This window comes from Taudactylus pleione, unplaced genomic scaffold (assembly GCF_031769625.1).
Source record: "Taudactylus pleione unplaced genomic scaffold, aTauple2 ptg000156l, whole genome shotgun sequence".
Classification (NCBI taxonomy): Eukaryota; Metazoa; Chordata; class Amphibia; order Anura; family Myobatrachidae; genus Taudactylus; species Taudactylus pleione.
This window is the reverse complement of record NW_028284558.1, coordinates 18,244,745-18,316,833: the sequence shown is the minus strand read 5'-3', so window position 1 is coordinate 18,316,833 and position 72,089 is coordinate 18,244,745.

Genomic DNA, 72,089 nt, shown 5'->3' with positions numbered 1-72,089 from the left:
CTTGCAAAGTGTTGTTCTTTGCCTTTGCATTCTTCCTTACCTTGACTAGAAGAGGTACCTGTAAATTTTTCTTACCTGTTTTCTTCTTGGAAGGTTTGCTTGTAGACCATTGTGGGACTAGTGCACTCAGCCTTTTGGTCAGTGGAAGTGGGCAAGATTCGTTTCCGTTGTAAAAACCTTTGCTCTTCACCATTTTGACAGTTCGGTGCACTCTGAAATACACAAGTATAAAGACACTAAATACAATGTTAAGTAAAATAGTGGAAATACATGTACTGTATACAGTAAATGTTTCACATTACAACACTGTAAACAATTACAGTACTCTTTCTGTCTCCTAAGACTGTGCGTGTGTTATACAGTATATACAGGTAAATATAGGAGATTACACAGCGCTAAAACTGTTAAAGCACTAACCACTATTGTGAGATTGTATAGAGGCACAAGAAAATAAATATGATAAATACAGGTGTATAAAAAACACTCCCTAATTATATACTGTACGGTAGGGTACAGTAGGTGTCAGCTCAACAATAATAAAATGTGTGAATATCTCAACTGATAAACAGTACAGTACTGTAAAGTACAGCGCCAAATTTGCTATTTTTATAACATACAGTAAATCAAAACTTAGTGTGTACATGACTATTAAAACCATTAGTCTCAAAGTTAAATTTGCAAAGTGGTGCAATAATGCAAACTTAATAATGCAAATTTTAGTTTCAGTCGCAATATTGCTGTGTTTATCGTCCCGCTGCCTCGGTATGCCCCGTCCTTCACCCATCCCCGTTGAGGCTTACTTGTGAATCCAGTAACTATCACACACACATACCGATCGTTACTAGCCTCCCGTTGCCCCTCATAGTTTCACGTGACTGACCGCCGCCATCTTGTTTTGCTCGGCGGCCATTTTTGTTTAAGTTGCAATATTGCTGTGTTTATCATCCCGCTGCCTCGGTATGCCCCGTCCTTCACACATCCCCATAGAGGCTTATTTGTGTATGGAGTAACTATCACACACACAACGATCGTTGCCTAGCCTCCCGCCGCCCCTCATAGTCTCCCGTGAGTGACCATCGCCATCTTGTTTTGCTCGGCGGCCATTTTTGTTTCAGTCGCAATATTGCTGTGTTTATTGTCCCGCTGCCTCGGTATGTCCCGTCCTTCACCCATCCCCGTAGAGGCTTACTTGTGAATCCAGTAACTATCACACACACATACCGATCGTTCCTAGCCTCCCGTTGCCCCTCATAGTTTCCCGTGAGTGACCGTCGCCATCTTGTTTTGCTCGGCGGCCATTTTTGTTTCAGTCGCAATATTGCTGTGTTTATTGTCCTGTTTGTCTCCTTCATACGGTAGATGCATATTTGCGTATTTAGGGGCATACTGTATGAAAGCTTGATGTGAGATTAAATTGGGAAATATATATCACAAATTAGCTCAAAACTATCATTTATTAAACACAGCCTGCAAAATGAAATTTACTAGCTGGTTATACTGTACATGTTATGGCTGATGTACAGTAAGAATGTAATAACCCCCTGTGTTTAAGATACTGAACATTAAATTATGTACTGTATACTGTACTCAGTCTGTATACTCAGCAACAGTACTGTAATGTATTTCTCTTGTTCTTTACACAGATTTTGTCGTCAAACATGGCAAAAATCAGCAAAGCCATCTGCAAGATAATTGCAAGCATGAAAAAAGAACACAAAACAACATGACAGATCCATGCCTGGCTGAAAGAGTGTGGTGTTCTTGTTAGTTTACAGACTGTGCGCTATCATGCATTTGAGAGAACGCGGACCAGATATAGATTTCCTTCTAAATGCACATGGTAGGTACTTTACATCAACCTTTTTTTATTACAGTATACTGTATGTTGCTAGATTGGTACTGTATTGTGTTCCAATTTCAACACTAACTGTCCAATAATTGCTATATGCTCTGTATGTGTTCTACCGTAGGAGCGTCAAAAAGATTGTGCACAAATTGACATGTGAGGATGATGAGCGTACAGCTTTACAAATCAAACGTATTCTAAAAGCAGAATGTGACCTGGACATCTCCTGTTCCAGCATCAAATGGATGCGTAAGGAACTGGGTTGGACTTTTGGCCCTACAAGGTACTGTACATCCTGTAAAATATATATACTGTATATTAATAATGCACTGATTTTACATGGCAGTAAACTAAAACTTGTTTTTATTTCACAGGATAAATCCCATGATAAGGGATGTTAATAAAGTAAAGAGAGTTGAACAAGCACGACGGTGGATAGATAGTGGAGAGAATTTTAATGACGTCATTTTCACAGATGAAACTTCGGTTTCTCTCGAGAGGTTCTCAAGACTGTCCTTCCAACACCGTGCACATCTCTCAATTAAACCACGTCCGAAGCATCCGTTAAAAGTCCATGTATGGGGAGGTATATCTCGTTGGGGTGCAGGACCAATCTATATTTTTGAAGGTGCAGTACAGTAATGCTTGTTCTAAAAATTATTTACAGTCCTGTACAGTGTATGCTTGTTACTGACAATTTCTCATCTCTTTAGGCATCATGGATAAGACCTTCTTCCAAGAAAAAATAGTAGATTGCTGTACGGTGCCATTTGTGAGAAAATGCTTCCCATCAGGACATGGATTATTCCAGGATAATGATCCCAAACATTCAGCTTCAGCAAAATTCATGGAAGAGAGAGGGATAAATTGGGAACGCACACCACCAGAGTGAGTATTGTCCTATTGTACTGTATTAACTGTTTATTGTATCAAAAAGTATGTACAGTACCAAGCAGTAATTATTCTAGTACACTTTTTACTAAAGTACAGTACTGTGACTGAATATTTTTTTTTTTACTTACCTGTAGGTCACCGGACATGAATCCCATTGAAATGGTCTGGGCCCAGTTGAAGAGGTTCATCAGGTCTGATGTGAAACCAACAACTAAACAGGAACTTTTGGATGGGATAATGAAGTTTTGGAGAACAGTATTGACACGTGCCCAGTGTAACAATTATATTGATCATCTCCATAGAGTCTTACCAGTTGTCATCGAAAGAAACGGTCAAGCAACTGCTATGTAGCTTATACTGTACTGTATATAATTTGTAATGTGGAGGAGGGGTTTAACTTCCTCTTTTCAGTTTGTCATCCGGACTGCTAAGTACTGTACACTGTGTCCATACTGTACTGTATGTGCAGTATTGTGGTTGTGATTTCTGTCCCTACATTATACAGTATTCTCCTAATTTATTTTATAAGCTCTTTGTCTACAATAACTTTCCCTTACTGTACCTTATGTACTGTACTGTACTTCATACTTTTCCTCTTTTCCTTACACCTACTGTACATTGACCCCTGTTCCAAGGCACACATTGGCATTGTCACAGATTGTGCTGCAGCTGCCACTTTCTGCTACTGCGCTTGATGTTGCCGTTTGTAATGCAGATGTTTCAAGTTTTCAGGTTCCTTTAGTTCATATACAGTACAGTAGTAGTGGCTGCTTCAACATCCACATCCATAGTTGCAGACATACAGTAGTGGGTGCACCGTGAATTGAGAGACAGGCTTCTACATCTACTGTATGGTTAGAGCGGCGGTCCCTTCGACATCAGGATAAGGTGAGATTTTTGGTAATGTTAGTGCTCTGTTATCGTATTCACACAGCTGGTGTTCACCTCCATCTGGGGCACCCAAATACTGTCTTGTTTCATGTATTTTTTTTTTTATCGTTATATTATGGGCTGCTTACAGTATTTGACCACCAGGCTTAATTACAGTATAATACAAATGACTGTAGTTATTAATAAAATTGTTAGTCTGGTTAGTTATGGCATATATTAATGTGGAGAAGTGGATTAGTGTGACACTGTTAGAGCAGGGAAGGGCCCTGCACAGCGGATTCTCTCTCCTACAGTACAGGGTGTGTGGGATCAAGCAGGATGAAGAACAAGAGCATCTCCGGTGAGAACCTGTGTGTGTCTGTCTTTTACTGTCTGTTTGTCTCTGCTTATCCTCCTTTCTTCAGGGCGTACAGTGGACCTTGCACTCTGATGCATGGTAAAGTCTGCACCTAGTATAGGTGAAACTCTGAATCTGAGGCCAAAAGTGCCAGTGATGATTTTAAATTAAAAGCCAACTCTTTTTGTGTAGTCCTCGGTCCCCCAGTAGGGCGTATCGGTCGGCATTGAGGAAGGACTGTTCTCATGTCATCTCTTTCCTCCTAATGTTGGTACTGTACAGTAGTCATGTCCGTGTCCAGCTTGGAACTCCAGGACATGCCAGCGGCAGAAGAAAGAAGCATGTGACAGTAGAGGACAACAGGAGTGGAAAGCTAAACAAGTTCCCCCGCCCCCCCCCCCTCTGTAAAGCATGTTACTGTAGGTTAAATAAAAATTGTCATTAATTTATACAATTGGTGTTTGTACTGTATGTAACTCAATCTTTAAGTGCACCTGAGACCCAACATGTGCATCTGTCATTAAAAAGGTACTGTACAAAAAGTCAATAACACACAGATGCAGGGGTGTATCGTCCTATTTGCCAGGATTTCACTCACCAGGGGCGCGCAGGCCGATGGGGGTTGACGCCTACAGTCATTTACTGTACAGTATCCCTGTTGCCCATCACAGTGATTTCACAGCTGCCCGGCACTTACAGTAGAATACAGTACAGTGAACATACAGTACTGTATACACTGAGGGACGTTTTCAATTTTGGGGTGGTCTATTTACTGTTTTTAGCCGGTCTCATCTTTTCACTCCAAGGGGGTCTATTTACTGTACTAAGCAGTGTTAGACAGTGAGAAGTGATAAAAAAGTTATTAGGTGTCAGTCAATCAGCTCCCAACTGTCATTTTTCAAACACAGCCTGTGAGATGACAGTTGGGAGAACATTGGTTGGCACTTTTTCACCCATTTAAGCAAAAACACGGGATTGGCTAAAAACAGTTTGGGAGATTACGTCATTTTGCCAGGCATGAAATTATCGCTGTATTCAATTTGAAAGCTTTTCTGCCTACTGTAGGCGGGAAGTCAATGCAATGTACAGTAAGACAGTATGTAAAAAAGTTTCGCCTACTGTATGAATAGAAGGCGGAAAAATTTGGTGAATTGGGGTGCAATGTTGCGGGAAGCCTTCAACATCCCCTAAAGGTACTGTAAACTGCGTAATTTAAAAAAAAAAAAAATCAAAACACACTAAAAATTCACTTTCATTTTGGGGAGCGGAAGAAAAAAAATTGGGGGGAAAAAGTGAAACTTGTAGGGGTAAATTTACTAAGATGGGAGTTCTATTTAAGAAGTTACTGTACTGTATGTTGCCCATCGCATCCAATCAGATTCTACTGTACTTAGCATTTATCTACAGTAGCACCTTCTAGAAGATACTGTACAGTAATACCTTGAAACAGATTGGTTGCTATGGGCAAAATCACTTAATAGCACTACCATCTTAGTACATTTACCCCCTAATATATAAAATGTACTGAGTTTAGTAAAAAAAAAAAAGCGCTAAATGGGTATACAGTAGATCTGGGCATGCGCCTGAGATACGATGACGTACAGTATTGTAGGAAACACTCAAGCCAGGTGCAAACTTGGTATTGCAGGCGGCTGTAGTGTAATGGTAAATAATCAAACCAATACATTACGCTGCCTGTACAACCCTTTTGCAGGTTCGAAGCTTGAAAGGTTACTTTTTATTTTTTATTAACAAGGCTAGACTTTTTGGTCAAAGTACTGTGGCATAGAAATACCAGAATTTCTGGATAATGTACTGTATTAGTGAAGATTTAAAACAAAATAAAATTACCATATACAGTATGTACTTTAAAGGTCTCGAACCAGCGGGACAAGAAAATGGTAGATGCAGTAGGGCTAGGCATTAGCCCCCTAGACTACTGCATCTACTGTACTGTAGTTCCTAGAGTCAGGGAATCACTACAATGTCTACCGTATTGTACTTACAACTACAGTGCTATGAGACTCAATACGCCACAGTGTAGTGCGCAACAATGCGGTATACTGTATGGCGTACCGTATGGAGCAACAAACTTCAGTACTGTAGCTGGGCACATATACAGTACAATAGATTGATTTTTGTAAGGGTTGGATAACAAGACTGAACTACAGTACTATAGTGAACATTAAAAAAATACATTAAATTATAAAGGTCTCGAACATAAGGAGATGTAATGTAAGCAAGACGGATCACCTAAGCCCTTGCTCACAAGTCTCTCCAAGTCCTCTACAGTACTTTATGTGACATCTACAGTACCATACGATGTACAGTACTCAGGCGTCTGTAGCGTAGAGATAAGAAATCGAACTTCTACATTGCAGACGTCTGTACAACCCAGGTTCGAAACCAGGAAGCTTAATAATGAAGCTTTTCATTGTTATTAGACAGTAAAGGTTACACTTTTTATTTTTAATATTATTATTACACAATCAGTGTAATAACACACTTTCACTGTGTGTTAATCATGACCTGGTACTGTACAGTATGATATTCCATACTGTACGCCATGGCGTACAGTACATAGCCATAGCGCTACAAGGGTATGGCTATGGCACAGCACCACTGGCAATGCATTGCAACCCCGCCACTGGGCACAAGCCAGAGATCCTATTTGTACTGTAACCCATCAGAACTGGCTATAAGTTACCACAACGCAAACTGTGCTGACATTGATGCAATTTTGCGGTTTTAAATGCCGAGTCAGTTTGTACTATAGAGACCCCTCTCTTGTACACAGTCAATTATCAGTTACTAAACATATTACATTACTAATGTTACCAAGTCTAAGACAGTATTTTCATTGACGCAAGTTTGCGCTCTGCATCTGCCCTACAAACTGCTGTTAGTCCACTACTGTAGCACCTTATGTACTGTAGTAATGAATTTACTATTGTGTATACTGTGCGGTACTGTAAGTCTCAGACAGTGCAGAATGGCACTAGTGTGAAAATTCAACAGTACTGTTAGCAATACAGACAACTGGGCATGCGCCATAAAATAGCATTACTTAATGTATGGCTTGGCTCCACTGGACATGGGGCACACATTCCATTGTGATTAAAATCCGACCACTGGGCACACGCAGACATTGACGCAATTTTGCGGTTTAACCGCGCAGTCAGTTTGATATACAGAAACCAGTCTCTTTAACAGGGCCCATTGTCACTTGATGGTCATAATAAATCACTATAATGTCCGCGTTCATGTCAGCGCCGGCATTGATGCAAGTTTGCATTCTAAGGTACAGCACTGTATGTACAATAATAAAAATCCTAGTTTCGCTGTTTGACTCCCGAAGCATTGGGCAGACATGCGCTCCACATGTACTGTATTGAATACTGAATATTTTAAGTGAAGATTTTAAAAATAAATGAAAAAAACATACTGTATTTTCAAGGTCTCGAACCCACGGAACAAGAAGAGAGGAGAAGCAGTGAGACTAGGCATTAGACCGCTAGGCCACACGCTTCACCCATTAATAGAGTTCTGTAGTTTGTAAAGTCTAATGTCTAAGCTTCTGTCAAACAATCATCGGCCGGTGATACAGAACATACCGTACGGTACATAGGAAAGTGACACCTGGTGGTCAAAATGTTGTATTACACATAATGAAATCACACGCATGCGCTATGTAGTTTAGGAAAAGTGACACCTGGTGGGCAAAAAGTTGTATTACACTTAATGAAATCAGACGCATGCGCTATATAGTTTAGGAAAAGTGACATCTGGTGGGCAAAATGTTGTATTACACGTAATGACTTTTTCACTAATAAACTTTCTTTGTGGCGCGACTCATGGCGTGGTGTGTGGCCCACCATGCGTGGCGTGAGAGATAGTGCTGTGATGCCACGTTATAGCTGGACACATCAGTACCTGCTACTTACCTTTAATTTCCCTACTTTAATAACTGCCACTGAGTAGGGGATACACTCATTGAATCATTAGATGCTTAATAGCAGATGATTTAACAGCAGTATTTCTCTCCCCCGATTGACCAGGTTTTTTAAACCAAACTTCTCTATTTTTCATCTTAATTCTCTGCCAAGTCCACTGTAGGAATGGATTGGACCTTTTTTCCTAAAAGTATCTTACTGTTATACATTGTTTATTCTTTCGCTCCATTACAAATGTTAATGTAAACTGCACTGATTATACCCTTTGGGTCTGATTGAATCAAGTGATGGAATTTATTCCTGATCCATAGGTTTGGGGATGAATAATAACAGTGTGGTATATTACATACATGTTTTGTGATTTTTTTGTCTAAATGTGATTTTTGACTAAGTGCATTTTAAATATGACAATAAAATATTGTTTTTAACAGATGAAAATAAGTTTGTGCCCCCAGAAACTAGAGTTTTCTTTTCTCCTTTGTACAATAACTTTACAGCATACCAACAAAGCAAGAGGAAGCCTGAAAAAATTTACCATGTTAACCTAATAAAACCCTAGAAGAATAGGTTAGCATTGTCAGCCTAACCTAGCCCACCAGTAGCTTCAGTCCCTTTGATTCCAGAAGTAAAAGTGTCTGAAACCATGTCAGCTTCTCAAAAGAATGAGGCTAAGGAGTTCCTTATTAGGAAAAGGGATTTGTTTTCAGCACTGCCCTACCGAACGGACATAGTAAAGCATGACATCATTACAGAGCCAAGGGTTAAGGTCCACCTAAAGTCATATAGTATTCCCAAAGCACAGCATGAGGCTGTCTCTAAAGAGGTTAAGAATATAGAGCTTGGTGTCTTCGAGGAGTCTAATATTGAGTGTTCCAGTCCCATAGTTTTGATTCTGAAGCCTGATAGCAGCCTACGTTTCTGCAATGATTTTCGTAAATTAAATGCAGTTTCCAAATTTGATGCATATCCCATGCCTCGTGTGGATGAGTTAATTGAGAGGCTAGGTACAGCCAGATATCTCACCACACTGGACCTGACAAAAAGTTATTGGCAGATACCATTAACTGATAGGGCGAAAGAGAAAACTGCTTTTTCTGTTCCAGAAGGGATGTTACAGTATAGGATGTTGCCTTTTGGGTTGCATGGGGCCCCAGCAACCTTTCAACGTGCAATGGATATAGTTTTAAAACCCCACAGATAGTATGCAGTGGCCTATCTGGATGATGTGGTGATCCACAGTCCAGACTGGGAATCTCACTTGGTCCAAGTACAGGTATTGCTGGACTCAATCAGGAAGGCCAGCCTAGCAGCCAACCCTAAAAAATATTGCCTAGCAATAGATATAGGTTACCATAGGGAGAGGCCTGATTAAGCCCAAGTTAAACAAATTTAAAGATATACAAAACTGGCCTCGTCCCATAAACAGAAAACAAGTTAGAGCCATTTTAGGGATCACTGAGTATTACAGACAGTTTATCCCAAATTTTGCCACCACAGCAGTGCCACTAACAGACCTCACAAAAGGGAAACAGTCTAACATGGTGAAATGGGGCTCTGAGGCTGAAAAAGCATTTCAGGCATTGAAAGTGGCTTTGTGTACACAACTGACTTTTCTAAAGAGTTTGTGGTTAAGACGGATGCCTTAGAGGTAAGGGTAGTAGCAGTTTTGTCCCAAAGTAGGGATGGGGAGGAGCGGAGGAGCACCCCATTGTTGAACTGAACAGAAAACTCAGTGACCATGAAAAAAGGTATGCTATTAGGCACCTTGAGGTATTACCTCTTAGGCAGACAGTTTAAGCTCATAACAGATCATGCCCCATTAAAATGGATGTCAGTAAAGAAAGGCCAAAATACCAAGGAAGTAAGGTGGTTTCTGGCATTGCAGGAATTTACATTCACTGTGGAACATAGGCCCGGCTCCCAACTAGCTAATCCAGATGCATTGTCTCGCATCTTCTGTTTATGGGCTGCAAGTGTTCCACCCCCTAGGTCAAAACAGGGGAGCGGGATGTGTGACAAGGTCACTGGTATTGTAGTGGAAGGCTGATACATTTCTCCTCTTTATGTTTTCTCAGTATGCTATTGAGAAACAAGCACTGAGGTGCATGTAAATGTTAGATGATGTTGGATCTCATCCATAGTATGCAGAATTCTGGTAGGGAAGTGGCTTGGAGAGTTTACAATGAGGAATTCCATTGGAAGCAAGATAGGCTACTAAGTATGGACTTTTGGTGTAAAGATGTGGAGGTGTGGCTTGAGGCAGATAACACATATTTCCTATTTCATCTGGAGGCCATGTGAAAATCATTGGCTTGGTAACCAGACAGGGAATGTGCCACATTTTTGTTACCAGGCTTTTAATTACAGTTTTTGTTTAGGTATTTCAGGACATGTTAAAGTTAGAAACTTTAGGTCAGTGCGCAAATTGGCCCTTAGTACTTGGCATATTGCATTCCCACGTAAGTTCATAGTTTTAAATGGATTGGGTTGCCCTTGGTCCGAGCGCTTGCCCATTATTGCCCAGATTGTGATGTATTTCATATGGCCAGGTGTTCTTCTTGATTGTCATGTTTCTTGTTTTTGTTGTTCATCTCATTTGTCTCGCAAGTTTGTTTGTCATCCCACTGTGTTTCCAATTCGGACAAGTTACTTGTCACTTTTCCAGTGGGGGTCTTGAGGGATTCTTTATTTTTGTCTGACTTGATGGACATTATTAGTACTTAATATGTTTTCATTTATATTATAAAGACCTTAAGCAGGATTTTTGTTTAAATTATTGTCTAGTTGCCTGTGCTTTTCTTGTCTGACAGGTGCAGCATCACCAAGCTACTGGCTGGTTTTTATTCATTAAGATGAGTTTTATACCCTGAAGGACTGTATGTTGAAGACACCCTTAAAGCTGTTTCCTCCCACAATACATGTGTTCACTGATTCTAGCTGTCCTTCTGCCACTATACAGGTTGCTACATCTTTCAAAAAATAGGGGTTAGTATTATGTTTTATAAAAGAATGATTAAATGCTACAATATTTCACCCTATCAAATTTGTCACTTCCAACTGGGAGAATTACAGGAACATTGTTGATATCAGTGGCATCACTAGGTGGGTGCAGGGGGTGCGGAACATATCGGTCGTCACCCTCTGAGGGGGTGACTCCAAAACAGGCTCATCCTCTTTGACCTTGAGCCGGGCTCTGCAATGTGGCATACAGTATTGTGCAGCACCTGGCTCCCAATCACTGAGGAGTAGTCGGCAGTGCAAGGAGGGCCTATGGGGGCAGCCCATCATCTCCGGGCAGGGCCCACCCCCAGAGTGACAAAACCATGGGCATGCCCTCTTTTCGGATGTGGGGGGCTATTTGGGGCACTGGGTATAACTGACCTCAATGATCACACTGATTGATATTAATATTCTTCTGCATGAACTTGTGCTACCCATGATCCTTTATGCTCACAGACAGGAGAATTTTACATGTAAACAGTTCAAGACAGTTGCATAACCCCAAAAATGTTCTTAATTTCACAACACAGTTTTAATTTACTGTAGTAAAAGGAGCAGCGGCCTGCAAAAGTGAACAAACATGTCAGGGGAATAGTTTGTGAGCATTAGAGGCGTGGCCTAATCTGTGAGATTTTGTAATCAGGTGTATCTGTGATATTTTGTATGGAATCTGAATAAACAAGACAGTTCTCTTTTAATATAACAAACAGTTTGTAATAACAATATAAAGAAAGAATATAACAAATCTATGCATTGCATCAACAAGATTATATTTAGGAAATGCTACAATTATTTAGGTCATCTTGATTCTATAAATATGAACATTTTAACATCAATTTTAGCTCTGCTAATAAATGTAAATTGCTATAAAGTTTGTGCGATTTCTAAGTTATAACAATATCTTTCTTTTATATATTTATTTTTTAAAATGTATTTGCCTGAAGAAAGATTTTCATCGAGAATGTTTATGGCATACAATTTCTGTTCTAAATTAGACAGCTCCAATTATATTAATTCCAGTGTGTGAATATGTAAACCCACAATGTCAAATCATCCTCACTGAGGCATAATACAGGGAAAATCATTTTCCTTTTTACAGGCAGTTTGCCTAAAATATTGCAAGGGAATTCCACAAGGGCTTTACATATAATGGGAAAATATTTTGCATATATGTCTTTTAGTTTATTCACATTATAAATGGACAAATGGGCATCAGTCAATCTGCAGAGAGAGATCTTATAATCTGCTTATTTGTACTATTGGTTATGACTAGAAGAAGCAGTACAATAGTATCAATGTTAACCATTGTGCCACTGTGCTGCCAAAGCAACCATTTGCGTCCAGTTGCCATGTACTTTGCAGGATGCATAGAGGTTGCACAAGGAATAAGAAGCATCAGGCTGGACCCAATGAGCCACAAGCAATAATTAGATTTAGGGGGATATATATCAAATCTTTGATAGAGATGAAATGGAGAAGATGTCCATAGCAACCAATCAGATTCTATATAGTTTTAATGTACTTATAGTTTTACAGCATAGATATTTTAATTACATTTCAGGAATGGGGAGGGTATTTCTTGAAGTTTGACACTGTCTCAGAGGTGGTAGAGTTCAGGATCAATATGAGATTTCAGTAGGACAACTCTTGTTCCCTGCGTTCTCGTAATATGTGGGAAAATGCATTTTAGGCAAAACTCTAAATGAAATATATTGATTAAAAATGTAATACTGAAACATGAATAAAACCTGTCCTCATGTCTTCTCACACATAAGTGTAATCTAAGATTAAAATGAGCAAAATGTAGGAGAAAAGTTAAAATGAGTAAAGGGATTTGTATTAAAGTGAGAAGAGAGATGATATTGAAGAGACAATCTCATGCATTCCACCACAGTCATTTCTAGTCGTACAATAGTATAACAGGTTTAGTAAGTCTTTGCTATGACTACTTTTATGTTACATATGCACAAATGGGATGTATTCCAGGACAAATAATCCAATTGTATTGGTTTACTGTAGGTTACAAAATTAAAATAAAAAGTTCCTGCTATGGGTTAACATATGTGTGCACTTACTGCCATTTTGTATTCCCAAAAATGGTTATATTGATTATTTTTTTTCAATATTAAATGTTTATTGAATTTTTAGAAAGCATAGATAAGTGATGGGGTACAGAAATTAAAAAGGGGTTGGGGGGTGGGGAAGTTACACAAAATGATGGTTTACAAGTATACAAATGGATAACAATGAAAGTGCAACAGTTCTCTCAGACTGGTCATATAAAGTCTAAAATACAGTATTCAACCAATTAACAAAATATGAATACAATACAGCTGTAAGAGACAGAAAAAGCTTTCAAAAGCACTCAAATTCAGAGGGACAGGTAGTGAAGTCACCAAACTAAAAATCAGGTTTTTGCCTCCCAATACTCGCTCCAGTCAAACCACAATATCAGAGAGTTAGAGGCGGAGGAGGAGTTAGAAATTCCCGCAGTTTCACATTCATAATGGGGCTGGCATTTTTCTCAATGGCTTCCAATTTAGGATATGTGAAGAGCGTTAATTTGCTGAGAGAGGTCAGCCCCAGCCTCTCTCAGCCAATGAACGGCTCCCTCCACTGAAGTCAATGGAGAGCAGCAGGTTAACTAAAGTTTATTCTATGGTTCCAACCATTTACTTCAATGGAGGGAGCTGTTCATTGGCTGAGAGAGGGGGGGCTGACCTCTCTCAGCCAATGAATGCTCAAATACGGCTTAACAAAGGCAGAAGCCACGTCTGAGCTCTTCATTCGGGAAGTAACAACCATCGTGGTTGTTACCTAGTTCGTAATTGTGTTTATTATTTTTTTTTATTTTACGAAGACCATGGATGCCTACAGGGAGAAGGGGACCAGTCCAGGTAATGTAAGTGAGTATGTGTGAGTGAGTGTGTATGTATGTATTAAAGCTAAACAGTAACGGTGTGTGTGTATTTTGTTTATTTAAACATTTCTTTACAGGTGAACTACAGGTACCAGCAGGCTCTTACTGCCCCGCATGCTGGTACAAGTACCAGTTTGTGGAGGAGGCTTGCTGGGACCTGCAGTTCTACTCGTAAAGATAATGTATATACTCTTATTTTTTTACACTACACTTACACTATCAACCCGGCACCCACCACCCAGAGTTCCAGGCTATCAGCTTTGGCCAGGGGGGCCTGGGCTGACTAGCGGTCAGTGCCGATGCTTCAGCTGGGGGGCCCGGTGAAAGGGCTCCCCTGGTTGTGTTATCAGCCCCTCGCTAGAAAGGGTCCGGTGCTGGTTGTGGAAATTACAGTGGAACCCTACACTTTTTCCCTCTACTTACGCAACCAGGACTGGCTATGCAAAGTCCGGAGCTGGTTGTGTGTTTCGTGGGGGGACCCCACGTAATTTTTTTTTACTTTAACTCTTTCTAAGCTTTCTACAGTAAGATACATGCATGCATCTCACTGATGTATGCATGTATCTGTGTGCTCATGCTAAAATCGAAAGCATAAAGCAGGTCTATTCATTTGGGGATTTGAAGTTCAATTTTGTGTTCGATTTCAAATCGAATAATAGTAAATTATTCTATGTAAAAGTACCAATGTTTTTCTGATGTTCGTTTTTGAGTGGGATTTGAGTGAAATTTGGTTTTATGTTTAATTTTATATTCGATTTTGCCTTTAGTAAATCTCCAAATGCAAAATTGAATGAAAATCTAATGAAATTGAATGTGAAATCGCACTCAAATTGAACCTTTGTAAGTATACTGTACCCCTCAAAGTGTGATACCATATGCAATGGACTTGTGAAAATATGCTAATGACTCAGCCACAGTCTCATGCACGTCATCTCACATCTGCCACTTGCGAGCAAAAGTGAAAACATTGGAATCATTGGTCACACATCAAACCTCTCACCTAAGATACTGGGAGGGTCATTCAGACCCGGTCGTTAGCGCCGATGCGCATGGACTGGGTCAATGGTCCCCCACAGAGCATGTGCACGATGGCGCCGGCACCGTCGTGCGCATGCGTGAGACCCACTACGACCAACAGCGCCGCTCATAGCAGGTCTCGATTCAAAGGGGGCGAGCTGTCGATGTTGATTGACAGCTCGCCCCGTTTGGAAGGCGGGCCGGGGGGGTGGCAGCCCAAACGGGGGCATTCCCATGCCGAAAGCTCTCCAGGGCTTACGACAAGGGAGACCCTACCCTACCCTAGGGTCTCGTCGTAAGCCCCGGTCTTGACCATCGCGACCATCACCTTAGGCGGCCGTAAGGCTGTGGGTGTTAACCCACAGCCTTACCACCACAAAGGAGGACGTCTTGAAAATTCAAGACATCCTCCCCTCATTCAGACCGACCGCATGCTCTGTGCGACCGGCTCTGAATGAGGTCGTGGGTCCCCTCTAGCTGTGCACGAGGTTCACTAGGGCCCATCAAGAAAACAGTCCCGACATGCCTGCATTTTTCTTGCCACCCTTTACCTCCCCCAAACCTTCCCCCAAACACTGACTATCTGTCACTCACTTTGCAAATAAATCCTCTTTGCGACGGTCATCGCTAACTAATCGCTGGCATGTGCAGTAGAAAAAAAATGCTTCACTGCATTTAACTTCCACGCACTAGTAGATTTTATGATATATTAATTTTCATTGACAGTCAAGTACTATTGTTATTGTCTCTAGATTTTCATCTGTAATTGGTGACTACATCAATTGCAACGGCAGCAAATCTTCAGTCATTTAGGGGATACCTTTACAAGATTAATTTATTTAAACTCTACAGTAATTTCAAGGGGTTTTGTGTTTGTTTTTTTTTGTTATTTTTTGGTCTAAGCTATTATTACTAGAGATGAGCGGGCCCGGTTCTCAGGGAACAAAGCCCACCCAAAGTTCAGGGATCCGAGGGGATCCGAGATACAGCTCGGATCTCCCTGCCCTCCTGGATCACTATTTGAGGCAAAACCTTGAGATCCCGCTGTCGGATCTCGAGGTTTCGCCTCGAGCGGCCAATTTTGAAAGTCCGATTGAAGTCTATGGGCTTGCCGCTGATTGGCAGAGAGAGCTGTCTGTCACAGCTCTCAGCCAATAAGCACTTGCCAATAGACTTCAATGGGCACAGGAAGGGGAAGAAAGATGCCGCCCAACTCCCCCCGCTGCCGGCACCCTGCACTGCTGCCTTCATACTGAGGACACCATCAGCACCCTCATACTGCCGACACTACCGGCACCCCAACACTGAGGACACTGCCGACACATCCACACTGCCGGCAGCCTCACACTGATCACACTCCCACACTGAGGACACCGCTGGCACCCCTGCACTGCCGACACTACCTGGACCCAAACACTGAGGACACCACTGGCACCTCCACTCTGCACTGTATCCGGCCTGCACTGTTTCCAACCCACACTGTATCCCACACTATAGCCGATTTGCAATGTATCTGACTGTATCCGACCTGCACTGTATCTGACCTGCACTGTAACCCGCACTATGTCTGATGGGAAACAGTCGGGAAGCCAATGGATGGAATCCTGACCGCTGGCTTCCTGACTGTATAATCCCGGCAAGGGTTAAATGACAGGCGTTGACATCCCGACGCCTGTCATTTTCCCTACGCAGGGAGACCGACACCCGGCTTACAGATCAAAGGTAAGCCGGGCGATGGGCGTGGACAGCCACGGGGGGGAGGGTTAGGTTTAGGCACCCCCCCGGGGGACTTAGGTTTAGGCAGCAGGGAAGGGGGGGTTAGGTTTAGGCACTTAGAGGGAGGATTAGGGTTAGGCACTTAGGGGGGAGGTTAGGTTAGGCACCCCTAAGGGAGGGTTAGGGTTAGGGGGGGATTAGGTTAGTGAATACTTACCTAGGGACGATCTGGATTTTCATCCTTGTCGGGCTGCCGCTGTTGGGATTTGAACCATGCGGCCGGCGGTAAGTCATACTGAATCTGTGTCTGACCTGCACTGTTTCTGAACCGCAGGTATGGAATGCTGATTTTATGGATGGGGAGATTTAGGGGAGCAACAAAAAGGCTGATTGAATGGGGCTTTACATGGGCACAGAGTGCCAGTCATCAGTGGCCCAGCACCTCTAGGAGGGAAATACAGATTGGGCATTGAGAATAGGCATGTGCTGGGGGCATGTGCACTTGTGTAGGGGGCATTTTGTTGCTTTTTACACATGGTTTAGGGTTTTTTTGTTTGCTGCTTGTTACCTACGACTACTTGTTTTGAGCAAGGATATTCCACGCACGATTTTTAGCAAATGTCTGTGTTGTATTGATTTCTATTGAACGTACTTGCGAGTAAGTTTGATAGGTTATTGCTAATACATTACTAATTTGCAAGACATATGTAAACAGAAATAACTGCCGTGTGTTTGTGCCGCTGCTCTATTGGTTGCTTAGTTTAGCCATCCAGCCTTTGGCCTATGTTGGTGAACAATATTGTGAGCTGTGAGGTGGTTAAAATTGACTGGAAATGACTGGAAATTAATGTTATTTAGGTTAATAATATTGTAGGAACAAAAAAAGCTCAATTTATGTGATTCTAGTAGTTTTTATCAATTTTTGAAGAAAACACAGATCAAAAACCAAAACACAGAAGGGTGGTTTTGCAAAACCAGGTCCAGATCTAAGACCTCGAAGGAGACACAGATCCAAAACCAAAACACTGGGGTCAGTGCACATCCCTAATTATTACCCTACTTCCCTTAATTTACTCAATGCTCCATTATCGCAACCTCCCTAACATAACTATGGCCTTTCAACATTCCCAGGCATCTTTGAAAACGTCTACAGCCCACTGGGTATACCAATGCTGTAGAGCTGATACAGAATTATATAATTTGTTTTTCCAATGTATATTTAATTGCATACAGTAATTCCTCTCCAGTATTTTAAACTAAAACTGAAATATTAGGTCAATTTCTCCTGTGTAACATATTTAGGCTGCCTAATTTCTCTTCCCCTATCTTCCTGCTACCTGTGGCTGCCAATTAAATAGAAAATATAGGATTATGCATCCCCTACTGTGAATTATAAAGATATTAAGTAGCAGAAGAGTTCTGTGGCCATATAGAGGAAGAGGGAGGCAAGTTACTACTTGAGAAGAAGCTATGTGGGGACGTTGCAGAGATGTGTGCAGTGTACATTTCCTGCTGAGGTCAATTTGAAGGAGGCAGTAAGGAATGAAGTAGAGAAGACTTAAGCATTATTTGAAACAAGTGTAAAATAGAGCTATATTCACCAAGCATAAAGGCGGCATGCTGTATAGAACCATTGTCACAGTAGTATATTACAGTTACAAAGGGTGTTTTCACAGCTGTTTTTTACAAGTGTTCATTATGATTAATTTTAGCAAGACTTATTATAGGAGCTGATAATGTATATTTCTGCTATTATTAGCAATACCAAAACAATGTTATGAAAAATTACTGTAGCATACATTTCCAAATAGGCTAACATGCGCTCATAAGCATCAAAGCTATATTGGTGGTATCATAAAACAGGGCGGTAGGTTGTGTTAACTCTCCTTTTTCATGTCATGTTGTATACTTGCCTCAAAGCACAAAAGCTATGGACAAATACAATGAAAGCAATTAAGTCAATTCTGTGTAATAAAAATATGTTTTAAAATGTCTCCTGTTAACTACCTATTACTTGGGGTTCTATTTACTTAGCTTTGGATGGAGATAAAGTGAACGGAGATAAAGTCCCAGCCAAACAGCTCCTAACTGCCATGTCACAGGGTGTTGGGTGTATTTACTAAGCCTTGGATGGAGATAAAGTGAACAGAGATAAAGTACCAATCAACCAGCTCTTAACTGTCATTTTTCAAACACAACCCATGACACGGCAGTTAGGAGCTGATTGGTTGGTACTTTATCTCCGTTCACTTTATCTCCATCCAATGTTTAGTAAATAAACCTCTTAAGGTGCCTATCCATTAACAGACAAAATTAACAATTGAACGATATATTGTTCAATCATTCATTATATCTGCTAATGTATAGGCCCTGAACGATGACAGATGCGCACTTTAGCAGCAGCTACAGAGCACTGCAGAGAAAAAAATCCACTCCCTGAATGATGTCATGCGATATCGTTCATCGTTTGCCAAAATCTGTCCTGTACATGACAGATACCATTCAGCACAGCCACTGGAATTTTCAAGGGATATCTTTTGTCTTTCATCGCTCAGAAATACATCTGCTAACGTATAGGCCCCTTTAGTTACAACTACTGTATAAATAATCATGATGTCTGTATAGAATCTGATAGTATTACAACCCCTTCTGTACACTGAAAACAAATGAATATTTGTCTTATTGAGAAACTGATTGCAGCTGATATGGGAGAATCCTCCAAATTTACAGCTATTTGGGAACCGTAGATGACTTTCATTGTCGTATTTATGAGCCTTTAATGTAGTGTCCTCTATCACATATTTATTATAGTATTTTCCTACCTACTGTTGTATTTATATATTGTGTTTTCTTTGCAATTTACATGCATTTTAATTTGGCAGTCTTTAACATTTTCCTTCCTTCCACCTTTTTCTATTATTAGTTTTTTCTGATGTTATTAGTCTTCTGGAATGGTTTTTACACATGAGCGCTGCTATGCTACACAGTCAAGGCTGCAAAAAGTTCAAAAGGGTTCAACGATTTTCACACCTGTGAAAAAATGTTTCTTTAGCTTTCTGCATGAACGATTTGTCCTTTTATAAGCATGACATGGTGGCAAAAATTAGATACAGTTTACATACACAAAGCTGCATAAAACACCATCTAATTTGGGTACATACTTTCTTATTAATCTGACCTATTTTTCTGTAGCCATGCACAGGCTTTAATAAATAACTAACGTTCAAGTACCTTAAACTCACTTTTTTCTGTGATGAATGTACCCACAGACTTTGATAAATAGGTCCTTCTTTATTATTTAGCAGAACCGCTGTGCCTTCTGCAATCTTGCCAAATTTAAATATCCACATAAGAGGCAATCTAAAAAAAGAAGCAACTCTTCCTAAGCATTGTGCAATTATTTCAAGCATATTTAGACATTCATGTAAAATGCAATTGTGTTTCCTCCTGAGCCAATTTTTCCTTCATTAAGAGTTTGATCCATAAAAGTTGCAATTTGCAAGAATAATAAAACTTTTAGTTTAGATTCACTGCTGCAGTTTTAATATCATGTTATTACTTTCTCTTTTTTATTTACTATGTTTTAGCATATTTATAAGCAATACCAGTAAAATGTAAATATTACTATCCCCTCAAATATTACAGGTGGGTGTCCTGTACATTGTGCCCCAAGTTATAGCCATAGTTAGCAGCTGTTAATCTACAAAGACACTTTGAGCATGTCCACAATCAGATATAAGGAGATGGTGAGGTAAAAATGGAATTTCATCTGTTTTATTAAATAACAATCCATTCTATCCCTCAAGGTGTACATATTAAAGCAATAAACATTAAAAGTGCTGAAAAGCCCTAAGCTCACACCTCTTCTTAGTAGTGGGACATCCTCTATGGTGATGGTCATTCCAAGAGTCACCCAGCCAATCTCATCTTTTGGGCACCCATGATGGAACAGCTGCAAACAGAGGGCCTATGTATCAAGCAGTGAAAATAGTGGAGAAGTGGACCAGTGGAGAAGCTGCCCATAGCAACCAATCAGCTCCTACCTATTATTCTATAGTCTGTACTTCATCAATGCAACTTCTTCAAAGCGGATTGGTTGCTATAGGCAACTTCTTCACTGATCCACTTCTCCATGCTTTTCACTACTTGATACATAAACCCCTGAATCCCTACCATTCAGTTAAAAAAAAGAAAAGTTCACGCATACACAGAGGAGGAAGAGACACCATGGAACAGGTGAGAAGATTGGTGCCAGCATTGATATTTTTGGATCAATCCACATGCTTCCAGGATCAATCCACATATCACCATTATCGATAATAATAATGAAAGTTATTGTTTTGTTCATTTCATTTTTACTTGCTTTATTCCACATGTATTATGTGCTAAACTCCTAAGTATTTGGGTTTTTGTCTGGTCACAAATGCCATGAACACTCCATAACCAGCACATAGTAGGGTCAAGGTGAGTGTGTGTGCCATACTGTATCCTGTAATACTAATATTCAATCTCGGGTCCAGCCCAGGACACTGAACAGGGGTTTCAAGCTGTGTCACAGCAGCTTGAACCCCGTTTACACCGCAGGCTATACCTGGGATATAGCCAGGGCTCACCTCTGCATGTGCTTGGAAATGATATCATCTCCAAGCACCAGAAATGTGGCTCTCCTTATGCAGTGAACGGGACCCAGGTTGGATAACCTGGGTTACCCGTTCACACTGCTCTGTAACCCAGGTCCTTCTCGGACCTACCTGGGTAGCTAGCTGGGTTGGATTCCTGCATCACTGTACCCGGGTTAACCCTTTAACAATTGTGGTGGTTAATAGGGGTATTATTAAGTCCTATTACAGCACCAGATGGTTCACAATAGCATCCCACTGAATAGTTACAGACAGCTTACAACATGCCTTTTCTTGGTGTGAGCCAGTTCTCAATTTCAGGCAAAAGAAAGACTACCTTGGGCAACCCCACCTATTTCTTATATGTGTGGGACATGTTTAATTCATTGAAATAATTATCTTAATTATAATATTACATTAAAATGCAGTTAGCTTTACATTGTTCAAATGCCTAGCATCTTCTATGAAACAAGAATCCATACTAAAATATTATATGAAATGTGTTTATTGAATAAAAAAAGGAAAAATTTTGTTATCCAGCATAGATCATTACTAATCACTAAGGATTTAAGTTTTTAAGCTCTGTTCAAAGCGTAAATCGCTGTCTTGCCAGCATATTTCACCATGAAGGTATTGTGAGCCATAGAATTTGTTAATCAGATGCCAATGTCTCTTAAAATAGGATGTGCTTGGAAGCTTTATGTAACATTGTAATGTCTGTAGGACAGTCAGTTATACATATCAAAGAGTTTATTATTCAAGAAGACTTTGGGATAATTGCCAGAGCCACACTGGGCTGGTATATGAATAATACATTAAACCATGAAATGCTTTAAACTTGTAGCCATTTCAGTTTTTTTGCTGGGTGCACAAAAGAAATCCAAAGCGAAAAGACAGAGGCTTTGTTCACACTCAATTTTTCAGATGCTGTCAGGCAACAGAGGGTCAGCAAAATTTCCTATCTAAAAAGAAACATTTAATGATTCTGATATTACCTGTACTACAGACAGCATCAAGGAATGTTAGTGAGTAGATGACAAGCCTAAAAAATTCATTGCCCGTAAATATAATGCAGTAAGCTGAGGCATGCTGGGAGCAATAGCTGAAGCCAATGTGGGTTAACAATGAAAATGAGAAAAAAGGTCTCAAATTTATGAGCTAGTAATAATATTTTATCCGCTTTGAGTCAGTGGAGATATTTTCTTTATAATACACTGCTTTCCAGGGTTCTGTACTGCACATTAATATAAATGTAATATGTCACAATATATCAGCAGTCAGTTGCAGGGTTGCAACATTCTGCAATATGAGGCAATCATATTTCAAAATGTTATAATCACATCCTATTACATCATCACTCAGGAAAAGCGTTATTTTAGCAATACAAACCTACTGCAGAGACTGAGAGAAGAACCATGGTTTAATGATTCAATACTGGTTTATACTTATATTTTGCATTAACAAATTATATTTTTTATGGATGTGTTAGAAAAGCATAGTTTAAAATGTGGTTAAGATCCCGACAATGGGATGCTGTCTGCCGGAACCAGAATCCCGATCGCCGAGAGAACACCGGTGCCGGAATCCCGACATGACTGGGGATGCCAATGCCGGAATCCCGGCAGACGGCAGCCCGATCGTAAGGAGACCAGGGAAAGTTAAGTATCAGCCACGGGGCGGGCGGGAGAGTTAGGATTATGCACCCCAGGGGGTTAGGCTGTGAGAGGGGGGAGGTTAGGATTAGGTTCGAGACAGGTTAGGGTTAGGCACTATGGGGAAAGGGTTAAGGTTAGGCACTAATGGGGGAGGGTTAGGTTAAGTCACTTACCAGGTGGGTTAGGGTGCAGGGTAGGGAGAGTTAGTATGAGGGTGAAGGAAAGGAGGGTTAGGGTGTAAATATGATAGGGGAACATTACTCACCATTCCTCTGTCAGGATTTCAACCATCGGGATGCCGCTGTCAGTGTACTGACAGCCAGCATTCCTTCCATCAGTATTTTATACCAATTCCATTTAATCTATCTATTGGGTTGTTACATATCTATCTACCTACCTATCTATCTACCTACCTGTCTGACTTTAACCATGTATGTGACCATCGCCATGGGTTACGGCGATTCATCAAAGCCACGTGTCATGACTGTGTGTATTTTGTGTGCCCTGGGTAAAGTGTGTGTATTATTATAATTCCCCTAAAGTATATACAGTATTTCACGAATGCCTGCTTGCTATGAATTGGGACTGTATGTCAAAACTGCATTGCATCACACAACAGATAACCAAATGGCCGAGTGCTACCTAACCTTTGACGACAAAGAAGTATTTTTGCTCTTCACACTAGTGGGGCCTAGTTCCAGCCAAATGCACAGACAGTCCAGCTCAGTTTGTAGGTTAGCAGTTTTCCAGCCATAAACAGACCTTTCCAAGTCAGGGAGATATACAACACTGAAGTCCTGGTTTACATCTACACCGATCTATGTAGAACAAAGGACAGTGCCTTTTGAGCCCAGAAAGTGTGTGGGCTGCTGGGGGGAGAGGGTGGTTGGGGAACCATAAGAGCCAGCCACCCCTGTTCCATTGTAATAATTGAGAATTTAAGTGTGATTTAAATGTCTGTGAACGCAAGACCACTATTCTAATACTCTTTCTGGTGGCAACTTTGGTAAAACCCATGTCACAACTGCCCATCTGTGTCAGGTTGGCATTTCTGAGTGTAGGCTGGAGTACGGTGTTGTGACAATGTTTATTAAAATGTGGGAATCAGTTGGCTTGAGAGGGAGACAGGCTGGTTATTCTTTGTTTTCTATGTTTTCTTCCATGAGGCTGCTTTTATCTTTCCCACACTAAAGCAGAGAGGTAGGAGCCCAATCCCATCACAGTGAGTGACACAATTAGGGAAAATTTTTTATTAACTTTTATTATACCTCCCCCACCACAAGGAAATACAGCAATTTTGACTTATCTTGCATCAGTCAGTTGATTACAACAAAATACAGAAGTTAAAAATTACCTTGTGCAACACTAATATTCTTATAGTCTTTGTTAGTAACTATAACTGAAATGAATACAGTGCTTAAATAATAATACAATTCTCTGAAATTAAGCTTTAGTATACAAATGATACATAACCCGTAAGAGAGCCAATTGCTTATGTTTGACATATCAATAAGACAATTTACGATATACAGTAAACATATGTATCAATGCTCTGGCCAGAACTATTTATTACACCATGTCTTTTTGTGAAACTACTGTACTTCTAAAAAGAGTGCTGTTTTTTAAGTCTCAGTGGTATAGATTCTTATAAGAAGAAGTAATGCTTAGGAGACCTGGCTATTGGTTTTCAAAAGCTTTACAGATATAATTGTCGCTACAAATTACTACCAAATCATTATTTTAATTTGCCTCTCTTAGGTCCAGAATCTGCTGTAAGCCCCTTTTTTTGGGGTGCCTTGCTTCTCGGACGTGAACCCCTTAATGTTAGGGACGCCAGTATAGAGGAGCCTTGACGATTGGCCTGGCGCTTATTCATATATTTGCAAATGCATGTAACTAATACCTCTGAATCGCTATTATCATGTAGGATTTAAGTATTGTTTTTGCTGCAGTGTGCTGGGGGGCAAATCTCTTTTTTTTCTGTGTTCAGTGTAAACCCCGCCCTTTACAAGCACCTGTGTTATGCAATTAAGCTGATCTGAGCAACTACCATTTTTTTTGCAAGTTTGGAGAGGCATGAAGGCAGTCAGCATTAGGAGGATGTGCTGATGCTTATAGTGCCATGTGGAGGTTTTTTGGGGTACCTCCAAGGTAAGTTAGCTCTCAGCTTTTATATGTACTGTTATCATGCAGTACATCAATTGTAATTATGTGACCCAGAGTGGGTGCTACCATTATGTAGCAATAATTATTTTGGGGTGAGCATTTGGGAGTGGGGCCCCCGGGGGGGATCTGACTGGGCCTTTCTCATGGCATCACCACTTAATTCACATAGAATACCTTTATCACTTCTCTATTTGTTTGTATATTATTTGTGTCATTTTAATTCTTTCTCATTTCATTAACACTTATTGATTTATACTTACACATCTTTTCTTAATACTTCACTATCACCTTTTTCCCTTTTTCATGTGATGCCCTGGGGATTGCCCTTGGTTGAATTTTTTTTGGGGTGCCTTGCATCTCGGACGTGAACCCCTTAATGCTAGGGACGCCAGTATAGAGGAGCCTTGACGATTGGCCTGGCGCTTATTCATATATTTGCAAATGTATGTAACTAATACCTCTGAATCGCTATTATCATGTAGGATTTAATTATTGTTTTTGCTGCAGTGTGCTGGGGGGTAAATCTCTTTTTTTTCTGTGTTCAGTCTTTGTTAGTAACTATAACTGAAATGAATACAGTGCTTAAAAAATAATACAATTCTCTGAAATTAAGCTTTAGTATACAAATGATACATAACCCGTAAGAGAACCAATTGCTTATGTTTGACATATCAATAAGACAATTTACGATATACAGTAAACATATGTATCAATGCTCTGGCCAGAACTATTTATTACACCCTGTCTTTTTGTGAAACTACTGTACTTCTAAAAAGAGTGCTGTTTTTTAAGTCTCAGTGGTATAGATTCTTATAAGAAGAAGTAATGCTTAGGAGACCTGGCTATTGGTTCTCAAAAGCTTTACAGATATAATTGTCACTACAAATTACTACCAAATCATTATTTTAATTTGCCTCTCTTTGGTCCAGAATCTGCTGTAAGCCCCTTTGGCAGAAGATATTTGACAAAATTCTGGTCACTGAGAAGTATACAGTAGCTCCTCATAAAAGTTAGTAAATTAGGTTCAGCAGGGAAGAGAGAGTTGCAACTCCCTGAATCACTCAAAAACAGGTTCTATATAACTCTTTGTTTTCACTTAAACCTACCAGATACAGGCCTGTATGTTTTTGGAGAAGGGTAAAGTCTTTGTCACCTGTTGATACTGACTAGTGTCGTGCAGTGGTTCAGACAAGGGTTAAGTTTCTGCTCTAAGTAGGTTATGGAAATAGTTCAGTTGCTTGTTTCCCCACAGACTCAGGGGTCTATGTACTAACATGATAAAAAGCTTAAAACATGAAAAAAGACAGTTAAAATCCTTGTACAAATCACTTCTCAATATGTACTAAACAATTCTTACTGCTTTTTCTTTTCTGTGCTATGTTTTGTCAGGTCTATCGTGCTTGCAATGGCTCCTATGGCGGTGATAACTCCCTCAGCTGTTTCTAAACTCTGGATCTGATTCATTACCGATCACAACTGCGATTATGCACGCAGATGGACGATTGTTGCGTAGGCGAAAGCAGTGGGCGAAAGCTTCTGACTACGCAGACCCATCGCAGAGTGATTGACAGGAAGTGACCATTTGGAGGTAGTGATGGGAGGTGGTCGGCAAAATGCAGTCGTGCTAGTGCATTTGACCGTCGTTACAGGGATGTGCATAAATTAACCACTGTGATGCCATATGCAGCTTGGCCTTTCACTGTGTGTGATGAGGTTAGCATTTTCTGAGTAAGGTCAGAGCTTGTGCAAGTGCGCATGAGGCTGCGATGGTACTCGATGTTACCAATGTTTTGCAGACTTGCTAAGTATTACGGATGTGTGTAAGGTAAAGTGGGTACCCTTATGTTAGGCTGCGATGGCATTGCGATAGCATTCATTAGCATATTTTAGCAGTGGGACTGTGTGCGTAATCGCAGCTGCGATTGCAATAGCGTTATGTAATGAATCAGGCACTCTCTGGTGACTCACCACTTCTTCTTTTCTCCAGCTGCCATTATCTACATCCTCTGCGCTATAGAGCTGCGGTCAGGCCTCCATCTGCTGGTCTCATTGAAGCAGGAATCAAGGGACAGTCTGCAAACTACTTGCCAAAATACAAATGACTTCAACAATATTGAAACACTTGTAATGTAACAAAAAGTTGGCAGACTGTCCCTTGATACAAATATCTTGCAGACAGAGAGATAATTCTGACCTGCACTTCTGAAACGAGGAATGAGGCTCATCTGTCACTCAGCCCCACTCCACATAGGCAAGGTTTTGGCTGCTGTTTCAACACCAGCCTCTCTTGCCCCACAGAAGCCTGTTGTGCTGGTGAAAAGCAGGTAAAGGAGGAATAATAAGATGAGAGTGATGGAGAGAAGGAGGAGAGGGCAGCAGCACAGCATGGGGGATACGAAATGGGAGCCAAAGCACCCCAACAGTTATCAGGGATCCCAGCCACAGTGTAAATGAAAATAGTGAAGCATGGATAAAGATAAATGGGAACAGGAAGCAAGGAGACAAGCCGCCTCGGGATCCTTTCACTTACATCATAGATTACCAGAGTTCACACATTCGCAGTAACCCTGCAGGGATGCACTATGTGCTTGTGCTCTCAAAGATGAGAGGGTCATTTTCCATTCACCCTCTTTGGCAGGAGCAGTAATAGTAACATTCACGGTAGCTGCCTCCTGCATCGCTGCAGTTTGCAGGTGAAGCAGGAGTGACTTTTTCAATGAGAAAAGAGCAAGCTTAGGGCCTGATTCAGAGCCGGACGCTATTTGCGAATGGTCGTTCAGAAAAAGGGGCCAGCTATTTAAATTGAGCGCTCGCTCTTTGTGGTCTGTTGATGCATTCATGGCTGTGTAGCAATAGACCCATCCAGCAGTACAAAGCAGAGGTAATGAGGAAGGCAGCAAATGTGGGGGGGGTCTGGGGGCCCGTGGCTGCAGCATTTAGCTGGACATATCCCTGCCCTGCATTAGGTGATGGAGCAGGCAACAAGGGGGGATCCGGGGTCCGTGGCTGCAGCATTTAGCTGGGCAGTTCCCTGCCCTACAGTAGGTGATAGAGCAGGCAGCAGGGGGAGGGATCTGACTGTGTGTGGCTGCAGCATTTACCTGGGCAGATCCCTACCCTGAAGTAGGTGATGGAGCGGACAGCAGGGGGGTCCACGGCTGCTACATTACCTAGGCAGATCAGTGCCCTACAGTACAAGAAGAGCTATTGGAGTGAGCAGCAATAGGGGAGGGGTCAGGGGGTCCCCAGCTGCAGCATTTAGCTGGGCAGATCCATGCCCTGCAGTAGGTGATGGAGTGGGCAGCAGGGAGGCGGTCCAGGGGTCTGCTGCTGCATTATTTAGCTAGGAAGATCTCTGCCCTCCAGTAGGTGATGGAGTGGGCAGCAGGGGGTCCGGGGGTCCACGGCTGCAGCAATTGGCTGGGAAGCAGGAAAAGATGCAGCCCATCGTCATAGGAGGGACCCCACTTTACTGCAAGCCCCTAGTCTATTGTTCAGAATTATAACATGGACATAGCCATCACATTAGTGGGCTGCAAGCTTAAATGCATTGATCAATTCATGAACCAAAACCCCACTGTTTATTATGTTTATTATTATTATTAGTTATTATGGTGAATGCAGAGCCCCTGTGATTTCTATTTAAACAATGTGGTCACATACCATGTTGCACCCCAAAACTAGGAATGGTGAGTGCCGTGGATTAGTGCTTTTTGTTTATTATGATTAATTTTTATAATTAATCATTTCTGTGATCACATTTTCTCATGCACCCCTTTTAACTAGTTATCTAACTTGTGTCAGCTGTTTTCCTAGGTGCTTTGCAACAGGTGTGCTTGGTAACTGTCTTACATTTAAAAGCAAAGTTGCTGTGAGCTTTAAACCTTGATAGCATACCCTGAGTTTAACACTAATGTGATGGCTATGTCCATGTAATAATTCTGAGCAATAGAGTAGGGACTTGCAGTAAAGTGGGGTCCCGTGATGGGCTGCAAGCTTAAATGCATTGATCAATTCATGAACCAAAACCCCACTGTTTATTATGTTTATTATTATTATTAGTTATTATGTTGAGTGCAGAGCCCCTGTGATTTCTATTTAAACAACGTGGTCACATACCATGTTGTACCCCAAAACTAGGAATGGTGAGTGCCGTGGATTAGTGCTTTTTATATATATATAAATATATATATATATATATATATATATATATATATTCTGTGCATATGTATAGTGATGTCTTCTGTTTAAGTTACAACAGGCAGCAGGAGACCCATTCTGTTCACACTCACTTTAACTTACCTTACCTTGCTCGCACTTCTGTCACTGTCTCGCTTTCTATGCTCCGGGAGGCTGCGCATACTCCTAACACAACCTGCCCACCGCGGACCCTCTTTCTTTCTGCGGCGTTCCAGGACATCATGTTGCAGCATTTAGCCAGGCAGATCCCAGTACCACAAAAGGATATGACGCGCTATCAGGAGAGCAGCTGGTAAAGGGAGTATCAATCCCTAAACAGAAGTGAAAATCAATAAAAAAGAAGAACCAGCGCTAAAAGATATATAATAATAAATAAAAATGGATGGATGGTTTCAAATATAAAAAATGACAGATAAGTATTTATTATGCTAATTAGCACTTAAAACAATACACTGTACACAAATGTATTCATAAATAACAAAAGACAAACAACGTTGAACAGACAACACATACATAAAATATTAATATAATGAGTCCCCCTGGGACCAATATTGAGAGTATAGGTATAATGGTCTTTCTCTGGATTGTCCCGCAAATGTTATATATCCGCCCCAGGGATTCAAATGACATCATCTCCAATCGCAAATCTAGAATAAAAATGATATAGAGACGATGAAACTCTGCATATATTAAATAAACAAACTGAATACAAATTATTCTGTAATGTAATAGGAACATAAGAATAAAACCAACTTAGAAAAATAATAAGATACTGATGATAAAAAAAAAAAGGAAGAAGGAGAAAAGGCCTACATGTCATTTGAATCCCTGGGGCGGATATATAACTGTCCCATTATGTACTTACCTTTCACGAGGCTCTGTCAGCATATGTGTTCATTACATCATGTGGTGATTTTGTGGTTGATATATGTTAAGTTTTTCTATATTAGCGCCACTTATGGGATGTACTATGGATTGTTTTCCCTAGATGATACTTCTCAATATGTTAATATACTATAGAGCACTAGCGCGCTATTAGTGACGTTCATTCATTAAAGACTTACATTTTGTTACACCGGACCACGTGATCGATCTGAATCACATGATCGCGAGTCCGGAAGTCTCTGAAATGTGCGTCAGTAGTGACGTTTTGTATTTACTATCAGGTTATACCGGATCACGTGATCTATGACGATCACGTGATCGGAGGTCCGGGAATACAGAAGTACCTATATTATTAATAATAGGAGACTACTGAAGTTAACTCCCTATGTTTATTGTATTTATTTATATATATTTGGGATAATAGTATGACTGCCCCCTATATTTACTATCTAGATTAATTTAAGGATGGATGGTTTTTTCAGTACTGCTTATTTTTATTGATTGATTTCATGTGTTCTGAATGATCACTGATACACTGGGTATAAAAGAGGTACTCTCTGATCCATATCTCACACTCCTGAAGAAGCTGAGCGACCATTGTAGGTCACATATGCGCACTTGTCTTCTCTGAAAGGAACAGTGAAACACTTTGGGGGGACACCTGATTTTCGGATCAGCTGACTCCGGCTTGAGCAATGATGAGTTGCTCCGACGCTCGCGTAGCGTTAGAATGTTAATTATCAGGGTCCATTCAGACCCCGATAATTAACATCAAATAGAACTCTAAGAGAGGGAAAGGGGTGAGGTAGAGAGAGACAGGGAGGGGAAGAGAGAGAGGGAGGAAGGGACAGGGAGGGAGACAGGGTAATGGTGCGTACACACGTTACGATTTAAATGAACGATTTGAACGATAACGATATCGTTACTGTAATCTTTAAAATTGTTCATTTAAATGGTCCCTACCAACTTACCGTCAACCAGCGATGCGTGGCCACATATGGACAATAGCGATATCGTCCATCGGGCGTGCATGCCGGTCAACTTGCTTGATTTAGAGCAAGTTACTATAGGAACCCGCGATCGATGATGGTAGATCGCTATAGTAGTCGGTAAGTTGGTGGTGTGCTGGATGATCGATACTGATCATCCAGCATACCTGGGAGGGTGCATAACGATCTGCCAGCGATATCGTATCGCTGGTAGATAGCGACGTGTGTACAGACCATAAGAGAGGGAGGAGAAAGTGAGAGAGAGACAGAGAGGGGAATTAAATTGCAGGCGAAGGGTGTGAATTGCCGTTGCCACGGCATTTAAACGCCGGCAACGGCAGCTCTTCTTCGCACGGTCAACCCAATGCCCGAAAGTGCTCATTACCCTATGGGGTAGCGAACACTTTTGAGCAAACTTCTGCTGCCGTAAACTGCTGCAGCTGCCACACAGATTTGACCAGGCGAATGTATTCGCTCTTAATTGAATTCCCCTCAGAGAGTGAGATAAAGGAGGAGAGAGGGTGGGGGAAGGGAGGGGGACAGGAGTAGTGGGCAGAGAGAGAAGTGGAGGGAGTGAGGAACAGAGAGAATTGAGAGGAAAGGAGTGTGTGCACGCTCTCTAGGAAGCACACTTACCTCAGGTACTAGCTTTCTATAGGGGGTGGGCACTTCACGGCATAAGGTCCCGCCCCCTACTCACCCGCAAATCACGGCATTAGTTAATCAAAGGGGGCGGGGCTTCCTAAGAGTTGCGTTCATCATTTGGTTCCTGCTGCCGGGAGGCGGGAGCCAGCCAGGGGGCGTGCCTATGATCCGGCCCTGACGTGGCCGCACATAGCAACAGAGGAAGCATCTGTTTTTGGCTCCCTCAATGCAGAAACTCAGAAACTGCAAATGGCAAGTTTCTGCAAAGGAGAAAAGAACATACTGCATCATGACATCATTACGCAATGACACGGCCGCGCATTTCAGAGCATGGCGCCGCCCGGGAGGTTGTTCTCCCGGGTAAGCCTGCGCTATGTCAAACCGCCCCTTGTGGCCATCGCCCCTTCTCGCATGTGCCAGAAGTGCCCGATGTTCCTAAGCAACCACTACAGGACAAAAGTAAGAACATCTTCCTTTGTCATTTTTTTGGAGAATGTTTATACAGTATTTCACCATACACTTAAACCACTGTACAACAGTATACACTATGATCTAATTTTCTTTTGTTTTTATATTAAAACCACACTGCTGGTAGGAAGTAATATTACTTATACACACAATAAGACTGATAGAGTGCTATCCCTATCTATAAACTACAACCCCGTGAAACTGAAGCTGAACGGTTCTAACGTCCAAGGTAGGCATATTGCCGATCTTCACAACTTTCACTTTACAAGTCATCAATACTTAAAATGACAGATACAATGTGATAGGTGACATGCTATCTCTCTACAGTTGTGCAGTTGTCATTTGTAACTGTTTTCTGAACTTTACATTTGTGCTTGACATTTCCTTTTTAAACCAAATAACATTTTTTTTGTTATTTTCATTGCATGTTAAAAGGGATCAATTTTTCACAGAGCTCCTTGACATTTTGTGCTAATGTCTCATTTTGAGATGAGCAAACCATATGGCCATTCAGTTTGAACAATACTTCAAATTATAATGTTAGTATTTTGCAATTTATGGATATGAACTAAAATTACATTCAGCATGTTTCATGCACAGTGTTTGTGATTAGAGAGGAGGGAATGTCCTGTTATGTAATGTAGATTGTATGTTATTTTCTCCTTTGCAGAAACTTGCCATTTGCAGTTTCTGAGTTTCTGCATTGAGGGAGCCAAAAACAGATGGTGGAAAGAAACAGTCATAGCTCTGCAGGTGAGAAATTGATACTGTTGGGCTGGCTCCAAGGGAGAAGACCTGAATGGAAACAGGAATGAGACACAAAGGAAGAGCAGAGGGAGAACACACAGCCCTCTGAGCAGGGATTAGTAGCCACCAAGATAAGCAGATAGGAGAAAAGGGGTGCCCCAATCAACCTCCACAGGAGGACCCAAGAAAGGGAACTGTGAGATGCACATGGGAGTACAACCCCGGACGAAAACCAGCACAGACAATGACATTATAGGTAGCACATCACAGGGAAGTAAGATAAAGCAAGGCAAAGATAGAGCAGCATACTCTCGAGCAAAAATAGAAGCCTATGCCTATAATCATTTGAGGGGACAGGGAAAGGTCAACATAATGAACCCCTCACAGAAATGCACCTTACATAAAAGCCAAAGTACGGCAAGGCAAAGGAAACTCTGGACTGAAGTGGGCCTGAAGAAAAGTGGGTGAGCAGACAAAGAGGGGAACAGACAGAGTGGATATAAAGAGAGTCATAGAAAAACCAAGCTCTCCTAGTGCACAAAAAAAGGTAAAAGCATATGACCAAAGGAGTCACCCTAAACTAAATCCATAAACACAGGCAGGTGCATGGGGCACCACGCAGAACAACATATCATGAAGCTAAAACCCACTCCCCCCCTTCCAAACACCTCTAGTTTCCTAAAGCTGAAGGCAAAGGGAAGACAGAGATTTACCATGAAATACTGACAGACTGAAAATTGTGATGTGGAAACTCATAGGGGACACAGTTGGATAAGAAGGTGAAAAGCTTGGGCCAAGAAAATACTCTGCAACCCCCAGTAAACAAGAGAAAGCAAACCACCAAGATGCCTGGAGACAAGTGTGTGTGTGTGTGTGTTTGTATATGTGTGTGGAGTGGGGGTTGGGGGCAACCAGCAGCAGCTCGTAACAAAGCAGCACAAGAAGGGCAGGTGCAGTGCAACACTGCATGGGTATCCCACAAATACAAACCAGATTAGGCAGGTAGCCGTGGGAACAACCCAGCATTTCAACAGGTACCAGAGCAAACTCCAGTCAGAGAGACAAAATCACAGAAACATGTTACCCTGAGTAAAGGGTTGCAAAATTGGAAACCTCAAGATCCCTCTACTGACCAAAAAATATCAGGAATGCCGGCAGCAGCCATGCCCACAGGTAGATAGAAACACCACAATGCCAGAAAAACCATGCACAGAACTAGCAGATATTGTGGATAGCTCATATCAAAGCAACCAAAAACCCAACCCATGCCACAAACATGCAAGGCAGAAGCAGGCCCACAGAGATATCTACTCATTGCTGCCAGAGCTACAGTCAAAAAAGGGATATATGAGAGAAAAATGAAACAAGAAGAAGATTAATTGTGGGATCTAACAACACATACCAGGGGAACAAACTTTGAAAACAATGATGCAGGGAAAGTTGGAAATCTTTCAGGAGACAGCAGCTACATGGGAGCAAGCAGCGGACACCACTGCATGACAAAACAAATCCACTGTATAAAGCTATGTGAAGGATAAAGGAGAGACATGAACCAAACAATTCTTTGTCAAGAAGCAATGCTACATGGACAGAGACTCAAGATATACCAACAACGCAGCTGAAAATAAGGAAGGAGTCACACTGGGAGAGCAAGAAGAAAGTGGGCCTAACTAGAAGGCTGCAGGCATTAAAAGGGCAGGAGGAGAAAGCAGACACCGGTGAAACACAGGTGGGGTAGAAAAGAGGCCACACAACAGACACGTGCAAGCTAGCCCTACAAAACCCACCTAGGAATAAGTTGGAGTTTCCCGAACTGGAATGAAGAAGACAAAAAACTGAGTGCAGTTAGCAACCCTTCCTCTACCTCAAGGCAGGCACCCAGTAGGACAAAATGCGTTGGCTTTGAATGTGTGACATCATACCAGGAAGGACATACGCATTGGGACCCACTCCTCCATCTCCTTGTACAATTCCAGAGATCCCTGGGTCTGGTGGTCAAGGGGTCCAAATGCCCATCATCTGGGTATGAATTTTTTTTTTTTTTACGTCTTACTTATGCCTGTGATTTCCCTTCTTTATGGGTAAAATGTTGTTTTTAATTTGTTGCCTCTCTTTGTAAGGGTAATTTATACTTCTGTTTGGATCTATAATAAAATATATTTGCACCATACCTATATCCTAGTTTATTTACAGCTACAGATTATTGTTGTAGGTTTGTTCTTGGTTTTCTTTTTTCTCATTTTTTATTTCTAAGGTGTTTTTGGCACCCAATGAGGTACCTAAGCTGTCTACACAAGCCATGTACTCAAATGTATATCAAGTTGTTGCGCTACCTTTATAAATCAGGTATAATTCAGTCCAATAAAAAACTATAAAAAAATTGCAAAAGTTGAATGTTCAGACAATCATCCACAGCACCAACACCTGGGTGCATCCACCAGGGAAGCACTACACCGCCACAACTGTACTTGATACAGACACAGATAGGATGGATACAAAAATGGTGAGTCTCTAATAGATCAATTTGTGTTAAAATAAATCCTTTATATTAGGGCAAAATTTACTAAGCGTTGGGTTTGATGGCGGTTTAGCGGCAGTTTCTAAATGACAGCCCTGTTGTATTCTATTCTAAAATTTGTTTTGATAGTGGTTTTGCAGTGATTTTGCAGCGGTTTTGGCCTTAGTAAATCTGCGCATAGCAAAACTGACACCAAACCACCGGGGTTTAGAACCCGGCGCTTAGTAAATTTTGCCCATAAAATCAACATGAGGAATCCACAGCATATATAATAAATGAAAAAAAGAGAGAGCAATGCCAACTACTGTGTACATTTCTAATCAATTGCTGCCTTATAGTTTTTTTTTTTTCAGTTATGTCTCAGCGGATATGGAAAATTGCCCTGGAGTCTGTGGTCACGTAGCAATTTTATTTATTTGTAGCTCTCACACTTTACTGTACAGTTGTTACAAGTCACCGGTGCAAGTTGTCATATTTCAACACTTTGGTGATTACTCCTACCACTTTCGCCTGACGTGCGGGAAATGCTTCAACTGTCACTAGGCGATTGCGACGCCGGATGACATCATGTATTACTGGGAACATGGTATGATTGTTCGTGGTCGTGGCCCTGACTGGTTCTTCACCTTATTTATGCCTCGCAGTCTCCTCACGGACTTTCCGGCTATAGCGTCTCCAACACGTGTTTTCTGGTTCCTGCTGTGTAGATCCCGTCTCTGCATTGTTATACCAGCTGCATCACCGCTCATCTAGCTGTACCATGGTAATTTCAGGCTGTATCCAAACTACCGGCTGTATCAGCCGCATCACAGCTCACCTAGCCGCATCACAGTCAGTCCAGGTTGCATCCAAAAATACTGGCTGTACCAGCCACATCATGGCTCACCTAGCTGTACCACAGTCATTCCAGGCTGCAGCAATAATTGCTGGCTGTAACAGCCGCATCACGGCTCACCTAGTCACACCACAGTCACTCCAGGACGCATCCACAGTACCGGCTGTACCAGCCGCATCACAGCTCACCTAGCCGCACCACGGTCACTCCAGGCCACTTCAAAACCACCGGCTGTACCAGCCACAACACAGCTCACTTAGCCGCATCATGGTCTCTTCAGGCCACCACCAATTTTCAGCTGTACCAGCCACATCATGGCTCAACTAGCTGCACCATGGTCACTCCAGGCCGCATTCATACTACCGGCTAAACCAGCCACAACACAGCTCACTTAGCTGCACCACAGTCATTCTAGGTTGCATCAATATTACCGGCTATCAGATGCATTACGGCTCACCAAGCCACATCACAGTCACTCCAAGTCACAACACGGCGGACTAAGTCGCATTGCGGTATTAGCTGCATTCCAGCTCTCATCACCTTCTCCCAACTCCTAAGTGCACCCAGGCATTTCCATCAATACCTGTTCACCTATTACTCCTTTTTATTTGGTGTCACGTTAACCCTGGTCTTCCTACGACATCTGTGTATACTTCTGCTACACGGAGTTGAAGTCCAGGTGTCCTCCTAAGTAGTGGTGGACATATTCAGTTCTAAGGGAACAGCGGGTGGCTGTTATTGGCAGAAGACCTTGGTTTTATGGTTCCGGGGGTTTACACGGTGAATCTTAGGAGACCGTAACAACATTGCTCTAATAGGGTCTGATCTTGAGCCATAAACAACGGCAATATTGCACACAGTGGAGCAATGTTTTTCATATGCACATGCATCTGAGTCATATTGTGCTCTGCAGCGCCTGAAAATCCAGTAATGTATGGGAACAAATGACAATCAGCATTTTTGCTCCCAAATACCAGAAAACAGACAAAAATGGTCATTCAGAAAAATTGGTTAAAACATACGAATTTAATAAATTTGAACAATTGGTTTTTGTCCGTTTTTCAGTGTTTAAGACCATATGATCAACTGTCATTTGCTCCCATACATTACCAGGTTTTCATTCCAACCAGCCAGATTGGACAGATATCTGACAGATAATTGTATAGTGTATGCCCAGCTTAAGATTTGTTTTAACAACAACAACCCTATGATTGCAAAGTCATTTTTGGGTGGATTCTATTCACATAGAATATACAGTAAGCTGCAATTTACTGCAATGATTAATTTACTGCCAGAAGCCAATTCACTTATCACTCAGCTTTACCAGTCACTTATTAAATTGTGTTGAGAACATGGGATTTCTTTGTAATATGATTTGAAAAAAAAAATTGCATCTTAAAAATCTGGCAGATGCTGTTCATTAACTTTTATTTTATAACAGACACTTCCTCTTTCTAAAGTTTTGTTTTCTTTGTGGAAACATTCATGTTTTCAGGTCAAGCAGAGTATAACCATAATAAGAACATCAGGACTCCCATTATGTACTGTATGTTTCATACTTTCCTTCTTACATTGGGCAAAGTGCACCTTGAAATACCCTGTTCATTGGAAGGTATAAAATACTAATATAAAATGTCATTTTCAGGGGTAGAAATGTACACCCCACCTCATAACAAAAATCATTCCTATACTGTATATATACTGTACACCTTCCCTTCTTTATCCCATTAGCTCATTTCTGTAACCTCACTTTGCAAAATGTTGCTGCTACACAAAATACATCACCTTGCTCCCAGCACTCATGTGCTTTTGTGGACATCTAAGAACCTGAACAAATTGATATGTGCAGCGTCACTAAACAGGATTTTGCATTTCTTCTTTGCTTTGTAAATGAGGCTCACAATAGATTAGGTAAATCTTGAGTATGATTCACATCCCAAGTCACTGACCCGAATACAGGAAAAAATTGTAATAAATAGGCAGCAATGTCTGAAAGTCTAAAAATGTTTAATAACAGAAAGAGACATTTGTTATATGTGGAAGCAATGTTTAATGAAGGCAAGGTATTACTACAGGTGATAAAAATAGAAAGTGCCATGTAAAATTGTTTAGAAAGGAAGGGAAAATTTGGTGGAAAATTGCACCCTAGAAAAATATATTGCAGAGGGCTTTGTCCCCAGAGGCCTTAGATTGGATAAAGGCCCTGATTCAGAGCCGGACGCAATTAGTGCTCGCTCGTTCAGAAAAAGGGGTTGGCTATTCAAATGATCCGTTCGCTCTTTGCGGTCTGTTGACACCTCCATATCTGAATGAGCGAACAAAACTTGCGGACGTTTATTTTAAAAATACGCCCCCTGGTCGCTCGCATCATACGTCATGTCCGCTATTTATTAGATTAATCGAGTACATCGAAAAGCGTATGAACTGCTCGCTATTCTTGTGGTTGGTTTTTCCTACCACAATCTTGCGAGCAGTTCTGGCTATAAAATAACCCAGTGACGTGGTCAATGACGCTGCTGTTTTAATTATGCACACCAATAAAACGCCTGTTTTGACCTTTAAGCACGCCTGCGTTCGGATCTCCACTCCCCATTTTCAAGCACCTTCCCCTGTTACCACCCACATACGCCTCTTTCTGTCACTCAAAATAGCAGGCATTCGCTATATAGCGAACAAACGATTTTCGACCGCACTGACTGGTTCGTGCATGCGTATTACGATCCGCATGCATGCGCAGTTGGGCAAACATCGCTTGGAATGAGCGTACTGCCGCTTACGAGCAGCTCTGAATCAGGCCCTTCTTTTGAGATAGAAACAATAGAATTTAAAAATGCATGGTTTAAGATCCTTGACTCGTGTTCTTTCTCATTGATGGAATTGATGATCAATGAGAAATTAAAAGAGCTTGTCAATATGGAGGATGAAATAGAGGCATATCAAATGCTAGTTCAACCGTTTTCTGAATTACCTGATGCTAAAGAGATAGAGTATAAAATCAGTCACAAAATTGATAAGAATGAAAAGGAAATTAGGATGACAAAACAATAAAAATTTATAGGAGATAAAAATTTATACAAACAAGGAATACAATATAAGATTACCAATCAAAAACAGAATTATTGGTCTAAAGAGGGATTTAACAAATATAGTGATCATAAAGGAGATAAGATAGTAGAAATATATCTTAAGGATCAGATACCAAATAAAGAAACTATTGCGAATCCATAGGGACTTTTGTACCTATGAGTAATTGTTATACTTCTCTAACAGAAAGGAAAGAGAGCAAGAATAAGTGGAATGAGGTCCCTAGGAATTCTAATTGTAATAATATAGGAAGAACAAGGAGGGAAAAATAAAAAAGTACAATTGTAGAAGAGCCCATCTCCAAGTCTGAGGGGTAGACCACAGGACTATGGATACCTTGGATGATGGGTTTTGGGACCCTCTACCAATTCAAAAGGACAATTTTTAGAACATAGATTGAGGAAAGGAAAAACCCCAAATATAAGATAAAGAAAAAGGGGAGCATAAGGGGTGGACATTTAAAATATCTGAATAAAAGAAGAAAGAAATTAAGAAATGCAAAAATGGGTATTATCACTGACTCATCCCAAAATAAATCAGATGAAAACCAAATGAGAACTAAAATATATAATTTGAGCAAGTATATCCTAAATGCAAATTAGGAAAAAGTTTTAGAATGGGGACTTAAGTTTGGTTCCAGCAATTGTGCTAATCAGTTTGAAGTCTTCATTGATTTGCAGAAGTTTGTCAGGCGATTGACTCTAAAGATATTTTTTGCAGAAAATTAGGCCAATTCCATCATTACTTTAGAAAATGATACATTGATATCTGTGTTCAAAAGGAAGTCTTCCTTCTAACCACTACACAAGAAAGGTTGTTTTATAGAGGCCTTTGAGTCCTTTAGTGGGAGAAGATTTAGATTTTAAAAAAATGCTAACTTAACCAAATAATAGAGGCAGGCTATTTCCTCATTTAATTAATAAAGGATTAGGAAGTGTGAGATATTTTTTAAATAAGGAGAAGCTCTCCAATGTTTTAAAAGATTTTATAATAGAATGCATTTCCTTCATTTTAAACAATAACTTTTTTTGGTAGTTAAAGTATTTTTATTTACATTTAACAGGGACTGCTATGGGCATCAAGCTGACCTCAAGCTATGCCAACCATTTTATGACCCACTGGGAAGCTATGTCTTTATGGAGTGGGCATTGCTTTGGGGCAGCCTGTTGTCCTGGGTATGCTACCTTGACAATATATTATTTATATGGAAGGGAAATCAAGCATCCTTGGATGATTTTTGCACATATTTAAATAGTAATACAGATAATATTAGTTTTACTTTTTGTTAGATCTTACAGTATTTAATAAAAATGATAAGATTTTTACTGACTTTTATGAAACCCACAGATTGCAATTAATTTATTGATTGTGAAAGCAATCATCATAAAAATTGGCTAACCAATATAGTGCATACACATGGTCAGATTTTTCCTTCAGATATGAACGATAACGATTTAAAAATCATTCATTCTTTCATATCTGAAGGAAAATCTGATATATCTGACATGCCTGAACGATGGACGATCTACAATGCGTGTTCCCGTTTGTCAGATAACGATATCTGACATCTGATGTGTTTGCAGTCAGACTTGGACGATTCCATTCATTTTAATGCAGTCAAAAATCGTTCAATCGTTCAATTGTTCATCTGACAAATCTGACAAGTCTGACAAATCTGACCGTGTGTATGCTCCATTAGAGTCAATGCCAACATATAAGGAGGAACTGCACTATAAATGAAGTTTATAATATTCAATCGGAGATGCTCAAAAAACAGTTTACTTCAAAAGGGTATGAAGAAGACACGAATGAAAAGACAAGGCAGGAAGTGTGAAATCTCGATAGAGCTCTGATTTTGTCAGAAAAAAAGCAATAAGAAAGATAGTTTTAATTTCTACATCCTGTTTATTATGAGATACAGTGGACAATATAAACAAATAGAAAATATTATTTGTAGACATTAGAGGGTATTATATCAGGACCACCTTTTAAAAGGCTGTATTAAGGAAAAAACATTGTTTGTATATAGAAATGCAGGCAATTTTAAAAACCAATTAGTACATAGTGTGGTAGAGGGCCCCAAAGGTTTAGGGGTTGCGACTTATGCATCATATATGAACACTGTAAAAACACTACAAACAAATTTGACTAAAATAAGTCCAATAACATGGGTAAAACATATCTGATTACATGATTCATTACTTTCTATTTACAAAATAAAAAAGGGAATCAGCTATAGATAGAGTGCACTCCTCCCTTCCACAAAATTAAATAATTAAAATGTCTATATTTTATTAAATAGCTCAAAAGTCAGGTATCTAAAATAATAGATATCACAGACATATATTGCTCCTTCACTTTGGTAAACATGAGCTCTATAATCAGGCTACATGAAGCAAAATATCAAAAAGAGATTTATATTTAAATGATAGTATAGTGTGATGAAAAGTTCAAAGAACCTGAATAAAGAATATAAAATCAGTTGCTGTGTGCTGTCATTATTTAGCTGTAGTATAGATGTTAATTATTTAATATAACTGTATATGTTAACCATGTGCATCTTTTATGTCTTATATGTTATATATTCATATGTCTCTTTTTATATTTTTAGATTTTTATGAATTGTGGTAATTGGAAAATCCCAATGTAGAATGTGTAGCATATGAAACTTCTATGTTGCGTTCCACAGGTAACTTCATGTTTGTGTTCCAAAAACCCGAAGTTTACTGCCGTGGAAGACAAGCGGAGTTAAGGTCATCTGTTTAACTTTTGTGCATACCAATGAACTGGATTACTTTGTGGACTGTATACAAAGCAGGAAACTGAAGGTATTACAAGGTCAGGACCAGAGTAATGGCATCACCAGTGTTGCCCTTATATGGACTTCAATATGATGCTGATTGATCCATTTTGAGTTATATAGGGGTTTTATGAAATTACATGTATGACCAATATTGCCTGTTTAGATATTATTTAGTTGTTTTTTAACTATAGGACATAAGATCTTGTATCACACCATTAGGATAGGAATAAGGAACAATATCTTGGAAGTGAAGTGATGTTTTTTAATTATAATGTACAATATGGAATTTGTGCTCACATGATCAATTAACTAATTAAGGGTAAATATAGGGAAAACTAAGCAGCATTCACATACACCTTGAAAAAGGACATGGTTTGTCTGAAACACATCGGTGGAGGAAAGTGCTGCCAACAGTGTGTACCAGCTTTGTGACGGTTATAGATTAAGGTGCAACAGGAGGGAGGTGATTCATCTGATATCATCTTTAGTATCGCCTAACATCTTTTTCCATGCCTTTCTTGAAAGGCCACATATGGTACAAAGTGACTCTTTATGTTTTGTGGATTTTTTATAAATAATATTAATATAGCATGGGGAGAGAGAATATCACTGGATTTTTAAAATTACCAAACAGAGATACTGCAGGGGGAAGATTAAAGAAATCTTTACATGCTCATTTACACCATTTTCAGGTGAGAAGCTCTGCGGAAACAAGACGTCCTATTGAATTTCTCATGTGAGTAAAACCATTTGCTACATTTTCTCTTTTAAAGTGATTTTAGAGACACTTTCCAGCACCAGTTGGCCTTCTTGTGTTTTATTTTGACAAGATTGGAAAGCACAGGTTATCCTGTTCTAAGTTTACTGTTTCTTCCTCTGTGTGACTTGTGGGTGTTGTCTATTGTTAAACCCTGTGTGGGCTGATCCTGAGTTGGACATAAGTTGGATGTCATTGCTCCTGTATTGCATTCATGGGGAAAAAGCATATGTCTGCCCATAGTCAAAGTTATGTGCATTGTTTTGGCGCACCCATTCCTATCCGTACACTTAGTTTGATATTTGTTATCATCTATACTAGAATATCTACACTTCTGGCCAACTCTGCAGAGCTTACAATTCAGACCACACATCCTCATTGGACATTGTCTATGTGAGAATGCCCCATTACAGCCCCGTTACTACCCATCAGTCAAAGGTGTACATGCAGCTGAAATCCGTGCAACTATGCTTCACCCTTATGTGTGTATACTCAGCTCTGGAGAAAAACAGTGCAAAAACATGCAAGATACGTTAGCGTAACCAATTTGTGTTTAATTCTACATCAGCCCCTGAAAAACAAAGTTTACCCAATCCTAAGTCTTAAACTAGCCCTAGTCAATGAGAATAATTAAGTTAATGTGATCATTTTTTAATCATGTTTGGGATACTATTGCCCCATTTGTGTACTCCAACCTTGTTGTTCTATATAAATGGATATGAGCAGGTGCAAAGGAAATCCAGCAGAATACTGATGCTATCATTGCATGAGAGCACACAGGCTCCGCACTGAGATGTGGTTTTTCAGGTCAACCGTTGCAGACATTGATACAATAAGTCGAATATGGACATACTCTACACCCAATCCATTTCAATAGCTACACCAAGTGGCATCGCTGCAATATGTCAACCTTACCAACATTGCCGATCATTTAATAAAAAGTATAAAATTATTCAGTAACCAATGTAATTCTGTAAACTCAAATACAAATAAATAAACATAATCTATTAATATTTCAATCATCTTGTTGAATTTTCCAATATCTCAATTCCACTTTTCTTTTGAACATTTTGAAAACTAATGCCCACCCACCTCACAACTTCTTATACAAATTAAATCAGGAAGGGGTGATCAGGTGGAGTATTCGGTTACTTTTGAAAGTTATAACAAAAGTGGAATCTTTTCATTAATTATTAATATGGTGAAAAAATTAAAAGCAAGGCATGTTATGAAAACTGTGGACATCAGCAAACTTTTCACAATAAAATGTGGATCATTAATTATGTATGTCAAATGTCTAACATAACTACTTAAATGCATCTGTCTAATGTTATATGCAAAATTAAAATTTTAAAGAAGAATTAAGCACAACCGGCATAAGGTAAAGCATACTGGTACTGTCAAACCTTTCTAAGTTATGAAAAAAAACAAAATATAAAAAAACATAATTCAATTACAGGATTTTTAGCAGTAAACAAAGTTCTGCTTGGATATTTAATCTTCTGAAATGTGACAATTAAATTAAATTAGGAATCTGAATTGCTGTATTTATTAAGAAGGTTTTTACAGTGATGATAAGTAACATACCGCCACATTGATAAACTGGTTTGAATGCTTTCATAATAATTTAAAATGTTTCGAGATAACTAGAGAAGTACATTTATTAATTAAAAAGCAACAAGCAAATTCAATTCAATTAATTGTTACAAGAGAGAAAATGAGACCTGGAAGTACTATGCAAATATAAAGATGCTACAGAACATTACTAGCCAAGTGGTAGTCCAGGGACCAAATTTGCTGCCTTAATAGGATGATACACGTAAAATAATCCTTGTGCTAAATCCTATTCCTTCCCAATAAAAGTATTTTGGTGGAAGTCTCTCCATAGGCAATGGGGACTGCATCAATCACTCTATATAGCCAGGACCCCACAGATCACCTTTAGCCACAGCAGGAGACAACTGTATAAATGAAAGCCTTAGGGGGTGATTCAGTAGTGGACAGAATTGCAAAGCTGCACGCAAGCAGCTTTGCAATTCCTTCGTTGCTATTATGTTAATGCGGCAGGAGGCATCATGCACTATCGTGCACTGCTGAATCACCCCCTCAGTTTCCCTTGCTATGGAGAGAGCCAAGGTCATTAGCAGAGGGCCTTGCTATAAGAGGACATTGGAACACTTGTATATGAAAAGACAAATATAAACTCTGTAATATATTTTTTATCTATATATATATATATAAATATATATATATATACACTCTGTATGTATGTATATACTGTACAATACTGTACAATTTCACAATTTCTTGCTAAATTAATTTCAATGTGGAAATGTATTTTTTGCCCCCATTTTAGAATAAAAAATAGAGAATGATCCTCTCCACAAATACTGGATTGCCAGGATATGAATGACTTTTATATATTATAAAATGGAACCTGCTGCAATGTTATGACATTTTACAAGCTAATAACTAAACTGTGATCAAAATATCCAGACCATCCACATAATAAAAGCCTAAAAGCAATATGCTTTCAACCAATGATGTGCATATGCTCAGTAATGTGGCACACTAGAGACATTTAATGTTGAATAACACCAATAACACGCAACAAATAAGAACATTTAAATAATAGTAGAACATTGTCATTTTATCCTATCTCCACGTTCTCTCCAGGACCATTTATTCCAACTGATATGAGTGACTGGGGAATGAATATGACAGGGAGGGCAGTGAGCATTGATCGTAACAACCCCAGAGCTTCTTGCAGTATATTTGACAGGAGCAGCCATAATGACTTCCACTGAGATGACAGCGGTCCAAAAAAAGCAATATACCTGAGGAAGGCTCAGTAGAAGGATGGAGTAACTGCACAGGGTAGAGATTTTTATACTGAAACACATATTTTATAAAGACTGTCAAACTATTGTAAAGTTTTATTTTTAATGCTCTGACAAAATAAAGTTAACATTAGAAAGTGTGAACCAAAGGAACTTAATGGAAGTACATTACCACATTTTAAATTTACCATTGGATTAGGGGGCAGATTCAGCATTTCACGTATGTGCAATGCTGAACGCAGATCCTCGATTATCGGGAATCTGCGCATGTGCAGGACCCGTTCTGCGAATGTGCAGAACAGGTCCTGCGTGATCGCACGCAGCCCTTTTTCTGCCTCCGCCTAAAGGGGCAGTGCAGGGATGAACATCATTCCCGGAAACAGGGGGCGTGTTTGACCGTTTTCCGGGAGTGGCAAGGCCAGGTGCTGTGTCCACGAACGCTGTTTCCCGGCCTCGCAAGCCAGCCAGCCTGAATAAGCTAAGACTTACTCAGATGGCCAGCGGCTCGGCGCCGTCCACCATCGCGATCATCAATCCCAGCCTGTGACCTCGGTCGCAGTGCTGGGATTGCAAATGCAGCAGGGGGTGTCATACACCTCCTGCTGCATTTGCATATTAGCAAGGATGGAATCACAAAGCTGCCTGCGTGCAATTCTGTCCTAAGCTGAATCACCCCTTAGGTCCAGAGTTGAATTATATGAGAAATTTGTCAAATTTGTAAATAGAATGCACACAGGTAGTGGGGAAGGAGTTTGAACATGTCATTGTATAAGCAGCTAGATGACAACACGTATGCAATTGCCTTTGTGCAGTTACACCCATTTTTAATATAGGAATGCAAATAGTAAACATTTGGGCACGCTGCACCTCCCTCTGCAACATGAAATTTACATTTTATGTCATCAGGTCTACTCCATGATTTGCAATAAATATCCTCACTTTGCCCTGTGCAAAAGTCTGTTCCTCAACAAATGTAAACTAAACATGTATCACCATAAACAACTACACTTCAGCAGAGAACTTTGCAAATACACTCATTTTTAGGTGCATAGCACCCCCAAATAGGATTCTGCACTATGGCAAGTTGTGCTTTGCGAATTACCTCCTTTGGTTAATAAGGCTATGCCAATGTAATGCTTGTGCAAGCTTTCATGTGTTTGGGCTTTGCCACTAATACTAAAATACATATGAAGGTATAAACAGATTTTTCAAACATAGCAATTAGCATTTACAGTATATGAAAAATAGTCACATAAACATCACAATCAGAAATTCAAAAATAAGTATTGAAAATGTCATAGCGAAGACACCAAGATAAAGCAGGTGTTATCCACTCATGCACAGGCTGGAATTTCAAGAAGGCATATTTAGCATTAAACAAGGGATACCAATCATAGTAAGCTGTTAGATGTGGAAATAGGGCCATTCCGACGAAGCTGACTATTTTTTCTCCGGACCTGGACATATATGTTCACATTTGTCTTCTTATTCACTGGATAGTGCATGTAATACAGTATTAATAATTAACACCATAGATCTCTCTCTAGTATAGGCAGAAAGAGGTGGTCTAAAAAAGGAACTTTCTGTATCAAACATATTTATCTCATAAAAATAACAAAAGTGGTCATGAAAACATTACACATCACATAATAAATTTACATACATAATAACATGAAATAATCAGAGTTTAAACCTAATTGATTACTCTTGATTCTAGAAAATGGTATGTGGTTCTAATCTCGGAGTCAGTGAATTACAAGAAATTACAAGAAAAGACAGATTACTTATTTGGGTGCACTCACACCCTATTATTTAAAACCAATAAACTGTATTTCAATTAACAATTGACATTGTGTTGCTATTTTTGTCCCCAAATAACAATGAAAAATATTGTTCATGAATATTTATTGTGTTTCAATTTACTTTATTTTTCTTTTTTCTCTAATCCTGACTTATTCCAGGGGGTAAATTTACTAAGATTTGAGATGGTCCCGATTTTCAAAGTTATTTATCTTGCTGGTACTCGACAAAACTTGGGTGATTTAATCCATTTTTTTTTTAACCAAATTTACCAACAGGCGATTTGAGGCTAAACGAGTTGGCCGATGGTGAAGCAGAACGAGATATCTCTCCCGAGTATCTCGTTTTGCAGGAGATTACTCACCCGAGATTGCAGTGTTTTCTCTCTGCAAATCTCTCCCGAGCTAGCAGCCTGCACATATCAGTGAAATATGTGTTGGCTGCTTGTGTGTTAAGACTTGTTAAAAAGGGTTAAATGTTTTTTTAAAAAATGACGTGAGGTCCCCCCAAAAGACGAACTAGCCCCGGGCTTGCCAGCCTGTCCTGGTTCTTAAATTTACAGGGAAAAAAATGTGTAGGGTTCCATTGTAAATTTACGATCCAGCAATAGGCAGCAGAGACAGAGCTGGTTTTAATTATATGGAGAAAAAAATGGCGTGAGGTTCCCTATATATTTAAAACCAGCCCTGGACCCTTTCTAACGGGGGACTGATGCCACAGCCAGGGGTTCCCTTTCACCGGGCCCCCCCATCCACAGCATCAGCCCTGACCATTAGTCAGCCCAAGCCAGGGATCCCTGGGGAGTTGGGGACCCCCCCAATAAAGGGGTCACCTTCTCCAGGGCACCCCTGGCCTAGGCTGACAGCCTGGGGCTATCCCCAGCACAAGTAGGCATCCAAGTAGGCATCCAAAGGGTTAAAATAAAAAAAATGAGTACCTGAATCCAAACTGGACCGAGCAAAGCTATGTGTTTCCACATAGCTTTACTCCGTGCGAATGACCAGGGCACACGTGGGCCCCGTCATTGAAGGAGCCGCCAGCCAATCAGCGGGCATCTCCGTCAGAGCAGCTCGCTAATTGGCTGTGTGCGATCAGCATGTCTCCCCATAGACTTCTATGGGGAGAATTCTCCATTGAAGCCTATGCTGGGAACCGCGACATTGTATCTACTGCTATAACCACAAGGTTAATTGAGGTCACATTTGTGGTTACAGCAGTAGATACAATGTAGTGGTTAAGAATGTATCAGAATCCTGAAACCACTCCACTTGTTAGGAATGTATCAGAATGCTGCAACCTTTTAATTGTTACATATTCCAATCAAATTTCAACTGCACAATATAATATAGTCGGTAAGCTTCCAGGTTTTTCTCCAGAGTAGGAAAAAGGAGGGCTAATCTTTTCTTTGCCAGTAATGAGAAGGGGGTTAATTCATTATTTGCAACTTATGTCAGAGAGGTTCTTTTGTTGCTTTGGTCCCACATGGGATACTCAAAGCACAAAAAAGGCCCCTTTCTATTATAATAAGTTTTATATGAGATCAGTAATGTGATTAATGTCTCAGGGGTCTATTTTCTAAGCTGTGTTAGGAGATAAAGTGAACGGTGATAAGGTACCAGCCAATCAGCTTCTAACTGCCATTTTTCAAACACAGCCTGTGACATGGCAGTTAGGAACTGATTGGCTGCTACCTTAACACCATTCACTTTATTTCCTAACACAGCTTGGTAAATAGACCCCTTAATGTCCCTTGAAATAATTTCTTAACAATTAAGGAGTTTAGCTCACATTGTAAATACTGTATATGCTTAACTTGAGTACAGTTAATGTTGTAACATGTGGATCTCTCCGTAAAAGAGCCAAATGTCAGTATTTATGATTAGTGAATATTTTATGTGCTATTTAACATTTTCATATATATTTACAATAACATTGTTGGTTTAGTTTGATGGAACTCATTTATACCGAGTCTTAATCCTCATGGTATTTATTCCTCTATCTAACTTAGCTCAATCATAAATGTGTTAGGTTATTCTATAGATGCAGAAGTTAGGAGGTGCACACAGAGCAAGTACATTTCGCTAGTGTTTTTTCAAGGTAAGAAAGAACACAGGACCTTATTCAGAGGCGGCCGTACGGTCTACGACCGCACGGCCGCCTCGATGTTTTGCCAGTGCGCATGCGCACGAGGGAGCCGGCTCCCTGGTGCGCATGCATGAGAACCGCTACGACCGACAGCGCCGGTCGTAGCTGGTCTCTTTCCAAAGGGGGCGAGCTGTCGATGTTGATTGACAGCTCGCCCCGTTTGGAAGGCGGGCCGGGGGGGTGGCAGCCCAAACGGAGGCGTTCCCATGGGAACGCCTGCCGTTTGGGGGAGGCCCCACTGACATCACTAGTGATGTCAGTGGAGAGCTTCCGGCTCTGACAGAGCCAGAAGCTCTCCGGGGCTTACGACAAGTGAGACCCTACCCTAGGGTCTCGTCGTAAGCCCCGATGGTCGCGATGGTCTCTGACCATCGCGACCATCACCCGTGCGGTCGTTAGAGCTGTGGGTGTTAACCCACAGCCTAATGACCGCAACAGAGGCGGGCGGTCGGGATGCAAGTGGCCGCCCAGTTTCTGAGCGACCGCTTGCATCCTCCGGCCGCCTCTGAATGAGGCCCACAGTCTCCCACCTCATGTCTATTCTTTGTGCCAGTTTCTCTCTGGTGTCTCAGGACCATTGCACTGATTCAGTGCTCAGATCCACACACACAACAGACTTGAAACTGCTGCCACTGGGCATGAGCAGCAGTTCTTTTCCGTCCCTTATACTGCTGTCATGGTCACAGCTCTAATATATTATTATATACTACTGATATTGTGGCCATGACTTGTGTTGCTGGCTGGGCTGGGGGTTTGCCTATAACAGGACATTTAGTAAGTTCTGAGGATTATTAGCAAACTTAAAGTATATAGCACCATCATTGGCTGTTGCTGAATTTTGCTACATGTTAAAAACAAATAATACTATGTTTACAATAAACATTGTCATTGCCTTATTAAATGCATTTGATAATTTTTTGTTACCTTCCCTCATGTGCTTCTCCTTCCCTCACTCATACGATCATCTACTCCAAACTCCCCACAAGGGCTCCTAACACTTGGTAGCTGACGCCCTGCTGCTTATTTGTGTGCGTTATGACTGCTATTGCAGCAATGTATATATAAACTATATCCTTGTCATTGTTTTGTACTGTAAGTCACTGTTTTTGTGTTTGCTCATTTTTATTTATGTACTTTGTGAGGCGCTGCCATATAAATAAAGGATAATAATAATAATAATAATAATAATAATAATAATAATAATCTTTATGTACAGGCTTAGATCAAATTTGGGGAGCTTTTTTTGACAAGGGTATATTTATTAAAGGTAAATTTTAATACATTTTGGTCGCTTTAAAATCATTCAATTTCAATAAACATCGATTTTGTGTTTCTGGGGCTAAGTCACACATTTACTAACAGACAATTTTTTATTTGGTTTTTCAAGTATTAGTAAATGTGTGATTTAACCCCAAAAACACAACATCAAAGTTGTTTGATTTTGAATGATTTTAAATCGTCCTTTAGTAAATATACCCCAGAGTTTTTAATACTGCACATGCTCTGTAGCTAGCCAGTCATATGCATCTACGCAAGTCTTAGTCATATGTATATCAGTCACATGTGCTAGTACAGGTGATAGCATAGACTCTAGCACTATGCTTTATACTGCCCATGCAACTTCTTGCCAAAGATATCATTGGAAAGTTGGTGCTGCCGATAGATTGTATTGTAGGCTAAAGCTGGATACACACTATAAGATTTTTTCAACAATGCTAATGACTACACCGATTCAGACTGACCTAAACAATCCCAAAAATGGCCGCTATACAGCATACATTTACCCAATAAGTGTTTAGACTTAAATTATCCCTTCAATCCCAAACTGTCTCACCGATATAGTGTCTCCTTACACACTGTCAGATAATTGTGCTTTAGGATGGAAAATTCAAATGGATTTTAATATTGGGCTTGAATAAACAGACAATAAAGAGGAAGTACAATATTTGCCATTACGGTATAGCTATTGTGTTATTGTATTATAATTGTATTATATACTCAGCTGCTGCATTCTACTATTGCTACTGTTAGTTCCACCCTTGTTATTTTACCTGTGAGAATGGATTGTAAACAAACTGCTGCTGCCTAAGTGGTCATTATAGTTAGATTTCTGCAGGCTCAAAAGAGGAGGGAGAGAGGAGCCCTTATTAATCGGAGCTGCTGGACCAAGGACTGACTACTGAGGAGAAAGTCCTTGTCCCATATGCCCCTATTACAACAGATTAGAGAAAATAATTGTGCTAACAATAGATTTTTTCTGAGAATGGATGACCCCAACTTTCAGGACCTGCTGCAACTGGTCATTCCCTATGTAGAGAAGGAAGGCACCTATTTACAGAGAGCCTTACCTGCAGAACATCGCCTGGTGACTACCCTGCACATCCTGGCTACTGGAGGGTCCCTTGAAGACTTTGAGTTCAGCCTCCTCATCTCACCACAATACCACAAGCACTAGGCCTTATCATACCTGAGATGTCCCTCCAACCACCATAGTGTCTCTCATGCCCCAAAGTGTACCTTCAGTCCCCACAGTTTACCTCCAGCCCCCTACAGTGCTCCTTTAGCCACCATAGTGCATCTCAAGCCCCCACACTTACCTTCTTCTATGTCTTCTAGCTGCCCGCCGCAGCTCCTCTGCTCAGGCTATAGTTGTGCAGTGTATGTGACATCACGCTGCTCCACAACAAATAAAGTCCTTTAATGCACCACTCAGCGCCATCCTGTGATCCACTGTCACCCCTTCCCTGCCCTGCTCCCTCCCCCTGAACATATACCAATAAAGCCAATGGGTGGGTGGAGGGCTGATTTTTCTGGAGCCAGCCGTTGTTGAGTGCCTCTAAAATAATTTTTCAGGCAGGGCACATGGCTGTGCCCTTCAGGTAATGGCACTCCATCAATGGCCCTGCTAGCCATTGCCTTGAGCCGCCACTGACTGCTGGTGGAATTAAGCTACAGCGGCTCCCCAGACAGACCCTGAACCACACCATCAATTTTTATCTATGATGAAAAAGTTTTCGCCTTCTGATCATGGCAAAAATGATGCCATCAATTTGGTGTAAACATTTCTATGCATATGATACATACAGTATGACATTTCCATTTCTAGTAGTTTTCACTGTTTCTGGCAGTGTTTTGCTGTAACACATGTTTAGTTATTACATCTGAATGATAATTATTCTCTGTGTAAAACATGCGAAAGCACTGATTGTCGCAAACATTTCTTTGATACATCAGCCCCATGGTGTGAAAATTCAGTTTGATACTGCTAAATAAAGACAGAATTAAAACATATTTGTGCTAGTGTATAAATAAAAAAATATAACCATCCAATTTAACTTAATGATACATCCATACATACATTTAGTATACATTTAGCAGTATTGAGGAATAACTTGCAGTTCCAAATCCTAAATCCAAAACAGGTGTAATCTAAATTATTTTTTGAATAATATTCATATGTATTTTGATCTAACATTTTCACATGTATGAAGCTGAATTCCAAACATTCTATTGATATTAAAACTCCCGAATTCTTGCATGTAAAATGTAATAAGGGTGACTTGATTTGGGGTGGTCTTTAGGTTCTTCATAATATTTCAATCAGCAATGTAATGTATTTAAAAAAAATAATTGTAAATACTGGACATACATACATAAAAAATAAAAAATATATATTTTATTTTGAGTCTATAGATGTCCTCAAAATATTTGATCCAGATGATTCCTGTAGGTTTAATGCAAACATGAAGGTTTTGTACAGAGGATCCAGAGAGTTAGAGGTGACAAAACGTTAATAAGGTTCAATGCATTTGGTCTTGCTGATAGCTTTTTTTTACTTATCAGGGGGAATCAAAGAAATCAGGTGATGATGAAAAGACCAAGAACATTGCAGCCAAGCTATATTACTGATGACTTTCAGGCATCAACCTCTTACCTCATGCAAACTGGTGATAATGGTTTGCACAAATGGAATTGTCAACAATTTATCAAACAAACATGCTTTGCCATTTTAAAAGGTTGAGTCCAATAAGCTAAATAAAAAAAAATGAGGTCACTATTGATTTGAGTGCACCAGTATCCATATGCACCATTGTCACTAACGATTCCATACGTCACTGCTCTGTACTTTGATAGCTCTTGTTACTAAAAGATGTCATTGCTACTCTCATTAAAGGAATAGTCATCGACAACCACTAAATCTGTTTGAGAGTGCATAGGAGTGAATGGGTCTGCTAAGGCAACAGGATTAAATGGCATATACAGTACCATATAGTTACAGTATAAGTACATTTTTCTTTCATTTGAACATATTTAACTTACTAAAGTTTTTTTTTTAGTTCATCTAATGTTCATTTAACATACAGTACAGTACATTTTAACTAAAGGATTCTATATTTACATTAAATTATGATTTTATATACAATGCAGTTATGGCATGTTTGACATGTGCTATTTTCAGGTAGAGTTCTTGAAGGAGAATCAGTTATTAGTTGAGTTGCACTCCAGGGTTGACTTAGACCCATGAAGAGTTTGATGTCTGTCAGCAGACTTTGCCATTGTCTTTGTTTCTGAGAGAATAATAGGCAGACAACTTGACAATTTAATCAATACATATGCTTAGACGTGCAACTTTGAGAGGACAAAGCTGGGAAGGAGCCATGATATTATTTTTGGTAGGGGAAAAGTGTCTAAAACAGTGTACAACTGTCTGAAAAATGGCTAGTTTTATTTCTAGGAATGAAAGAGTAATCACAGGTCTCTGCAGTATTAATTTCTGCTAAGGAAATGGTCATTTCACTGCAGAAGGTTGTCAGAGCTTTCAAGATAATAGCTTTCCGTCTACAATATTGCAAATGGCACATAGAATTCTTTTTGCACTTTGCTGCCAATCCTTGAGTACGATTAAAATTATGCAACGGAACATCTTCCCGTGCACAACTATTTGCTCTTCAAACAATTTATCCAGTCACATATATTTGATGAATTAGTAATCCGTTTTTGACCTTGAGGTGCTTATCAAAATATCTGGTTGGCTGGGTCACTGCTTTCTTGCCTGAGTAAGTTTTTTAAAAATGGATTTTACAATCCCTTTAGCAAATTGGATTTACACAGGTGATTCTCTTTACATCTGATCTATAACCTGAATGCTGAGAAAACACAGTAAGCTGGCAGAGGGATAGGCACTGCTAACCTTGCAGTTGATATGAACAGTTTCAGATATATCTCATCAAGGAAAAGGGACTTTCAATTGCTTTGATTGTTTATCAAGCATGGAAGGAACGTTTTGTATTGCAAGCTAAGGATATTATTATAGGTTTCTACTATAAGGATGCCCCGATAGCCACAGAGACATCAAAACTACTGTATCACTGTCCTGATGAATTTTCAATAATGTGCAAAAACCACCTGCACACTTGAATGTTGGCCATACAAATAGAACAGCGTTGCATGCCATCACACATGTTTAAAGTGTACAGATGTGTCCTCATACATCTAGACTCAATACGACACACAGCACTACTTGCCTGGCGTGAGTGAGCAACCAGGTCTCGTGTTACTCAGCTAGTGTCTTTTTTTGCCGAAAATGCATCTAAGTCACAGCAGACTGTGCTGATTAATTTGCTATGTGACACATGTATGTCTGTGTGCACCTGAGTCTGTATATGACGCACAACAGAACTTGGAATGAAAAAAGCTGTGGCCGCTACATTGTAGGACCTTATATACAGATTCAGAGACTCAGTCGCACACAGATATACAAGTGTCACATATCAAATTAATCAGTCTTATATGCATTTATGGCAAGAAAATAGCATCGTTTCACGGGACTTGGGGCCTGATTCAGACCCGGTCGCAATCGCTGAGCGCTCGCAACTGGGTCGATGGTGGCCAACAGTGCATGCGCATGATGGAGCTGGCTCAATCGTGCACATGCACGAGACTCGGCTAGCGATGGGCACTCCGTCACTCCGGGTCTCGCATCAAAGGGGGCGAGCTGTCGATGTTGAGTGACAGCTCATCCCGTTTGGTGGGCGAGCCGGAGGGGTGGCTGCCCAAACAAAGGCGTTCCCTGTTAGAGCCGAAAGCTCTCTGGGGCTTGCGATGGGCGAGACCCTACCACAAGGGTCTCGTTGCAAGCCCGATGGTCGCGATGGTCTTGACCATCGCGACCATCATCCTGGCCGCTCACAATAGCTGTGGGTGGTCACCCACAGCTATGCGAGCGGCCAAGAGGCCGCTCCAAAAAAAAAAAAGCCCGGCCCTGATTCAGAGCGAGCGCTCTGTCAGAGCGAGTGGCTCTGAATCAAGCCCTTGGTTCATCGAGAGGGGCTTTTTAGCACAACTGTTGCAAAGATGTGCAAGGACATATCTGTAGCACAGGGCAATAGAGCAAATATATTAATACTATTCATGACATCAGACTATTGGGAAATTGCACAAGAGTAAAGCATTGAATTGATTTGCTGCCATTTTAAAAAAAATCAGTTTATTTCAGAGTGGGTTATTAACTCTTCACATTTTTTTAGTTGATACTATTTCTGTAGCACTGCCTACAGTATGTTAATCATATACAATATCCCACACTGATGAGCCAAGGGTGAAGCAGTATGTTTATGGTGTCTGCTCAAGTCCATGTAACACTCTGGACCTCATTCAGAGCCACTTGCAAAAAGCGAGTGCTCGCTCTGAATGAGGGCGGACGTTTTTTTTTAAAAAAAACGGCCTCCTGGCTGCTCGCTAAGCTGTGGGTGACCGCCCACAGCTTTTGCAAACGGCCAGGTGATGGTCGGGGTGGTCGGGATGGTCGCGATCATCGCGACCATCGGGCTTGTGACGAGACCCTTGTGGTAAGGTCTCATCTGCAGCAAACCCCAGTGAGCTTTCGGCTCTAATAGAGCCGGAAGCTCACTACTGACATCACCCCGATCAACATTGACAGCCGCCCCGTTTGTAGCGACCCCCGAAGCTAGTGAATCGCTCCGGGACTTGTGCATGTACATTGCGCACGCTGCACATGTGCAATGCACAACCATCGACCCGCTTGCGAGCGCATAGTGCTTACGAGTATATATACTTTAGCTATATCACATCATTATCACTCAGTCAGAGGAAGTCAAGTGCATCACCATTGCAGAGATTAATTAGCATAAATGTATTTTTTTTATTAACTGATCCATGCTTTATTAATCTTAGTCCAGTAGGTGGAGCACAGTATGCTCTTTGTTCTATACAAGGATTCACAAATTAGTTATTCTACTACTATCCTCAGGGCCTGATTACGGGGGGTGACCGGGGCGGTCGTCCCTGGGCCCCCACACACGGAGGGGCTCCCACAAGCAGCGGTGCAGCCTGCACCCGGAGGCTAGTTTCCCCGCCGCTAGTGTAATGTAGACCGCAGTGAACGCGGTCCACACTACACACACAGTGACAGACACACAGCCGCCGGCAGCAGCTGTGTATTTGTTATAGCAGCCGATGAGAGTCAGGCAGACTCTCATTGGCTGCTACGTCAACGGAGGGAGCTGGCTGGAGCTCACTCACGAGCTCCACCTTCCAGCTCCCCCCCACTGCGGGTGATGATGGGAGAGACGTCATGATGCTGATCTCTCTCCCATAGTGCAGTGGAAGAGCCGGGACTCGGAGCGGGCAGCGGCGGTCGTGTCAGGAGCGGGGATTCAGGTAAATTATGTTTTATTTTGTTTGTGTGTGTAAAGGGCACTGCATAGGGGGGGCCGCTACCAGGGGCAATGCATAAGGGGGCCGCTACAGGGGTCACTGTATAGGGGAGCCACTTTCTTTGGGGCACTGGGGGGGCACTACAGGGGACACTGCATAGGGGGGCTGCTACAGGTGTACTGCATAGGGGGGGCCGCTACAGGGGGCACTGCATAGGGTGGCCGCTACAGGGGTCACTGTATAGGGGAGCCACTTTCTTTGGGGCACTGGGGGGGCACTACTAGGATCAATGCATAGGGGCACAACTACTGACCCCACTGTATAGGGGGGGTGACTACTACTGGGGGCAATGCATAGGGGGGGACTACTACTGGGGCACTATATAAGGGCACTGCATAGTCGGGACCACTACTGGGTCTGGTGGAACTATATAAGGGGCACTACTGGGGGCACTGTATAGGGGGACCACTACTGTGGGCATTATATAAGCACTGCAAAGGGGCACTACTACTGGGGGCACTGCATAAGGGGCATTACTACAGTGGGCACTGCATAGGGGTGACCATTAATGGGGGCACAGCATAAGGGGCACTGCTACTGGGGACATTGCATAAGGGGCCCCCACAGACCTTAATCTGGCCCTGACTATCCTATAGAAACCTACAACAACTTATAGCATAAGAATAGTGCTTCAGTGAGTGTTCAGGAAAATAATCACATGTGGGCTACAGAGGATTGTAGAAGTCTGGTATGAACAAAAATAATAGTGTAATTCCCAGCAGAACACAAGTGATAAGTTAATTCTGAGCAGAACACAATCATGGCGGGATTCTGTGCAGTACAAAATCATTGGGAAATTCTATGCAGAACACAATCATAGGGGAATTTCCCCACAAAACACTTAAGGCTAAATTTTACCAATATAACATAACATTTTGCTCCCAAATGCAGAAGGGGGTAAATGTGCAGCTGTAATGTTTTGTAACTTATGCGCATCCTTAGCCACAGGCTTAAACTACTTATGGCAGAATCCGACTTGTACTTCTTATAAAGAAACTAGAGCTGTGCAGGCTCGGATCAGATTAGATTTTCCCGCCAAGTTCAGATTTTTCCCGCCAAATTTCAGGTTCAGAATGAGCAAACATCATCTTTCATGGACAAAAGTCTGAGCCTGCACAACTCTAACAAAAACACTTATATTAACCATAATAACAACTTAACGCTAATAAATAAAGACAAAACAACTGTTTATGGTGTTAAAATTGGTCATCAATTTATTGATAACATTAGAAGAATAATTTTTTCAAGTTAAAAGGGGGCAGGCAGACTAATATATAGTCATGTAATTTAACAGTCTCTGCAACCACAGAAACAGGTTAAAGACTCAGCAGCCACAGTAAACCTTAAGATTTCAAAAAGGAGCACTGCTAGATGGCAACATCTGTGCCATAACCACATCAAAATGGTGAGACCAGATTGGTAAGATGGAGTCGCTGGCCTCCGGAAGAGAGGCCAATGGCTGACATGCCACTGTGAAGTAGAGTGTACCTGCTGTGCACCACATATTATTTGATCTGCCAGACCCCTCCACCAACAGCAAAGCATGCTCAACAAGCTGCAGCCCTGCCACCATCACCACATCCTAAAGCTAGCCTAGCAAACTCCCCAAAAACCTAAAGAAAAACCCAAGAAAAAGAGTAATTCTATCACCAACCAGACACACCTTGTCAAGACAATAAAAATGCATGTCAAGTTTAACAGAAACAACCTATGGGCAAGACAAAACCACCAATGGAGAATAGTGCAGCAGCTGAGGCAATAATGGATCCAGCTACCGAAAACACAAAAAAGTGCACAAGTATCAAAACGGACAGAAAGCCAGACAAGCCCCATTTCCAAAGGCCTAACATCTGAATTTCATGCAGAGTGCAACCACATATACAAAACCAACCGCGGCATCATAACACGATGCAGCCAGGACACCTGGCAGATGCGAGTGTCAACATAACTGGGGATTGCCACAACTGCCAAGAGGGGGCCAATGGATTCCAGGCAAACAGCAAAGTGCATATAAAAGTTACAAACAATATAAACCAGACATGCACAGCACACTGGATGGAGACTGCAGCCAATCAGCATTCAAGGCAAGCGAGACCTAAGAGAAGGCGAAAACACAATTTGTTACAGAAACATCACACAAAAAGTAGGACAGTGCATGGCAGAGCAAGACAGCAGAGCCGTAATTGGACTTTTTGGTGCCCTGTGCCAGAGAGAGCATTGGCGCCCCCCATTTTTTAAATAGGGACATAAGATAGTGCACCTGAAAAACCATGACCTCATGGGGAAGGGCCAGGGAAGAGACAGTGGAGGCCAGGAGATGCTGAGGATAAAAGAAGAGGAAGCTACAAGTGAGAATGACATGAGTCGCACTACCCTAGTTACAGCCCTGCAAGACAGCAAAATTAAATCACCTCAGAATAGACTCAGATCAATCAGAGGAACTGAATCAAATCCACCCCAATACCCTGTAGAGGGACATGACAAGTGGCAGGACACCAGACAACAAATCCACTGTAGACAAAAACCCAGCAGGGATGATAGCAGTATAATAATGAATACAGACTGACATAACAGTAAAGTAGAAGTATAAAATCCAAACTCGCCACCGCCGATTCCAGAATACAGTTTGCCATGTACGGCATATAGAGAAGGATGGAGAAGGTAGCATCTTCACGACCATCCTAAAGGCAGCAATGCAGAGCCAGGGATTCATAGCAATAGAATAGGGAAAAATATAGGAAGGCAGGGGAAGGGCCTAGCAGTCAACACAACTGAGTAGGATGCCGAGCACTAGAAGAATTAAAGAGGTAAGCAATTATAAGGGGACAGTATATCAGTAGACTAACCTTGGACCCCACCCACAGATGAAGACTGTGGAGCCTGAAAAACTAGCATATCATGGCAAGGACCAAAGACCAAAAAGAATCGGAAATAAATGAAGGGACAAAACCTTCCACTGAGTACAGCAGAGCAAAAGTGAGCACACATACCAAAGTAGCAATGTCATCATCTAAAATTACAGGATTGCAGCCACATTAGTGGCATGGAGATGTGCAGAGACATCTGACAGGAACAGCAAAATCCTGTAGGTATGGTGATTCATCCAGGTGGCAAGCAAACTCTACAAATGCTGGGTTTAAAGATACAGGGAATAGACACAGTAATATGGTAAAAACAAGCATAACAACATAACAGAACAGAGACAGTAGTTGAGAAAAAGAAATACAGAATCAAAAGGAAATCCAACCACATACCCCATGATGCAACAACGTCAACTGCGCAGCACTACACTGAACATGCCATCACTTCCCAATATAAACAAAGGAGAGGCCCAGAGAAGGGGAAAACTTTCCATAAGGGATTGCCTGCAGAACACGCATGCATAATGCACACTCACCCCAACAGTGCAGATTCACAATGACAGGGACTGAGAATATAGCACTAAACACAGAATCACCTCACACAAATGAGCAACTAAAGAGGCACAGATATCCCACCAGTGGGATGTAAGAGCGCCAAGCAATTAAGAGAGGGCAAGAAGGTAAATTAGTCCAACCATTAGCACACATAATATGCATGTTGCACGTAAGAAGATGGCAGTAACATAAACAATTAACAAAAGTGCAAGTCAAATGTGCAGAGATTAAAACCATGGTAACAGGTAAGTGCAGCAGCAGCTATGGCTCACAGAGGGAGAAAAGCCTACCCCACAATAAAATGCCTACAACCACTAAGCAAAACCCAGGTCTTCAGCATGCTGAAAACCCTTCGAGGATAGCCCTGCAAGAGCTGGGACTAGCCACAAACCCAAGAAACACAATAGCACAAAGCCACCACACACACCAAGCTGAGAAGAAATAAGAGCAAGAGGGAGGACCAAAAGCAAGAGTGCAAAAACAGCAGTCCCTAGGAAAGGGAATGAAAGACCCACAGCAGTGAGGCAGGCACACCAATCAGCATATAACCCAGCAGTCACAGGGTAAGCAGAAATTAAATTGGAATGTGCTGCACTCAGTGGCAACTTGAAGAGTGGATGTGAAAGAAATATTCAGTACAACATTCAAACCAGAACAATAAAACCATTGGACAATGCTACACAACAAGCAGATGCAGCCAGGAAAATGCTAAGAACCCACCGCAAATAGCAGAGGCAACCAAAAATGACAGTGGGAAGTGAGTAATTGTTCTCCCAAGGATAGCTGTTAAAGACTAAGGTACAGAACACCACAGTAGGCAGCTGTAGAAGCAGTAATGACCATGCATGCAACCGGTGCTACAGCAGAGAATTAGATGTTACCATCAACTGAGTGCAAATGATGACTAATAGGACTGGAAACAGGGAAAATTAAAAAGGGGCAATGGCAGACTATGTTACACCCGGGGCTTTCAAGACACAGGACAGGAATCTGTGAAGAGTAGTAAAAGTACAGATGTGTCGTCATAGACTATTGCTGTAGTCACGTCAAAAAGCCCTTCTTGGCAAATATGGTCCTATGCGAGTTGGCTTGTACTGAACTTCTTTTAGAATGATTAAATATCTGTAAAGCAGAGTGACTGTCATTATCTTAACCTTCCCCCTCTCCCTACTCCTAACCCTAACTGTCCCTCCCTAGTACCTAAACCTAACCTCCCCCTAGTGCCTAAACCTAACCTCCCCCTGCCCGCACCCTAAACCTAACCCTTCCCGCATAGTGCCTAATCCTAACCCTCCCCCTAGTGCCTAACCCTAACCGCTAACCCTCTCCCTAACTCTGCTACTTACCTTTGAGAATCTGGCGGTTGGGACGCTGGTGCCAGGATTCTGACAGGTGTCGGAATTCCAGCGATGGCATTCTGAGCGCTGGAATCCCTACGGTCGGGATTATTTATGCTTTTCAGTTATTTTCCAACTAAAACAACCTAAGCTTGGAGTTACATTGGTTACAAATTAACAAGTTCAGCTCAGGTTACATCAAATGAATAAAAAGTGAGAAAATTAGAAAGAGAACAGTCTCAGTGGTGGGAGGTACTGTATCTTACATTTCTGTATATTCACTAGCTCTCTCTAACATACACTATATATCTCCCAGGGCAGTTTGGTGTTTGAGCTGTGTATAATAATTACTGTAGGTGTCATGTGGATTTTTGTCTGCTGTACCGAGGTTTGTGTATTGACCTATGAATACTGATTCATTGTTTTTTGTCATTAAGTTAAAAAGATGGGGCAATGCAGATCTAGAAGAGAAAGGCCTAATAAACCAAGGAGATGATTTAGTACAAGTGTACGTGCTACTGTAGCTTAGAAGGTGATTTGTTGTACATCTCGTAAACTGATTTAGTACTGAAAAAACACAGATTCAACAAAATGAAGAAAAGTTTTGCCTTTAGTGCAATCACTTTAGTTATTATCAGCCATTAGAATATTTCATATGCAACAAATATAATGCCACATTATTTAATTGTGTTACATTATAAAAGAATATCTTAAATGTAAGATTTTAAGTACACACATAGTCTATGTAATTATACCTTTATTGCTGTTATTTTGCTTTTGTTGTGATATTATTGTTTGAAAACTATATACTACTAAAAACGAAATAAATTCTGCACTTACTGTACATAGAAAAGCATGTGTTTATTTTCTTCAAACATCTTATAGATAACTAATATAAGATATAAGGGTTTTTTGGATATACATATATACCACTTATTTGTAAGAGAAGTAGTACCAGTGCGGATTGATGTATCTATTTCTTTAGTGATAACTAAATTAGAGCTGTGGTGCCTTCATCAGACATCACCTCTTTGATGGACTGCAGTTCTGTAAACATGCTTTTTATTCTTCTACATCAGTCGATATCATCCTGGGTACTAGAATTTCTTGGGGTACTTGCTGTGACGTTCAGGGATATTTGAAAATGTTTCTGTAATTGCCGGGCGGTGCAGGTGCTAATTAGTCACATAGAAAAAGCAGTGTCCTAGGGATCTCTAGTCCCATGAATTAAAGTGGGATGTAGTCAGGTTCCCGTGGTCAGAATCCCAGTACCGGAATCCCAACAGCAGTCGGAAACCCCGGCTCCAGAATCCTGACCGCTGACATCCCGACAGTAAGTATTAGCCTTGGGGTTAGGGTTAGAGAAGGGATTAGGGTTAGGCACTAAGAGGAGGGTTAGGGTTAGGCTGCGGGTGGGAAGGGTTAGTGTTAGGCTGCGGGAACGGCGGGTTAGGGGCAGGGTTAGCATACTTACCTGCAGGAATTGGTATTCTAACTGTTGGGAAGCCACTGTCGGTATTCTGACCACTGGCATCCCGACCGCCGGGATCCCATATCCAACCCATCACAGTAGGACACTATTAACAAAATTACAAACTATATCCTGGACTATAGTTTTATTGTCAATTTTACATAAATTGTAAAATGATAGAATTATATACTGTATTTGCAATTCTTTCTATTCTTTCTATTGTGTCATTTTTTAAATCTCTTTTTGAGTCTTGTTTATATAACATTTATCATTTTCCTATATAGTGACACTGAAACATTCTATTTTTGATGGTAAAGCTTCATGTTTAAAGTTATAATGCCGACACAGTTAAATGCTTTAATTAACATTACAACCATGTTGGTATTATGCTGTCGGCATTCTCCCCTCTACATATTCACAGTAGACTTATAACTTGTTGACAAAATGACTAATTCCTTTAGAGAGGAGGTAGAGTGTTAGTTTATACAGATTTTTCCAAGCAAAAGATTGAGTTATACTTTTAACAAAATCATTGTTCTGCCTAGAGGAGAGAATTTTTCGGTTAAATATTTAATGTTTATTTCTGTACACACAGCCATATCTTTCACTATATTTCATTGCAATGTGTTTTTACATTCACGTGTCCAGTGTTCTGTTTGAGAGAACACACCTCTCGAATTAAATCATTCTATAAGTTAGATTAATTGTATTAGTTTCAGAAAGTACATTTCTGGCTTCAGGAAAAAGATTCCATTTCCAAACTGCAACATAGGCATGTAAATCTAAGCAAATGTGTAATGAATGGCTTGTTTATTCTTCATGGTTAAAATGTCATCTGCATTAACATGAATCAATTTCAGAAATTAGTAATGGAAAGAACACTTTTCAAACTATTCAGAATAAAAGGCTAAAGCATGAAGGGAATCTTGTCTTTAAACAAAATCATTTGTTTTGAAGTGTCTTATCTATCATTGGGGTTCTCCTACTAGCATAATTTAGGCATTTGTACAGAGAACTCATCATTTCATTGAAAGACTAATATCAGCCAAGGCTGAATTTTTAGCTTTGAGTTGAAGATCATAAGTAAAAGCTTGTTCCAAATCCTTACTTAGGTGATGTACGACAGTCAGGCGATACAGCGGTTCCCCTTTTCCACATAACTTTTAAGAATTTCAACTTTTCCTTCAACAACTTACTGATAATAAGGAATGTCACTGGGCAAACACAGTGCAGCAAGTAACATTAAAGGGTACTTGTCTCAGGTGTCCCACCCTGGGCCAGCCACTGGCTATTATACTCTGTATACTCTGAAGGGTGGCATTGACTGATTTACAGACAAAGGAGTGACACTATCTGGCCACTTTACAATGAGGTTAGTAGTGTTTGTATAAAATGGATCATGGGCAGTATAAAGTCATGTAGGGAGATATGGGAAACATGGGAAGAGGTGCATGCTGGGCCAGGTTTGTTAATATTGTAGCTTTTGGGCTTATGTACAGTGGGTAAAATAAGTATTGAACACATCAACATTTTTCTCAGTAAATATATTTGTAATTGGGGTCATTGTAATGATATGTTCACCAAATGTCAGCAACAACCCATGCAATCCACATATGCAAAGAAAGCAAACCATAGATGTCCATAAATTAAGTTATGTGTAATAATGTAAAATGATAAAATATTGAACACATGAAGAAAAAGAGGTGCAAAAAGGCATGGAAAGCCAAGACACCAGCTGGAATCTATCAGTAAATAAAAAGCAATCCTGCCCCTTGTCAGTGAAAATTAATATAAGCTGGTTCAGTTCCAACTGGTGGCCTATAAAAAGGTGTCTCATTACTATGGTGTCACATATGAAACATCTCATGATGGGTAAAAACAAAGAGCTCTCTCAAGACCTTTGCAACCTTATTGTTGCAAAACATACTGATGGCATTGGTTATAGGAGGATTTTAAAACTTCTGAATGTTCCAGTGAGCACTGTTGGGGATATAATATGGAAGTGAAAGAACATAATTTCACCATAAACTGGCCATGACCAGGCGCTCCTCGCAGGAGTTTTGACAGAGGAGTGAAAATAATGATCAGAATAGTTGTCCAAGAGCCAAGGATCACTTGTGGTAAGCTTCAGAAAGACCTGGAATTAGCAGGTACAATTGTTTCCAAGAAAACAATAAGTAATGCACTCAACCGCCATGGTCTGTATGCATGCTCACCACGCAAGACTCCATTGCTGAAGAAAAAGCATGTTGCAGTTTGTTTAAAGTTTGCTGCACAACATTTGGACAAGCCTGTAAAATACTGGGAGAATATAGTCTGGTCAGATGAGACCAAAATTGAACTCTTTGGATGCCATAATACACACCATGTTTGGAGGAGAAATGGCACTGCACATCACCCCAAAAACACCATACCAATAGTGAAGTTTAGAGGTGGGAACATCATGGTGTGGGGCTGTTTTTTAGCATACGGTACTGGCATACTTCAAGTAATTGAGGGAAGGATGAATGGTAAAATGTATCAAGACATTCTTGATAAAAATCTGCTGCCATCTACCAGGATGTTGAAGATGAAACAAGGGTGGACATTTCAGCCAGACAATGATCCCAAACACACAGCCAAGGACACTCTCAATTGGTTTCAGAGAAAGACAATAAAGCTGCTTGAATGGCCCAGACAATCACCTGACTTGAATCCAAATGAAAATCTATGGAAATAACTAAAGATCAGAGTTCATTGAAGAGGCCCACGGAACCTTCAAATTTGAAGACTGTTTGTGTGGAAGAATGGGCCAAAATCACACCTGGGCAATGTATGCGACTAGTTTTTCTTGGAAAAACTTGATGCTGTCATTACCAACATAGGCTTTTGTACAAAGTATTACATAAATTTCAGTAAGCTTGTTCAATACTTTTTCCCTGTGTCATTTTACATTATTATACATAAGATACAGTAATTTATGGACATCTATGGTTTGATTTCTTTGCATATGTGGATTGCATGGGTTGTTGCTGACATTTGGTGAAAATTTCATTACAATAGCCCCATTACAAATATATTTACTGAGAAAAAAGTTGATGTGTCCAATACTTGTATGTAGGTTTGCCTAAGCATTCCAATAAATAACATCTGTATTTGCAACAGTAACAGAGGAAGTAACATGTAAATTTATCTATTATGTCATATTTAGATATTTAGACAGAGCAAGGATTTTTATCAAAGTAGGCAGGTGCCCATAGCAACCAATCAGCTAATAGCTATCATTTTATAGAATGCACTAGATAAATGATAGCTAGAAACTGATTGGTTGCTATTGCAGCTTCTCCACTTCTCCTCTTTAGAAGGCTTAATACATTTCCACAACATATTTACCATGACTGTTGCTCATTCAGGGCAGGATGCACCAAGCATCACATTTTCAATGCAATGCCTCACGCGACTGATCGCATGAATAGTGTAATTTAGTAATTCCGTATGCAAGAAGATCTGCATTTAAACCCGCAATGGACAGCTCTTCCGAAAGAGAGCAGATCTTTGCAGTGTTAGGACTTCTGGGTTTATGACCCGGGAGTCCTTCTGCATATGCGTGGTCCATGGCCAGTGCATGTGCAAGCCACTGGGGATACTGTGAGGGATCCTAGTGGATCCCTCCCGGGGAAATCTTTGGTAAGAAGCCATAGGCTTCTATTAGGTAATGCCATCTATAGATGGAGTCAGGTACAAGTGCTGATGCATATGGGGAATGCAGTCAAATCTTCAAAAACTGCATTTTTGGAGGTTTTTTGAGGATAGTGTTATTTTGCTGCAATCAGTACTTTCCATAGAAGTGTCCAGTGTCTTTAGTACAGATATTGTACATGAAGGTCAGTCAGCACATGTGTACAGTACAGGCTGCCTGTGAAGGATTCAGCAATCTTTCTCTGGCGATGCTATCTCCAAAAAATAGAGTAGATAGCTAAAACTATCTGAGGTTGATGTGTGCCTATGAGGTACAAAAGCAAAGCTTTTTGGAACATGATAAAATACTCAGGTGAATATCTCTGCCTTCTGAATTGGGACCATAGGCAAGTGCACAGCGTATACCTGACACCCCTTAGGCAGCCCCAACATATATCTACAGCATCTCCCCCACGCATCTCATCAACTCATAGGGTAGACGAGTACTTTCATATCAGGCATCTTGAATTCAAACTGAGGCTGCCTTTTCAATGGGAGTTAGCTGAGATGCGGGGAGGAGGCAACAGCAGTTACCATCACCCAGTAGGTAAGTATGCTTTGATTGTATTGTAATTCACAAGCAGAGCGTCCGGTAATCACTCAGATGACTGCCCTATGCATGGAGCGAGTGGCCACACACTTCCTGTAGATTCCCCCCCGGCCCAGCCTGCCCCTGCTTGAAGGCCCCTAGAATTGTGGGGACCTGGGCAGCTGCCCAGTGTGCCTATATGCTATGATAGCCCTGCTCTGGAAAAGCCTACGATTCACACCAACAAAGAGGAGCCAATGCATGTTTTTGTGTAATTGTAAAAACGCCACATCTGTATCTCATATTCTTGCTCTACAGAGGGAATCTTGAGCACCTTGAAGTCTGACCATGTATTTGCCTATGAATACTAATTAGAGCATGAGCTTGTGCAAGCAAGATTGGAGTTTACAAAAATCATTCTTTAATATTGTGATTACTCTTTTATTTAGCATTTAAAATATTTTTATTTCAAACCACCCATATATTTTCAAGGTTTATTTTAAAAATAAAAAAACAGGAAATATGCCTCTTAAGATTGCTACATGCTTTAGATTTTACGTCTTGTTCTCAGCAGTTTGACTGAACAGAAACCTGTCCAGGTGTCCAGAATTATAATAAAGCTCTAATGGAAATTGCAATTTACACCAGAAAGGCATATTAAATAATTGAGCAAAAAAGCCAAACATTTTAAATGTTTTCTTTTTTTTGGCTTATTTGTACTTTATGAAAACTTTCAACACCTGTGTAGGTGCTTAAAATGTCATTACCTGCAGTAATTAAACAGGATCTTATTACATATGAAAAATTGGTGTCTTTTTTTCTATTATATTGACTTTAGTGGATGAATAAAATATCAAATGATGCTTAAAGATATAATATTAGTAAAACTGAGGTACCAATCTGGTACAGCTTCGGTTGGTTCTGAGGTCAATTCTGTCTAAATAAAAACACAACTACATTATAGATAGTAGTCCCTTAATGTTGTTTCAAATGCTTAAGCATAAAAATGATAGAGGAAATTTTGTAAAGTTTTTGTCACCCAGTATAAATTCCTCAATAGCAGGGTAAGCATACATATGACTGCATTAGTATTGTGGTAATGCAAACGGTAATAAAATTATTTGTTATACTGTATGTTGAAACAATAATGAACATTTGTCTTAGAAATAAATAACAATATAAATCATTTGACTTTAGAGACCTATCTGCAAAGTCCCACGTTAGGTATTTCTCTACAGCTGTGTGTTTTTACATTCATTTGTGGTTTTATTTGCATTATTCTGTTTGCACATCTGCTGGTTAACATTACTCTGCTAGTGTTCTTTTTTGTGTTGCTTTTTTTGTTGTTGCTTGCAAAACAGAAAAATTATGCAGGCACTAAGATCTATGATCCCAATTAGAGATGAGTAAAATATGTGAAATTTGAGTTTCACAGCAGTGCAGGCTATTCCAGAGATGCAAAGTTCCAGTGATTTTGCTTACCCATTCTTCATAATGACAACACACATTGCATTTTTAAGTGTGCATTTTGCAGATTCTGTAGTCAACTAGCTTTGATGCCAATTGTAACCTGGCCACCCTGGCAGGGCTGTCTTAGCAGTGCAGGCCCCAGGGCAAAGCAATGCACTGGGGCCCCTATTATCCAATTCGCTGCCGGGGATGGGATGCTATTGGTGGAGGCTGTGCCGGGGGGAGTGGGAGTTGGCTATTGGCAGAAAAACAGAAGTAATTTAAAGGAAAAAACACGTCACAGTCTGAACATGTACTGTACAGTACAACAAATTTCGAAACAAATTGTGAGCATACATTATATTTAGAAATGAGCGGGTTCGGATCTCGAGATCCGAACCCACCCGAATTTTGAGATCCGGTCCGAGGCAAGACCATAGAGACGAAATCTCGCGGCTCGCAAGCTTTCATCTCTATGATCTATGTGGTATATAGGGACCACTCGAATGGACACCATTTCACTCCAGCTGTGGAGACTGAACAGGGAGGGTGGGTAGTGTAGGGCTGGGAGAGGTGCTGGTGTTGTGCTGTCTGCTGTGTCCTGGGCTGGTGCTGATCCACTCTGGGCTGGTGCTGTGCTGTCTGCTGTGTCCATCTGCTGTTGCTGATCCATCTGGGCTGGTGCTGTGCTGTGTGCTGCGTCCATCTGAGCTGGTGCTGATCCATCTGGGCTGGTGCTGTGCTGTCTGCTGTGTCCTGGGCTGGTGCTGATCCATTCTGGGCTGGTGCTGTGCTGTCTGCTGTGTCCATCTGGGCCCAAGTTCTGTGGACCGTTAAAAAAATAAATATATATATATTGTCAATTTATCTTCTGTGTGTGTGTGTGTGTTAGGCTTAGCCACACAAGATACAGCAACGCAACCTAGTGCTGCCTGATTCCAGTTGTCATCAATCGGTGCTCTGGGCCCAAGTTCTGGACCGTAAAAAAACAAAAACAAATATATATTGTCAATTTATTTTATTTTATTTATTTATGTGTGAATTTTGCAACCACACCCTGGCTATACTATTCGTGCTTGTGACACTGCTTCAAAACCGCAGAAAATATGGAGGGCTGTCACATGACAGGAGAGCAAGGCCAAGAACCACATGTTGTAGCTACCGCCAGCAGTGCAAGGCTGTCAACTTCCTCATCCTCTATGAAGGCCCATGTGCCAGGACTTAAGTCACGCCATCAACATGGTAAAGTTACTTTTACTGAAGTTAAGAAAAATAAATTGAAAGGAAATTTGCCTTTAGATAAACAAAAAATTGGCAATAATGCCATTCACTACACGAAGTGGCAAGGAAAGGATAAGTCCTTGCCCTTTCTTTAGGGAGACTGCTGGTTCTGATTCTGATAGCCCTTCTGCTTGTAGTAGTGGTGGTGGTGGTACCATTCTACCCAAAATTGAAAGTTGTTAAGATGAGTAAAACAGCTCCGGAAAAAACAATTGTGTGCCCTGAGAAATCGAAATCACAAAAATCCCGAGGAGAGTGCAAGTGTGTCTGCGGTTGCCATGTGTGAGCCAGACCTAAATACTAGTATACTGGAGGATCCTCCAAGTTCCAACATTTGTGTGCCCTCTGTAAATGTGGGGAAGTGCAGTCAACATCTTGCAGACGTAGTCATCGAGGGTGCTTCTGTGGAATTGCACTTGGAGGAGGAGGATATTTTGGTAGTTGAAGGTGCTAAAGATGAGGATGTTGATGATGAAGATGTTGGTGATGAAGATGTTGATGATGAAGATGTTGGTGATGAGGATGTTGATGCCGAGGATGTCCTCTGTGTAAGTAAGGCAACAACTGTTGCCCATTGATTGAAAAAGCCAAAGTCCATTGTCATGCCGGGCAAAACACAAAAAAATCCACTTCTCACGTGTGGAATTATTTCCACCCCAATCCGGACAACAGTTGTCCAGCATATCTGACTGTTGCAAAGCAAAAGTGAGTAGAGGGAGGGACTTAAACCACCTAGGAACCTTCTCCTTGTTAAGTCACTTGGAGCACATTCATCAAATATCAAAGTGTATGTCGCCAAGTTCCAAAACTCAAAGCGTAATAAGTCCAGTGTCATCTACCTGCTCCCTCTCTGTGAGATCCAAGCACCTTCAATCTCCAACACCAACACCTCATCAACATCCTCATTCATCATCACGAGTAGTCCTGCTGCATCCAATGTTGTTATTCGAAGCATGATTGACACCTCTCCTATCCATGATTCCTCAGAAGGATCCAGAAGGGGACCAGGAGGAAGACTACTTGTAGCGTATCCTCCAAAAAACAATTAACTGTCAAACAATCATTTGCAAGGGCAAACAAGTATGAGAGCAATCACCCAGTTGCACAGCGGATTTCTGACGCTATAACAGCTATGCTGGTATTAGATGTGCCTCCAGTATCCGCCATTACTGCAGTGGGCTTTTAACAGTTAATTGAGGTCCTGTGTCTTCACTACCAGATCCCTTCTAGATTCCACTTTGCTAGAACAGCAATTCCAAGTGTGTACAAGGAAATAAAAAAAATGTATTAATGTCCTCAGAAATTCCGTTGTACCCACTATCCACTTGACCACTGATATGTGGACAAGTGGGACAGGGTAAACTAAGTATTACATGACTGTGACAGCCCACTGGGTAGGTCTATTGCCTACAACAGCAACAG